Below are 72,089 nucleotides of genomic sequence, written 5' to 3' on the forward strand. Positions count from 1 at the left end.
TGTTTTCCACTCATTTTCACCTTAAAAGAAGGGGGAAGTAAAAGATGGGACAAGAAGGAAGAGTGTAAATAGGGACTGACCCCATAAGCAAGGGCAAAAAATTCAAGCGAGAAAAGTGTCAAGTGTAATAACAATTGAGATTTGAGAATGAAAAGTTGTATTTATTATACCTATCTTTGGGACTTCTGATGACACGTTCATTAATCAAATCTAAATCAATTTCATTATTGCTACTATGTACATTATCTCAATCTTTTCGATATCTTTTACTTGATTAAACTCTTGACTCATATTTACTAAATTAATTGTGGTGGTTATTTAAATTATTCTTCCTTATATATATATATATATATATATATATATTGACATATATATTAGAGCATCCACAACAGTAGAGCTATTTTTTTAGCTATTTGGCATCACAAAAACTACTTTATCTATTTTATCTACTCATTTTACAAAACATCCAGCAGCAGTAGATCTATTTTAGCTTTCAACGCATTAAAATAAAATAAACATCACAATAAAATCATATCTACTACAATCAAATAATACATCCACTAAAAAAAACACCACAACCCACAACCACCTCCACTATCCACAGGCCACCATTAACACAACCCAAATTCATCAAATTTGCAACAAAATCATCTCAAAAACCAACCAAAATCACACATAAAAAAAACTAAAATTCAACAAACCCACAAATCCAACACCAAAAAAACCCAGTGACAACCAACAAAAAGAAAAAAGAAACCCACACCACCGCCACTGCCAACAACAACCGCCCACAGTAATGGCTTGGGACAACCCTCCACCACCACAAACACAACCCACGAATGCAACCAATCAACAACCCACCACCCACAACTCTGATTAAAAAAAAAAAAAAAACCCACCACAACCAGGCTTGGGTTGCCGGCAGCTTGGGATTTGTGTTGGCAACGGCTTAAGACTTAGGTCACTGTGAAGAAGAAAGGTGAAGTAGAAAGAAAAAATAGAGAAAAAATGGCTGGAGGAAGGAACCAAAAAAAAAAAAAAAAAAAAATTGAAAGGGAGAAGTGCTGGGTTGGGTTTGGTGAAGAAGAAAGAATGAATGTGAAAAAGAAAGAGAGAGAAAAGATTAATTTAATAAAAGAAGAGAGACCAACCAATTAAAAAATATATATATACATATAATTTTTTTTTTTTTTTTTGAACTACAATGCACAACCATTTTTAACTGTGTACTGTAACTGTAACTGAGAAGGTAAAACTTTTGAATATAGCTTCACTATTGTAGCTCACTTTTTAAAATTGGTAAAGTTAAAAATAGTTATTTAGCATCACTATTGTGGGGCCCGAAATCTGAGACCCCAGCCCACTTTATGTTAAAAGCCCAAAAGCCCAGGCCGAGGAGCCCTATTGCTAAGAACGCGCAATGAAAACTCCTTGAAGGTCCAAGGATGTGGCCGAGGACGACTTTATGCCCAAAAAGCCTGAGGAAAAGGACAAAATCAGTACAAAAGCAGTATAAGGGAGAAGGCTGCCGACACCTTAATGTGGAGCCCACCGCCTGACAAATCTATACTCATACCATGCTGTCCAACTTTTCCCAACCACTCTGATGTGAGAATTGACAAGACAAGTAACCACCCAGAACAAGGAGAAACGGACACGTAGGTGAAGAACGGGAAGGAAATACTAGTATAAAAGGGAAGCTTGCTGCATTAACAGGGGGAGGCCCGGAAGTGAGAGAAAAAGGGAGAAGAACGAACTCATAAAAAAGAAGGGTGGCTAGGACGAGACTCTCCTCGGACTAATTCCGAGGAGATAGATCTTCACGCCACACCCGTGTAAGGCTTAGTCATTCAGGCCAAACTCACCTTCGTATGGACTCCCATGAAAAACCATGACTAAACCGCTGCCCGACGACCAAGGTCCAGCCTTTCTAAGCCCATTCTCTACAAATCGTATTGTTTGGACCCCTTTACATACGAGCCCATCCCTGGGTCGTTAGAAATTGTGTCCTTACAACTATTGCTAGTGCTTTTATGTAGCAACACATACAATATTATGTGGCTACTTAAGAATATGTCCCGTGTCATTTTCTATGCTTTATTCTCTTAATACATTTATATTATTGAGACCCCAATTCGAATAGATTAGAAGTGATTTTATATGATAATACATATCTTTGGCGTGAATAAAAGTGAAATCATTTTATATGAAACACACTATACTTTTTGTTGTTTTATGTAAGTGAAATTGAGAATCCTTGTAAAATGTAATTAAATATAATTAACTAGGTCCTATGAAAAAATATATACTTAATGAGGGATCCTTTCCTGGCGGCTTCGGTTTGCTTTAAGTTTTTGATATCCAATAGCTTCACTTGACTTTGCCCAACGTGTTGTATGCACTGAACTGAACATCAATTCCCTAGTGAGCTTCCAGAAACACAATGCAAAAGACAATTGTGCGTATCTACCATCTACTCTCTTTAGCCTTTTCCAATAGTGTTTCGCAGAAAAGCCGTAATTCTGTGTTAATTAAGCAAGAGAATAGAAAACTGAAAAAGTAAAGAAAAAGAAACTATCAGTTCTGTCATCTTCTATTTCATTTCAGCAAAATAAAAGTAATAGTAATAATAATAAAAAATGAAAAGGAAAAAACAATATTAAAAAAAAAAATCTCTTTGCTCTGCTGGCCAAAATATTAAGAGACCAAGCGGCTAAGGTTATACACCAGTGGACAGTACTGAAGGCCCATATTGTATTGCTTGAAGTTTTGGCCTAATCAGCATTGGAGAATGTTAATGTCAAATCTAAGGATAATTTGACATTTTAAGTCTTAAAATGCTTTATATCAGAGAATGGTAAACCTAACTATTACAATTTTTTTTGCAATACTGCTACAATTCTAAAGTTAGAATTGTACTGTAACAATATTCTAAAAAAAAATATATATATATATATATATATTTTATTCACCTTTTTCCCTCGAAATTTCTCTCTCCTCTATCTTATTATTTCAGTTCTCTTCTCTCTCTTCCTTCTTTGTTTCTCCATCTGCTTTCTCCTCTTTTCAGACCCAAACACCATTCTCCTCCCAACATCAACATCACACATCACAGTGGCTCATTTTTTCTAGTGGGTTACGATTTGGTGGGTTCTGTGATTTTTTTTTTGCTGTGATCGGTGCTTAAAGGGATTGTGGGTCGTGGTTGGGTCCGGTGTTAATTAAGCAAGAGAATAGAAAACTGAAAAAGTAAAGAAAAAGAAACTATCAGTCCTGTCATCTTCTATTTCATTTCAGCAAAATAAAAGTAATAGTAATAATAATAAAAAATGAAAAGGAAAAAACAATATTAAAAAAAAAAAATCTCTTTGCTTTGCTGGCAAAAATATTAAGAGACCAAGCGGCTAAGGTTATACACTAGTGGGCAGTACTGAAGGCCCATATTGTATTGATTGAAGTTTTGGCCTAATCAGTATTGGAGAATGCTAATGTCAAATCTAAGGATAATTTGACATTTTAAGTCTCAAAATGCTTTATATCAGAGAATGGTAAACCTATCTATTGCAATTTTTTTGCAATACTGCTACAATTCTAAAGTTAGAATTGTACTGTAACAGTATTTTAAAAAATATATATATATTTTATTCACCTTTTTCCCCCGAAATTTCTCTCTCCTCTGTCTTATTATTTCAGTTCTCTTCTCTCTCTTCCTTCTTTGTTTCTCCATCTGCTTTCTCCTCTTTTTAGACCCAAACACCATTCTCCTCCCAACATCAACATCACACATCACAGTGGCTCATTTTTTCTGGTGGGTTACGATTTGGCAGGTTCTGTGGTTGTTTTTTTTTTTTTTTTTTTTTTTTTTTTTGGCTGTGATCGGTGCTTAAAGGGGTTGTGGGTCGTGGTTGGGTCCGGTGTTTGGGACGTTGGTCGTGGTTGGGTTGTGGTTGAAGTGGGTTGTTGGTCGTCGGAGATCGCTAGTGTTTTAGGTCCAGCGAGGTCATGGTGAGATCGGCGTGGGTCACGATGATGGGTTTGGTGGAGATTTGGCGTGGGTCACCGCATGGTTGGCTAGTTCTTCTGGGTTCTGCCTTTCCTATGGGTTTTTATTTTTATTTTTTATTATTTTATTTAATATGGGTTTTTGTTCTAGTGGGATTTTGGTGGGCAGTGGGCAGTGGTGGCGTGGTGGGCATGGTGGTGGTGACTGGGCAGTGGAGGTGCGGTGATAGAGGTTGAAGGAAGGTAGAGGAAAAAATTGAAAAAAAGAAAAAATATATTTTATTATGTAGATATATTATTTTAATGTGTAGTATGGCAAAATAGAATTTTGGAATGTTGGGTGTGTTGTAAAATGGTATGGTATAATTGATAAAGTAACTTTTTGAAATGGTAAAGTAGGATAGAGTAGCATTTCCTTATGCTAATGCTTATAACTTGAACTCCTTTCATATATTTTTTATATTGCCACTTATATATCTGATCCAATCAGCTAAAAAAGACTTAAATATCGGATAAAAAAATGGCATATTACACAGTAACATATTTTTGGTCTATCAAATTATAATGGACTAAGTGTTTTTTATTATTCATCTTGAAGTGGTAAGGAGGGATTAATTTTTTAATTTTTTTTTTAAAGGGAAGGAGGTGGGATTAATTGAACTTGGACATTTCTGTTAAAAATACCAAATTATATACAATTTGATTATAAGGTTCTTTGAAATTATAATGGGCTAAGCTTGTAGGGAATTTTGGAGCCGAAAATGGATGAGAAGGGCATTGTCAAATGCTTTAATATTAATTAATTTATTAAAATAACACATTAATATTAAAATATTCCAACATATAGAAACATGTGAAATGCATTTTCTGTAAGGATGTCAAATGCACAAGCACAACACTATGTTCTCTTGTCATTGTTGCCTGCCCACCACCACTGCAAAATTTGAAACAATTCAAATTCATTTTCATAATACAAATATCAGCATAACAAAACCTTGTCATCATGTATTATATTACGCATAGACATAATATGTTGTTCTTTTATAAACATACACTTGCCTACACATGTTTCTATATGTTGTACAATAAAATTTATAACAAAAGGTATGTAATCAAAATAATCATCACTTATCACGTGTCATAGTTACCTTATAACGAGTGATCTAGACGTTTTTTTTTTTTTTTTGGGTGTGGATAGTATGAGAGTACGTGGAGTCACGTAATTCCATAGTAATCTTATTAATCTCTCAAACTTCATCACCTAATACCGACGTGTACATTTGATGTCAAAGCTTCCTCATTAAATGCAAATGTAATTTGTTTTTGGTAAAGAGAGGAACGCGGCTTCTCGTCGCCGCTAACACGATGAGAGTAGCCAGCTGGCATAGTGTACACGTTTGCCTTCCAAAAAAGCTATCTAATTTCAACCAAACATTTAATAAAAACCTGTCCAGTCTCTCTCTTAGCTACTACTTGCATCGCGAGAAAGAAAAAAGAAGAAAGAAAAAACTGGCAAATGCTGAGTTGGTAACCTCAATCTCTGTTCTTTCTCGTGTCCCAACTTCAATGCCCTTATGACTAATATTCCCACTTAGTTTTATGAGTCACTGGTAAATTTCCTGGTAGCTTGTTGAGCAAAGGGACATATCATATATGAAATATGTACACATTGTGTGGCTTATTATTATATATAAGAATATGTCCTAATGTCATTTTCAGATTTTCTTTGCTTTATTCTCTTAATATATTTATTGAGACCCCAAATCCAATAGAAGTGGTTTTATATGGTTAAGTACATATGTATCTTTGGCATGAATGGAAGTGGATAGTTTTATGTGGCACACACAAACTATACTTTTTGTTGTTTATTATGTAAGTGAAACTGAGAATAATGCTAATTAAATATAATTAATGAATAAACCTTTCCTAGGGGATTTGTTTTGCTTTGCTCTATGTTTTTTTATTCAGTGGGTTCACTGGTTTTGAACAAAATGGTGTATGCAATGAACATGAATTACCTACTTTGCTTCAAAACACAAACACAAACACAAAGCCAAAGACAAATCAATTGGGCTCCTCTTTTCCAATAGACACTGTCACAGACAAAAAAGCAAGCTGGCCAACTGTAAAACTATGTTAATAGCACAAAAAATTGGGAAAGTAAAGAAAAAGAAGCTATCATTTCTTTCAGAAATTTGACTGTAATTAACTGGAAAGATCAAACTCCGTCATCTCATCTCCTATTTCATCTCAGCAAAATTTACTATCTCCGAATACTACAACCAAAAAAGAAAAAGAAAAAAAAGAAAAATTTTCCAAAACCTTCAAAAAGGAAATGAAAATGAAAAAACTCTCTTTGCTCCGGTGGGCAAAAATCAAAGAAACCAAGCCGCTCACTGGTTGTGATCTTGGGTTTCTTGGTTCTCTGGGGACTCTCTAGTTTCTTCAGTGGTAGCTTGTTCATGGTCACTCAACTCCTTTTTCATTGTCTCACAATTCTCAGCCTTGTTGTCCCCATCTTTTTTCTCACCCTTAACGTTAACTCCATCACCAAAAGAAGCAGCTTTGGAATACATAGGTGTGGCCAAGAAAGTTGGCTTCTCATCTCCAGCCATAATCACCAAGAATCTCTCTTCGAACACCTTCACTGCCTTGCTTTCAGAATCACCTGCCTCTTTTTCATCACCATTCTCCAAGTCTCTCTCTTGTCCTCCTTCCCTCTCATCCAATTGACCTGCAAGCTTCCAATAAGAGCAAGCCAAGATCAAAAGCGCAAACGCTATCAGACCCAGCATCGCTGCAAGGCCTCCGAAGAGGTATGGCACCGGAGAGTGCCACGGAGACCGCTGTGCTTGTGTCTGCATCACTGACATGGATGGTGTTGGTGACACTATTGAAGTCTCTGCTGTTGTTGTTGAGCTAACTCTGGCAATGGTTCTCATTTTTTTTCTTTTCAAAAAGCTGTTTCTCTTTGGTTTTGGGGTGTTTTAGGAAAGTGTAGAAAGCAAAGAATGTGAGTTTGAGAAAAGAGAGACGGTGAGGGGTTGTATTTATAGCTCAATAAAAAAGAGAGGGAAGAGAAAGATAAATAGATAAAACACTTTTATTTTATATTTTTTGTGTTTCTGCTTTTGCTTTTTATTGGGGTCACGGAATTGGACGTGTTATGTTGTTGTAAGCAGGATTCCTTTAAACTTGATCCTCTGCATCCGGATAGTGTCCCTATGGGGTGAGTTGGTGAGGCCAGGGTCAGGATTATTGGACCAGTGGTTGGTGTGGGCCCAACAACTACTAATCGTGACCCTCTGATTGAACTTCATTTGGATCAAAGCCCGTCCTTATTTTTTCTATTTTAAGTATTTTACCTTTTGTCAATATTAGCATTTTAAGAATACAGCCGATTGTTGGACTGTAATTAGTTGATTCATGTGAAAGTAATTGTCTAACTTTGTTCTTGTCTAGGTTATAAATGAGTTGAGCTAAGATTAGATGTTTAAATTTAGTTTATTTTTTTGTTGAACAAGCTTTGGTTTGTTTTTGGATTTATTTATTTATTCATTTCTCATGTATAGTAAATAAGTAAAACCATAATTAAAATGCTCATATATTATCAATAAACTAAAAAAATTATTTGATATAATATAAATTTATTTACAAACTTATACATTACAATCTCAAAAGTTTATATTAGTATATTTTTAGACAACTATATATATATAAATATAATATTATATATTATTAAATCGAGTTTTATATTTACAAGCTTATTCACAAACATATTATTATGTTTGAGTTTAACTTGTTTGCTAAATAAGCAAATATAAACAAACATTTTCTTAAGCCAAGCTCAAGTTATAAACAACTTGATTCATTTATAATATTGTTGCAACTAGGTGATGCATAGTAGATTTTAGTTTCAAAATTAGAGTGATAAAAAAAATTAGTTAAGGACCATCTACGTAAAAACAAGAGTGTTGTACACTATGATCATATATATTTTATCTTTGAAACGAAAATAAGAATTCTCTTTTGGATTAGATTGCATAGGAAGTCAATTAAGTGTTTTAGTAAAGATGTTACTCACACATGTCAGAAATGACTACGGTGGCTAAACATTGAATTAAAAATAAATGATTTTGTTCATGACTAAACTTGTCGATTAGTGAGGCATGGGTAAAATTGTATTTGCACTAAATGGGGGTACTTTTAGAGAGATAAGAGAGGGAGTAATATCATTTGCAAAACAATCAGTTCTTTGGGTATGATTGGTGTTTGAGAAAAACAAATTAGCTACAAAGGATCATAATCTTGCTTTTTTCAGATTTGGAGAAATGGGTATTATTCTAAACCTCCACTAATGTGTTCTAGAATGTGATGTTTTTGTTTGCAATGTCATATCTCCACATTGACAATCGAAATTATATCAATATATTAGGAGAGGCATATTTTCTTTGTTGCTAGTGTCCCTATCTAAAATATAGACACTGTTAAAACGCACTTCGTTTCAATGCAATAAGATTTTTGTATAGTGAAAAGCGATCATAATCATTAAGCAGGGATAAAAGAGAATAAAAACTGTGTGTAAAGTGGCAACAAAGTAGAGTCTCTCCTTTGGTTTCATCATTTGCATTGTGATTTGATTTCATGTTGTCTGGCTTGAAATCACCACAACTACCTTTAACTGCAGCAGTCCACTACACCATGCCTTTTTTTTTTTTCTTTTTTTTTATGTTTTCATTTCATTTTGTTATTTTTTAAGAGGACCATCATGTGCAACTGCAAGGTATTAGACCATGCTCAGTGTGCTGCATGGGTGTGGCACTATGGATAAGATATTTTCGATAATTTTTCAGTTCAATCACCATATGGCCCCCACTAGTATAGAGGATTCCATTTCGGCGGTAATGATCTTATGATGAATAATGAAAATAATGTAGCATGGTATCATCTCAAGAAGGTTTGGCTTTAGCTTTTTGCTTTCTTTGAGGTTCTACTTTTTTTTGTTGGATGAACTTGGGGTGTATCTTTTGGTTGTATAAAGGAAAGTAGAAAACTGTTGTGATTAGGGCTAACAAAAGTACACTCATACAAAAAATAATATAAAACAAACACACAAGATAAATAATATTTAACATGATTAAGCTAATTCCAAATTTACGTTCACAAGCAATACCAGCCAAATTCACCATCAAACATGTAGATTATACTTAATTTTAACCAAACCACTTAAACCAAGCTTATACAAATAACACTACCAACCTCGCAAATACAAATTAACTAATAAACTTCAAACACAAATTCACAATTCCAAAACTCCAATACACCCAATAAGTACTCTCTTACACAAAAATAGACAAACAATCAAACTACTATTTTTTAAAAATCTACTCTATGTTATTCTAAACATCTTCTCCTCTCTTCGTATGGAAGGACTTTTGGGCAAAACCACCAAACCCTTTACAATAATGTTTATTTATAAGATGATTCTATTCATTGATGGACATGGAATATTCTTCAATAAGGAACTTTCTTTTCAGATCAAGGAAAATTCTTTTTTTTTTCCACACCAAGGAAACCTAATAATGAAATAAATCTAAAAAAAAAAATTGTGACAATCTCTAATAAAAAGGAACTTCATTATTCATAATCTTTTATGAATAGAGAAAATTAATTCCAAAAGTTGGCAAATGATTTATATATGTAAAAGATGTGTAAATTGGAGCTCTCAAGCTTTAGTTGCAGTTGCACCGAAGTTGGCTACCTTCTTTGATTTGCTCTCACAAAAATTATGAATAAGAATTTATTATCCTACTTTTAGTGTTTCACTCTGAATTTTAATAAGTACAATATCTCATGTGTGATTTTTTTCCATTTTAAATTTTGGTTACTTTATAAGGAAAAAAAGACGTGACAAACTACAATTGATAAAATTTAAAGTAGAACAGAGGATTTTTATTTTGAATTATAATCTTGCTTTTGAATCACATGACATGTGAACTCAATTTCATCAAGATATATGATAGCAAGCAAGTAAAAAAAATCTTACTATAAGTTAATAATTTGACTAATGTTCATGTTTGGCTCTTAAAATTTGGTGTTGGTTTCTTTTTGGACATTTACATTTTTATTTTCGTATTAGTTCTACTATTTTTTGTTAACACCAATTGTTTTTGGGTGTAGGTAGAAATTGAACCCTAAAATCTCAAATCTCTTATTCAACGATAAGAGATTTTATCAGATAAACTAATTGAGACTCATGATTGTTAAGTGCTAAATAAGTGGCATCTATTAAAACATGTCACTTATATAAAGTTAGGTGTCACTAGATTACAAACGAAAATAAACAACATGACCAATGTGAAAATGAAATCAACAATTACAAGGCAAAATGAAAATTTTAAAATGTAAAAAACCAAACGAAAAAACAACCAAAATTCAAAGGATTGAAAGTATACTTTAGTATAATAATTTATAATGTTAGATTGAGATGGTTTGGTGAGTAACCATGTTGATCCCAAATGAGCTAGGTTTACACTCTTGCTTTGATTATAATTAGGTTAGTTGGGAGCTCTCCAGCCTCCCCTTAATTAAAACAGTCAAAATACCATCTCTATCAACTTCTTGCTTTTGCTCGCATTATTTGATCCACATCAGTACGGTCATAGGAAAATGGTTCACTAAATTGATTGGAGAGCAAATGCAAGCCATCCAAATGCAACGATGACTTTTTTTGGTTGATTTTCTTGTGATCTAGGATCAGCTGGTGTTTATTAATGGTGGTGACAGAACGACCTACATTGCTACCTAAATTCACCATCCAAATTACAGTTTTCCCGTGAGAAACATGTGACATATCAAAGGTGTCATAGCCCAAATTCTTTCCTTAAAAAGTAAACTAAACAGAGAAGATACGTGGCCTCTTATATTTTTTGTTACCCTCGATCATTTGTGGTTGCTCTAAAATATTTGAGTGAGCACGTACCTAAGGGCTCGCAGGTTACTGAGTCATTGTCGTAATCATAGTTACACTTACTGCAAAATGTTGATGGTGTCATTGTCCAAATATATTCACATCAAAAGATATGCAGCCGCAATTGTTATTCACTGTCTAGGGCGCGCAGGATGATATCATCAATATTGTACTCACTGATGATAATCTAGCTCCAATCTCAGAATTAGATCCAATCTCAGAATTATATTAACGTATGCCCTTTGAACATACATTAATAAACTATTTTAAGAAATTTTTATGGAAAATAAAAAAGTAACTCATTTTTTTTTACAAAATTTTCAATTTTTTTATAAAAAGATTATTAAAGAGCCTTAACTGAGCTTGGCAAGTAGCACTGACTGAAAAAGAGGGCATACGTTTAGGTTTGGTTTTATGTCATACGATAGGATAGAATCAATGAGATTGACTATAGAAAAAAAAGGATCCAACCAACCGACGTAATCAATTACAAAAAGTCTAGAGACGCACACTCTTGCAGACACTTTCTTACAATTAGTAGTACGCATATGTAGTGGTGAACAGATTAATTTTCACAAGTACAATAGTAGTCTTCTATGTGTAAGTTATATAATCTAATAACACATTAATAGATATATAAGTTGTGTCAAAGTGTGTGGCAAAAGATGTATTCATCCGGTGAATTAAGCAATAATAGGAAGAAAGGAATTTTCGGTTGGCGCAGGAGGCAAGGAAAGTCGCAAGGAAATTGATGAAACAATAAGACATATAGTGCATCAGCAATAACCCCACAAGCACAAGCACCAGCACTAGCACTAGTTAATTCTTTGCCGGCCACCCTACTGGCCTCTCCGCCCAGCAGGCCCCATTGCTCGCGGCATTTTGGCACTCACTGCATGTGTGGGTACCCTCCTCAATGCCTCTCAATCATATCATCATTTTATCCCCATTTCCATTTCTATAAGTGTGTGGGTCCCTCTACTTATATTCCATTTGGACAAGTATACTTAGTAGGGTACCCTCTTTCATCATCTTCCACCAATTATTATTGTAGCATCGCTAGGATTAATCAGTTTTGTGTAGTACAATTGTGCTTTAATGCTCTCATTTGTCAACATTGAAGATTCTTTTTAGCCATGAACTTAATCAATTTTGTGTTATGTTAGCCGCATTACAAATTCTATTGCATAAAATTTTGGGTAAATTTCATTCACAATTCCTAAGTTTTTGGGCTAATATCAACCAAATTTAAGACTTTTTAAAATGAAATGACTAAATTAACTAGTTTTGAAAGTCTTGGACTTGGTTGACATTAGCCCAAACTTTATAGTATATTAGTAGAATTTACCTTGAATTTTATAAATTGATGATGACTTACACAAATTAATATTATTTATTATGTTGTTAAAGTGTCACTAATCAAAATTTATTGTATGCATTTTGTAGTAAAATTTGTATTAAATGTAACATCTTCCATCAATTATTTTATAATTTGTCCTAAAGATTTTTAGTTTAGGAAGTCCCGTCTAATCTCTTATTATTATATGTATTACAATGAGTGCAATTATATTGCCCCCACTCCAATGAGATCTTTTGGTTGTACGAAATGTGTATTGGATAACTGTTCATTATTGATAAACTAGTAAACCTACTAAAGGTGAGAATCATTTTTTAACTTAATACTTAATAGTTTCAAGTTACAACGGGAGATAAAAGATTTGAACCCTCGAATGTCTCATTTAAAAACATCAAAATGTGCTAATCAATTGAATTACAAAATTCTTGGCATTTTTATTAAAGATTTTAAGAGTATTTTATCTAAAACTTTTGCACGGACATCATATCTTTGCAATTTTCTTATTGGGATTAAGGTCTTCTCAATTATTAAAAAAACATAATAATGAATTTTAATGAATTTCATTCCCATTTAAAAAAAAAATAAAAAAAAAAAACAACAACAACAACAACTTAATAATATTTAACATTTATACTCTTACCACACCCATAAACAAAATGAAAAATCAAGATATATCTTGTGGTACGGCAAGCATAGTTTAGGGTTCTATAAATTTTTTAAAGTGAAGTACATAAAATTACCTTTTGATTCCACTCAGTTTATAATATACACATAATTATAATAATTTTATATGATTTTTTTTTTTTGAAAGATTTTATTCATTTTGATAGGATGATTTCGATCAAATTTAGACAATCTTAAGCATATTCATCAATGAAAGTGACGTACAATAAAGTAGATCTTGATCTTCACTTGGTACTAACTTGATAGGAATCTAGTGATAGATAGAAAAATAATGGACTTTGCATTACTTTCTTAGTAATGGAGGAACCAAAATCTTTTTATTATATAGAAGTATAATAACCCTACCATGGAATGAAAGGGCACTCATATTAATGGCAAGTGACTTCACACACACTTTGGATGGGACCAAGAGAATTGAGAGAGGAAAAGAGTCTTATCTACAATGAATAGCTATATATATATACTTTTGAATTCTATTACAAATTATAGTTTCCGGGTCCAGCTATCCATTGTATTAGCACAAACTTTTGATTCATTATGTTATGGAAATTTCATTCATTTGGAATCCTCTACTTTAATAGAACTAGTTAGAATATAAAACCTTCTTTTAATTTGGGGGGTGACTTGGGGCATATGCTTTGCATGTTTCCAAAGCCAGGCTTTGCATTGTCTTGCTATCTATATTTCTATCTTGTAATTACCTCAAGGACAAAAATACAATCATTCAAAAGGATAGAGGCAATATGTGCTTTGGGGTAGTGTCAAAGCAATGCTAGATTGTTTGCTTGCTGCAACCACAACAAAAAGACCTAAAATATTATAATAAACAAGGAAAGAGAGAAAGAAAGAATAGAAAACCTATCAAATTTGGTTTTATGAGCCTGACAAGAAGATCCTGAAGTGAACTTCCTAGGAATTGGACCTTACTAAAAACATCTCTCTCATTCATGTTGTTCTCTCTCTCTCTCTCTCTCTCTCTCTCTCTCTCTCTCTCTCTCTCTCTCTCTATGCAGAATCTTTGTTTGTCACTTGGCCTCTTGGCTCCAAAAGTGTTTATATGATCAACTTTTCTTTTATCAATTTCTTCATGCTAACACCAAATCAACTTTTCCTTTTCTTTTTCCTTGTTCCTCATTAACAATTATTCTTTTGTAACTATGTCAATAGACTTTTGTAGAGCCTTTTTCTGCGTATGTGGCATCTTATTTTGCTTAAACTTCAGCTTCATCAACTTAATAAACTCATCACATCCAACATGTTTCACATTTGTTTGTCAACTTTTCCCATGTTGATGAATAAACTGACCCTGCCTAAGAGTACTTATATTATTCTCCTTTTCTTTTTTCTTCTTTTTCTCATTTTGTTGTATGGATTCCATATTCTATTCGGTTAGAAGTTTCATACTTTCACATTCATACCAAAGTCTGATAGTGCCTCCGGATCCGATCCCTCTCTCTCTGCACTATGTTTTGTATCTATTTTGATGCTCCATTTTTGCTTTATCACATCATAAGATATTCTGTTTTTCCTTCACTCAACGCCACTTGGAGTTGAATTTTTTTGAGAAATTATGATTCTCCAAATTTAGTAGTTTTCTTTTCACGAAATCAGCAATCTCTCAACCTGCATGAACGAGGTTGAATCCAAGTGGAAACTTCCATGGCATGGTCTAATTAGGTGATTAGAAAAGAAAATGCCTAATTTAAAATTTGGACCTTTTTTTCCTTCAACTTTTTAGCTTATTTATTTATGTACAACTTTTTAAAATCTACCCTTTTTTTTTTTTTAATTATAAAATTTTTAGTACAGCTATGTTGTAACACATCTTTTTTTTGAAACGTTGTAACAAATCTTCAATAAATAAACTTTAAATAAAAAAGTTACTTCCAAAGGCATGACACATCATGTGCAAGCAATATCTAATGTGAAGCCATTTATTCCCTTCACTCTTCCTTTTTGGGTATCTGTGCTAAGCTGTAAATTAAACAATCGAATGATTATACTGCCAAAGCCACTAAATTAAATTATTAATAATTCATAACACTAGCTTAGCTAGAAGAAGTTTCACATGATTTGCAAGTGTTTATTAAATTCATTCTCTAATGAACTTTTGTCTCTATCCACTGCACCTGGTGGCTTGAGTTACGTTTCTCTCTTTCTCATTTCATATAAAAAGTGAAACAGGTATCGGTTTGTACTCGTAGACTCTCAGAAACCTAAAAATAAGAGAGAGAGAGAGAGTATTGTATCCATTCATCATAATAATTGTTGCAATGACGTTAAATATTTTGGTTGATATTATAATAAACACAGAAAGCTCATAGTGGATAGGGCACTTAGATATGGCTAAACTTTCTATTTAATTTAAAGGTTAGCGTCCAAACTAATCTAGTTTAACATAATAAAGAAACGCACGTAACGATCTATCAGTGGAATCTTTTGAGTTTTGCCACAATAAATATGAGAGAGACAAAGAGAGAGGTACTTGTTCCTAGTTCCCACTTTCCACCACTTGGTGGATCTGTGACGTTGAGATCCATTTAACAATGCTTCTAATCCTAAACCACAGGTGGGTTCTTGATTCAGAGTTTCCCAAGTGTCAAAAGTCTCATCTCATGGATCTTCTGTGGCACTGGCACTTGCACTTTTTACACATTTTTTAGCTTCTAAAGCTTTTTTCTTTTTGCTTGGTGCAGGTAGGGCTTGTGCCAAAGGTGCTAATACGGATGATAGTAGGGTTTTGTTTTAGAAGAATAGGGGATCCATATTACACATTTTTTTTGCCTATAAATTTTTTTTTTCTTAAGGCTATTATGCTTGTGTCACCACCAAAGGTGTTCATGGTAGTTGGTTCTATCTTCTATGGTTTGCGGATCCATACAGCTCATGCACAGAGAAGTGCCCAGTATCTCACATGCACATTTGAAAACAGAAGATAAAGCCTTGATGTACATTTCCCACATGAAAAAGCATGTTAGTCATCAATTTTCAGTCACCAAAATGATTATTCTATCAGTAACAATGGTCGACAAACACATGCGCACAATTAGCGCATGTTATTACATCAAAATCAAGACATGAAATGATCATCAAACCTTTATTCCTCACTAACAGCACAAACCACGTGTTTTTTCATTCAGCAACAATTTTTTAACAGCTTAGAGTCAACTCTATATGGATAAACAAAAGAAAAAAAAAATGACTGACGTTTTTATGATGACTTTTGTTGGCTATAACGTTGTATTCCGGGGACGTCTATGATGCCGGGAGGAAAAACTGGATCCGTGGCTGCTCTAACAGCAACTTGCGCCACTGCAGTAACATTGACAGGAGAAATGAACAGAGGCCCAACGAGTGGCAGCTGGCTCATCGGTTTTGCATGTTGGAGAACCTGCAACGTTTGAGAATAATTTAGTTAAAACTCTGCAAGACATTAGGTTTCTTGAACTAAAAAATTTAAACACAATGGCTATGACTGTTTCCACATGAATCGCATTCTCAAAAAAGCTTTATCACACTATGAGGTCCTTATTGGATCGTTAAAATAGAGGAATATGCTGTCAATAAGCACAGAACCTTTTTTGATGTTGGGTTACTGGAAATGGGGCTTGGCATTCAAACTTGGGCTTAAGGCTTCCCAGTCCCCAGTGTCGATATGATTTGGTACCCAGACCTAAATGAATTTTAGGTTGTTTCCCAAGCAGCCAATGTAGAAATTTAAAAGATACATAATATCTAAAAAAATTTCTAAAAAATGCTTAACTGCCCATTGGGTTCAATAATCAACATTTATACTGAATTAAAAAATTTATAGTATTATAGCAGAGAATGAGATCATTGTTTGACACAAAAAAAGGTCTTATGCAGCGAACAGTTGAAGATGTAAATAATTTATGCTGGAAGAAACAGAATTGCTTATATTTTTTAGGGTCCCATTAGATACTTAGGGTCTAGGGATCTTTTACCTACAATATTGAACCTTGAAAAAATTGACTGACTGTTTGGACATGTAAATCCTTTGCAACACATTAATGAAGAATACTACTATAAGACGCATTATGGTGCAAAAGAGCCATGTAGCTGATTCCATATAGTTGCTATTCTAGTTGAGTTTCTTAAACTCCCAGTAGTTTGGAATATTAACTACACTCCAGGTGACACAAACCATCTCAAGCTGTTAGAAACTATTCTCCCCCCTCCTTTAGAAGCTCTAAAAGCCTCCAAAATAAATCTAGAGTCCTCCAACAAGTAGTCTGGAAGCACTCTGCAAACTTGACTTCAAGAGAGAGAGAGAGAGAGATTTGTATTCCAGGCAATGCCAACGGTAGGATGTACTTCCTAGTTTCCAGGCAAATAACACCACCTTAAAACTACCTTACCCTCATATGTGAAGAAAAGCATGGAACACATAACTAACAAGAATATTATTAAAATACTTGTTAAATGATTAAATTCACCATTTTCTAACAGCTTAAACTTTTGGATTTATCATAGTATCAAACCAAGTGGCCCTAAATTTGAAGCATGTCTCCACTCTACCCAATTTAAAAAATAAAAAATCTCACATATTGGGCCCCATTTATAAAGTGGGAGTCTGAGCTCACATGTAAGGAGTGTTAGTTTAATGATTAAACTCAACATTTTCTAACCACTTAAGCTTTTGAGACAAATCATAATTTATCAAGTAAGATATAAGTTTTTTTTTGATAAGTAAAGGAAAATATATATTAAAGAAGAACACAGCCCCGTACATAGGAAATGTACTAGAAAGGCAAACACATCAAGAAACCAAATTACAATGATCAAACAAAACAGGAAGAGAAAAACAATAAAAAGATGGTATAACTAAACACCAACTGAGAAGAGTAAAAAAGAAAAAAGACTTAAACTCAAGAATGGACCGTTCGCGACCCTCAAAGCTTCTAGCATTCCGTTCCCGCCAGATACACCACAACAAACAGTGCGGCACCATCCTCCATATAACAATATTACGATGACGCCTGAAGTTACAAGACCAACAATCCAACAAATCCACTACCCTTTGCGGCATCACCCAACAAATACCAAACAAGCAAAAGACCATACTCCACATCTCATAAGCCAAAGGACAGTGAAGGAGGAGATGATCTACAGATTCCCCACACCTTTTGCACATAAAGCACCACTCAAGGACAACAAAATGTCTTTTCCGAAGGTTATCAATAGTTAGAATCTTGCCTAAAGCTGCAGTCCAAGAGAAAAAAGCTACCCGAGGGGGAACCTTCGATTGCCACATCATTTTCCACGGGAAAGAAATGGCGGAAGAGGGGGAAAGGGAGTGATAATACTTGCTCACCGTGAAACCCCGACTGCTGGACAACTTCCAACAAAGTTTATCACAACCAACACCTCGTACCTTAGTGGAATAGATCAAAACCATACACGAATCCAAAGATTGTAACTCTTGATCATTCACTAAGCGACGAAATTGTAAGTCCCAAAAAATACTCCCGTTAGCATAGCACAAAACCTCAGAGACCGAAGCATCTCTTGTCCTACTAATATTATATAGATCTGGAAACGCCTCCTTAAGAGGACGATCCCTACACCACACATCCTCCCAGAACTTCACACGAGTACCATCACCCACCTCATACCGAAGGAACTTAGAAAAATTCAGCCAGCCTCTTCTAATGGACTTCCACAAACAAACACCATATGCCCCAGACACGGATTTTGTACACCAACCACCCCACTCATTCCCATACTTCGCCCCAATGACCCTTCTCCAAAGGGCATCAATCTCCACACCATACCGCCACAACCATTTTGCTAATAAGGCAGAATTAAACCTTCTCAAGCACCGAATGCCTAGCCCTCCATTCTTTACTGGCCTACATACCTTCGACCAATTAACTAAATGAAGTTTACGTTCGTCACCGATACCATTCCAAAGAAAGTTTCTTTGTAATTCCTCCATCCGCTTGGCCACCTTAACTGGAATAGGGAAGAGAGAAAGAAAATAAGTAGGCAGGCTAGAAAGAGTACTCTTAATAAGGGTAACCTTGCCCCCCTTAGATAAATACAGTCTCTTCCATCCAGCTAGCCTTTGCTCCATCTTTTCCAAGATAGGATTCCAAACCGTCTTATCTTTAAAGGAAGCACCCAACGGAAGACCAAGATATTTCAATGGAAGAGCAGACTCTCTACAGCCCAAAATCTCCACTAGCTCATGCAGATTAGGCACAACCCCAACAGGAACCAATTCAGACTTACCTAGATTAATTTTTAGCCCTGACACCTCCTCAAATCTAGAGAGAATCTCACGCAGAGCTGTTATATGATTGCAATCAGCATCACAGAAAACAAGAGTATCATCCGCAAACAACAAATGGGACACCGTCAACAAGGAACCAGAAGCATTCCCCACTGAGAAGCCCGAAAACTGACCTGACACAGTAGCTGCGTCCAACATACGACTCAAGGCCTCCATGACAATATCAAAGAGAAAAGGGGATAATGGATCACCTTACCTCAGTCCTCTAGAACTCCCAAAAAAATCAGAAGGACAACCATTGATCAAAATGGAGAATTTAATAGTTGAAATACAACACCTGATCCATCTTCTCCACTTGTCGGAAAAACCACACTGCTGTAACAAAAACAAGAGAAACTCCCAATTCACATGGTCATAAGCTTTCTCAATATCCAATTTGCACAACACCCCCGGCACCCCTGCCTTCAGTCTACTGTCTAAACACTCAGAAGCAATAAGGACAGAATCCAAAATCTGACGACCTTTTAGAAAGGCGTTTTGAGATTTTGAAATAAGACCGTGAACCACCCTTCGCATTCGATTGGCTAACACCTTAGCGATAATCTTGTACAACCCTCCCACCAAACTAATAGGCCGATAATCTTTGACATCCACAGCATCGTTTTTCTTAGGAATTAGAGCAAGGAAAGTAGCATTAAGACTCTTTTCAAACACCGCATGGGCATGAAAATTATGAAACACGTTCATAATATCATATTTCAACAAACTCCAGCAAGACTGAAAAAATGCCATAGAAAAACCATCTGGACCTGGCGCTTTATCACCATTGAAATCATGGACCACTCTAAACACTTCATCCTCATCAAAGGGCCTATCCAGCCAACTAGCATCTTCCTCAGAAATGCTAGAAAAAACAACCTCATCCAAAAGAGGTCTATGGACCTCACTTTCCAAGTATAACTGCCTATAAAATTGAGAAATGCACCCCTCAATGATCCTGGGATCTGTGGATAACTCTCCATCCACCATAAGCCTATTGATGGTATTGCTTCTTCTATGCGAATTAGCAATACGGTGAAAAAATTTTGTGTTCCTGTCTCCCTCTTTAAGAAAAAGAGCCCTAGATTTCTGCCTCCAGCAAATTTCTTCCAACAAGGCTGATTTTTCTAACTCTCCCCGAATTCGATCCTTTTCCGAACACTCCTTAGCTGAAAGAGCACGATCTTCCTCGATAACTTCCAACACATTGAGATCCTTCCACAAATTCTGCACCCTGAGACCTATATTGCCAAACTCCTCCACATTCCATCTCTTCAAATCCAATTTTAACCTCTTCAATTTGTTTGCCAAGATAAAACTAGGAGAACCTTGGAAAAGATAGGACTCCCACCAAGAACACACCCTTTCCAAAAAGCCCTCATCCTTTAACCACATGTTCTCAAACCTAAAAGGTTTCTTACCTCCAATAAGATTCCCACCCTCCAGAAGAATAGGAAAATGATCTGAAAGCAACCTAGAAAGACAGCGTTGACAAACAGATGGAAATTTCTCCTCCCAGTTAGCTGACAGGAGGAATCTATCCAATCTAGAACTTGAAACAGCCTCTCTAGAATTAGACCAAGTGAAGATCCCCCCAACCAGAGGCAGATCAATAAGGCTTAGCTCTGAAATAAAAGCTGAAAACCTATGCATAGCTGAAGTGAAATTTGCGGAACCAGAACGTTCAGAAGGAAAACGCACAACATTAAAATCACCTCCCACACACCAAGGCACCTCCCACCAACTACAAATGCCAGACAACTCCTCCCATAAGAGACATCTGTCTCTATCACAATTGGGTCCGTAAACACCAGAGAAAGCCCACACAAACTGATCCACCACAATTTTGAATTTACACGAGATTGAGAAGCGACCCACCGCTTCCTCCAACTTCTCCACAACCCTGTTGTCCCACATCAGTAACACCCCACCTGAAGCACCCACAGAGCCTAAATAGAGCCAATCCACATGTTGACCTCCCCACAAACTGCAAATGACACCCCTATTAATTAATTCCATCTTAGTTTCTTGAAGGCAAACAATATCTGCTTTCCACTTACGGATCAAATTGCTAACCTGAAGACGCTTCTCCTGCTCATTCAACCCTCTCACATTCCAAGAAACAATTCTAAAATTCATTGGTGCAATACAACATCCCAGTCCCTAACTACACTCCTGCTCCTTTCTGACTCATTCTCCTCACCCCAAGAACTCAATAAATTCTTTAATTCACGATGCCCTTTATGCCCAGCCTTAACCATCTTCCTCTGAGAGGCAACATCCAACATCCTCTTTTTTCTTCTAGCTTCTAAAGCTAAGAGCAAACCTGTAACTTGTTCTTCGAACCCCTCCAACGAGGTCCCAACAGATTTCTGGAAAGCTTTAATTTTATTAGTTACCCAAAGTGACAACTTGGAGTTGTCGACATCCACCGTACACTCTCTCTCCTCAACCGTAGGGGTCTCCAAAACCACTGAGTTATCCACTGCCAGGGGTGCCACCTCAAGTGGTTCACCTAAATGTTCCCAATTCAACAAACCCTCCTCAGAGTCCCAAGCCTCACCCTCTGACCCAAACTCAGAGGCAACAGAACCCACAACACCATCATACTCAGAAACACAACTAGTAATTTGCCCCTCGTTAACAGAAGAATCCTTACCTGAATTAACTACACCCTTCGAAACAAGTTGAAACAAGTTGATCTGATACGGAATTAGGAGAACGATATGCTGAGAGTGGGATAACTATTTTCCTCCCATCCCGAAATTCAATCATCCAATCATTGGAATTACCCCATGTTCTGCTCAAATCACCAACAAAGTCACTAAGAGTAAGACCAAAATCCTGTAGTGCTTTGGTGAAAATCTGATCAGATTTCTCCAATCCCTCTGCTTGCTGAGTAGGACTTGCTGAATCCGTCTCAAAATTCCCCTCCTCCGACCCCATTCCTACCTCATCAGTCGTCGGAAAGCTACTACCCACCTTATGTTTGTAAAATGGTGACAAAACTGGCGACCTGCTTGAGAGCGTCGGCGGAAGCCCAAAAACAGAGTCACATGCAGAAAAAGTGGGGGCCGCCGAAGACCCCAAGCTAGGAACCACCTGGAGAGGCACCGAGAGAGGAGAATCACATGCAGTAGCGGTGTTCGCACAAGCAGAAATCGAAGACCCGATCCCTGAAACATGGCAGTCCGATATGCTAGGCTGAGGTGAAGACTCACACAACTGGGCATCGGGGATACAAGCAGGAGAGGAAGTTTCTCCAGATTTATAGAAGGTGGGTTTAGAGCGAACGTGTTGTAACTTAGGCTTATGAGTCACAGCTATATGAAGCCCAGCTTGGGCTTTGGGTTTCCAAGCAGCGTGGGGCCTAGGCCCACTACCTTTTGTTAACACATTTTTAAAACTACGTAACTTAATGTTACCACTGGGCTTCACAGCAACCGGGCCCACCTCATTGACCTTAGAAGAAATCACCTGCCACTGCCCATCATTCCCACGTTCCACGCGCAAGGAAATATCCAAGGTCGGCGAAATATAACCACTGCTACACGCAGCGCCCTTAATGACTGACGTGACAACCGCCCCATCACCATCCTTATCAAACCCGGAATTCCCTCCCCAAGAAAAATCTGGATTCAAATTTTGAAAACCTGACATCAACACCTTCCCTTTGTTTACAACTCCTTCTGGGTTCTGCCGGAAATTCTCCATCACCCCCACCTGCTTCATGGCGGTCCTCCTATACTGAACACTGAGATTCTGGCTAACCGGAAAGATAGTCTTCCTCAAGTGGAAACCAAATCTTCTCCAGCCACTCCCCAAGCTCCCTTCCGGAATGACAATGGAACCCCTCCGGCGGCCTTTGTCTAATTCAGAGAACAATAAAAAAGAGCCATGTGCATTGGAGCCCAACTGAATGATGAGAATTCTATCTCCCTCCCGAACTGTTCTCGCAAACTGACCCGGCTTTTGCTTAGATGCCAAGTCCTCAACGTGAAACAAAATTCTCTTCGCACTCTCCTTACCCATACAGACAGAACGTGTGGTGTGCCTACCTCTTTCATAGATACATAAAGAGAAAAACAAACCCCCTTCCTCGACAGCAAACTCAAAAGTTTTAGATTCAATAAAAACAAAAGTAGAACCACCCATAACTTACCAGCAGAACAGATCAGAAATCTGTTTTGGATTGGAGACAAAACATTACATGTGAAGATAGCTAGAGAGAGAGAGAGAGAGAGAGTGTAATAGAAGGAACCTATCCGGATAGTTAAGTGGAAAGACATGAACTGATTGAGTAATGAACAGTAATTATGGAATTTCGGGTGGAAAACAATGTGATTGCAGAAGAAAGGTGCCCTCTTTGGCTAAATCTAGCTGAACCAGGTACTCATATGAATCAGGCATGTTTTCATCTTGGTTCCAGCATAGATGGGGAACATAAGAAAAAACAAAGAATATATTATATATGATGCACAGTGAGTTTACCATCTCCAAAGGAGAACCGATTACACCTAAAGGTATCTTCATGCTCCCAACACTGCGAGTCCCATAAATAAACCCAGGCCTCAGAATCACTCCTGAAAAAGGGCAGATAACATGCTTTGTCATGCAAATAGAAGTTCCCATTGTACTGAGATCTTAAACTAGTACTTAAGACTCCACTGGTCAGCTACAGCAAGATGATAATTTCATATTTCAAGAAAATACTTCAGGATGTATAACTGAAATATTACATTATAACTGGCAAATATAAGTGACCAATGTCAGTTCAAAAGTTCAAGTAGGTCTCAAAGGAATTCCAATTAAAACACACACACACACACAAACATATATATATATATATATATTAGGTGTAAAATATAACAGCCGTCACCATGAAAGAATGAGAAAGCTCACCACTATAAGGGAATTTGGTTAGCAGCTCCGTCTCAGCAGCTCTCTACATTAAAAAAAAGATGCAACAAAGGATTTTCCATAAGATGAAATTGAAAATTAAACAAACTTTACTTAGCTCAGCTTGTTGTATTCTATGATGCTAGTTTTTGATTTGCTGCTCTCTGCAATGCTGTTTTTGCAGCTTGTTTCAATAAAAGTTTCTCTTGATTATCAAAAAATATATCTTTTTTTTGATAGGTAATCAGAAATTTATTAATAAAGAGAAAAAGAAAAGAAAAGTACAAGTTGTTCATGATGATGAACAACAAGAAAAAAAGAACAAACAACACAGCAAAACAAGAAATCAGGAAACTAAGCTAAGGGAAGACATAAACTCAAAGAGAGAAGAACAATCAGAAAAACCCCAACACCGAGACCATTCCCAAAGACTACGTTGGCATAAAACTTTTAACTCGTCCAATGTCTTCTCATTATCCTCAAAGGAACGACGATTTCGTTCCAACCACACAATCCACATTAAACACCCTGGAACCAAATTCCAAATGTCTGAATTATGTTTCCCAAGCCACTGATGCCAACAAGATAACAAACCCGCCACTGATCCTGGCATAACCCAATGAATACCAAAGGCCTGAAGCATAAAGGTCCAAAGGGAATGAGTAAGAGGGCAATGAAGAAGAAGATGGTCTACCGACTCCCCATCACAACAATACATACAACACCAAGTAGCCAATGGGCGACCCCTAAGCTAATGATTGTCCAAAGTGAGGATCCGACCATGAGTAGCTGTCCACAAAATGAATGCCACTCGCCTAGGAATCTTTGGTTTCCAAACACCCTTCCAAGGAAACAAAGAATTCGAAGCAGTATTCCCTTATATGTTTAAGGTTCTAACTAGCTACACTTGAAAATTTTACAGAAAAGAAAGGACTAATACTTTTTCAGAGAGATAGAGAGAATGACCCAAAAAAAGTAGCTTTGATCATTAGTACACCATTTTATTGGTAGATTACGCTAATGCTTCTGAGCCTTATGTAAATAGAAAGGCATATAATAGGACAGAAATAACCAATGAGCTCTTGCTAATTTGTTGTAATAATAATTAGCGTGTCCTAATTTGTATGTTAATTTCCAATTGTTATGGTCTGCCAGAGCAGTTAACAAAAATTGACTAAATAATTTGTTTCAATGTAAAAATTGATGTCCTTAATTACTGACATTATTATTTCTGGTACTTCTCAACTTAGAGCATTGAAGTAAATGATCTGGTTTCTTTTCCTACTATTACTTAAATAGGCAATATCCAATGAACTTTAGAATAAAATGGAAAATAATGACCACACACATTTAAATCATCAAAACCCGAAAATTTTTAAAACAAAAAACAAAAATATTAAATCATACACAATATTAAACCTAAACCATACACATCATAGGGTGCAATTGATGACCCAAGTACAACTTCAATATGGCATTTAAAACAGCCTTCAAAGAGAGAAATGTTTTATAAGGCATTGTTCCAATGCTTGCAATCCTGGATTAATTTTACCAAGAGCCTTGTAGCTCAACCAACATCTCCTAGTGTTTTCAACGAAGATGTCCAAGGTTCAAATCCCCCCTCTCCCATTTAACAATTAAAAAAACCATCCAGAGTTAATTTTCAGATATGATCATTGCAATACCTTTCCCGCATAATATCCTTGCAGTAAGTAATTTGCCAAGCCAAAATCAGTAGCAGAGACATACACAAATCTTTTCACACCTGCAGGATCAAGAGCCAATCACCCAGCAAAAAAAAAAAAAAAGTAAGAATCCAAATGAATTGAAACAAGCCAAGCTTTGAATGTTCAAGCTTGGTTAAAAGAAATATCTAAGTGATACATGCTCATGTTGAGCTTTAATTACTCAGAGCTGAGGCTGGGTTTGCCAACCATTTAGTAAAGCTTGGGCTAGGCTTGGCTTAGCTTATTTAGGTGTATGAGCTCAAGCTTGGGCAATTAACAGCTTGTAATTAAATTTTTGATTGAAAGTATTAAAAAAGTAAATTATTTCAGATTCATTAAATTTCACCAGAAAAATAGATAAAATAAATCAATTGCATGGCATATATAATGTTATTATTAGTCTCAAAATCGAGTTACTTGCAAGCCTTTTTGTTGCCTTGCAAGATACACGATCAGTGCCTCAATTGGTAAGGAATTAGAATACAAAAAATCAAAAAGGTTATCCACAAATCCCCGTTCCCAATCTTGAAAAGGCCTGCTAAATTGAGAAATACAGTACTACTTTCCTCTATCATTTGAATTTCCTAAATACAAGGCAATTGAAACATTCATATCCACTGCCAAATTAAATAAACTAGGGGAATGATGCTTGGGGTAGTGATCTCCACACCATAAGTCTAACCAAAGTCTAACCCAAGTTCCATCCCCAATGGTGAATTTAAGATGTCTAGAGAAAGAATCCCACCTTCCTCTAATAATCTTCCATAAGCTTACCTGATGCAAGCCTAAGGAACGGTTTAAGGTTAGGAGAATTTGTGGATCTAGTGTTTGGAGTTGTGGAAGGAAGGGTTACAGGTTGTGTTAGTGATTAAAGGGTGGTTTGATGAGTTATCAGATAGTTATTTGGTAGATAAAGTACATAGGGTTTTGATAGGTAAAAAAGAAAGGGCTTGATTTGGGGTTGTAAGGAAGAAGTAAAATAGATAATTTTGTGGTGTTTAAGGCCTGTATGACAGTACCCGTGAACCAAAAGAAAGAGAATAAGAAAAGAAAGGAGAAAGGGAGATAAAAGTACATGAAGCCCAACATGCCTTATTGCTCAAAACATTCCAGATTTTATCATTCAACTCCATCTATTCTTTGAGTACATTTAGCAGAATATATATATATATATATATACACGCTTGGATTTAAGTTACACTTGGTGTAACTCTAAGCAATGTTACACCACTCAATATTTTTTAATTGGATGCAAATTTTGACAAATCTACTGTTAGATTACATTATCTTTGTATATTCTCCATGCTTGCAAAATTTTAAGGTGATCAATGATTAATAGCCATGTCCTCAATCAAATTTTTAAATTCAAGTTTTTGTAGTTTAAAATAATGTATAAAAGATGAGTTTATAGATCAAATAGTAAATAACATCCAATTGATATGAAAATTGGCATGATTGTTAAGAATATATAGAACATGTAATTTAACGGTAAGATTTTCAAAATATGAATTCTATAACAAGTTATTAAGTGGTGTAATATTAATATTGCTTAGAGTTACATCGGATGTAACTTGAACCCAACCCATATATATATGTATGGATTGGATTCAAATTACACCAGGTGTAACTTTAAGCAATAGTACACTACTCAATATTTTTTAATTAGATGCAAATTTTGACAAATCTATTGTTAGATTACATTATCATTGTATATTCTCCATACTTACAAAATTTCGATGTGATCAAAGATCAATAGTCATGTCATCAATCAATTGTTTAAATTCAAATTTTTGTAGTTTAAAATAATGCATAAAAGTTGAGTTTATGGATCGAAAGGTAAATTATATCTGATCGTCATGAAAATTAGCATGCATATTAAGAACATATAGAACATGTAATTCAATAATAAGTTATTGGGTGGTGTAACATTGCTAAGAGTTACATCAGGTGTAATTTAAACCTAACCCCATATATATATATATATATATAAGGACTTTTTCTTGTACTAATAGTTTTCGAACTCCTAGATTGACTAGTAAACTAAAAACATAAGTAGGTAATACTAATAACCAAAAAAAACTAACTTTTACTATTTTTTTAGTTGTTGGTATCTCCTAAAAAATTCTAAACTCAACTAAACTACCAAAAACCCTTAATTCACAAGGTAGCAAAAATTATAGTTTTGTTCTTCAATACAAAATTGACATAATTTGTTAAATAAACCCAATCTAAAAACTGTTTTAACCTTGTGATATGGATGCATTAGAAAAAGATAGTCACTAAATTGATTAAGAGGAGACATTGGGTTCTATGATTTAACACATACTATAGGCAACAACTACTAAGAAAATCCATTTGAGCAGTCCATAGTAACAAAAAGATCAATACCTTGTTCTGCAGCAGCTCTTATTGCATTGATGTTTGCAGTCCCATTAATTTTATACATGTGAGAGTTGGAGCCAAAACCACCGACACAGGAGATCTAGGACATAAACTTTAATTAGTGAAGTAGACAAACATCCCTGTAAGACAGAAATGAATCGACAAAATCTAGCAGTAAAGTGGAACCTATAAAGCTAAGGGTAGAAAGCTTAAGAAGGGGGGAGTTTACAATCATTCCCTTCTTCACACACAATATATATAAATGCAGAAACAATTTCAAAGAAGAAAGAAAAAAAATTTAAAAAAAAAAAAAACCTTCAAATCCACCATCATGAAGACTAGAATATATACAAAACTTTGGTTTTGAACTAAAATCCAGACTCAGATTCAGGCTTTTCAGGTCAGGTGCGGAGGCTTAGATCCACTTATAGTATAAACCTAGATTTCTTCTCACTATCCCATTCGTAAACATCTATTTGCATTGATTTCCACAGTCCCATTAAAATCACACATGAGTCACCAATACAAAATATCTAGGATTTTTTCCATAAGTAAATTCATTGAAAAAGTGCAAAAGGGGGGTGCAACCCTAGTTCATGTGAAATGTACAAAGGAATAGCCAACTAGAGAAAATAAAGAAAAAATAAACAGTACAAGCTAAAGTTCATATCAGCTAGGAAATAGAAGAGTCGAGACAGTGAAAGCGGAATTATTTGATGTCCCCTCATAGAGGGACATGTGGAACAAAAATTTCCGCCGTACAACAAAATGCTCTTTTCTGTAAAAAGCATGTCTAATCTTCTCACTCCAAATGTTCCACATAAAGCAACTGAATTCTCTTTCCAAATATCTCCACTAGCATGTTTACTAGTGCAAATAGATATAAAACCATTGTCCATAACTCATGAGCCATTGGACAATGTAGAAATAAATGATCTATAGATTCACCATTAGCTTTGCATGCACAGCACTAATACATAACTCAAATTGTACATTGTCAAAACCCTCCCCAGGGCTTTTGGTACAAGTGAAGAAAGCAAACCCCGGCAAAGCTCTTGCTTTACATAATCTTTTCCATGGAAAGAACCAGTTACCCTCTGATTGCAACATCTTCTAATAACTTTAAACCTGGAAACCGTATGTCTTTGAGGGATACAAAAACATTTTTTCCTCTCCCTCTAATCTAATTTCAGTAGAATAGAGATTATCCAAAACATGCTCCATAGATTCCATTTCCCAATCCTGAAATTATTTGATGGATAAACACTGAATAACTCAATTTGATCAACCCATACAATTTGCAACTCAAGCATCTCTATATTTGCAATCATGAGAAGCTTAGGATATTTTTCCTTGAAAATTTTACATAGCTATGTAAAACCCTTTCTACTCCCACCAGTTCACTAGAGAAGCGAGTGGTGTTATGGTCACATGCTATGCACCATGGAATTCTGAACCAGCTGTATACACCTGCAAGTTCTTTACATAGTTTTCGTCTTTACCCAGCTACATTGGGCCATACACTCCTGAGAAAGACCACACAATACCATCAGAGGCATCTAAATTTACAAAAAACTGAAAATCACCCCCCACCTCTTCCAGTTTTTCTACAACCCCTTTGTCTTATAATACCAAAATGACACATGAAGCCCCCAATGAACTTGAAAAGGGTTAATTTACAAATTGGCTTCCCCAAATGCTCCTCACAATTTCCTGAGTTATTATTTCCCTCTGTCTCCTGAATGCTCACAATATCTGCCCTCCAATCTCAGAGGAGATATTAACTTGAGCTGCATTATGGCAAAATGAGACCTGTACCATTTCTTGATGCAGAAATCCCACACTCCCCTTTCTTTCCATAATTGATGGATCAATTCCCTTTATCCCTTTGCTGACTCCTTTTGGACCCTGATTCCCTGTTTCTGCTTTTGCTACATTGCTCCTCATATTTTTCTCAATTTTCATGAAGAGTCCAAGCTCCACAAACGAGGTTCCCAGAAATATACTAAACCTATTAATGTGGTTTTTCACCCATTCTATAAAATGAACTTAAACAGACCAATCCACATCTTGCCAGAACTTAAGAAGACCTCCTTTAGTGTATACTACTCTAAACAGCATGGACACTTTCAGCAGAAAAACAGAACATTTTTATTCGGGTTATGTTTAACATCCAAATGTTAAAGCATATTCAGAAGTTGCCACATGATACCTATGTTGGTATTGCAACAAGTCAACAGATTTGATAATCACCAGTGCTGTTGTCAATCAATAGTGGCAAAGCACTAGGAAGAAGAAAACTAAAAGCTCACCCCCCCGCCCGCCCTCTCTTTCCCTCCCCCACCTCCACCTATAGCCACAACAGGAAGAAAACAGAAAGAAAAGAGAAGGAACCGAAAAAGAAATTTATGAGACACAAGTCAAAGTATTTCCCCCATCCAAATTAAAAATACATTGTCACCATAATTAGTTTCCATCAAAAGATACAAAACAACTTACAACAGCAGTCGCCCCACTAAGAGCTTCCTTCAATGTATCAGGTAAAAGAAGGTTTCCTGGAAATGGGAAGAATTTTTTGGAGGCATTAACAAAATCCCAAAAATAAAGTCATCAAGAAATAGGCCAATTCGAGAAGGCATACCTTGATGCCAGGTAATGTGGTTAGCCCAAGAATCACGTATAGATGATCTACCAGACCTAAAAGGAAGAAGAAAAAATTAAGGAAAAGATGGTGAATCTTTAAAGAACCAGAAAGTTCCCACAACGGCTTCTACAGCATTATTAAAATTTTCACTGAAATTGCTGAAATTAAATTTCCATTTTTTTAATCATATGTGCAGGTTTACAAGACATTATAAATGCCTATCTCAACTGATTTGCTTTATACTTATCCAAAAAGAAATAAAAGTCATTTGCTTCATGATAATAAGTCAGCTTAAGAAGACTGACGGACACAAACACATTTGATTCTAAGAAATTGAAAATCATTAACAAAGGTCCAAGTAAATCAAGTCAGTTGCACATATATCAGGGAAATGCAGCATCTGGTAGCACAAGCAAGCAGTGATAGGTAGAAGAACCAAGAGGACAAAATGCAAGATGCACAAAATTATATCATTTCTGGTACTTGCAGCAATGTATACAAATATCAATACTTTGATTTTCCAAATAAAATTATGCATAACTTTCTCGCCATCAGACCATCCTTGGACTTCTACTAATCCAAGTTCATATACAATGAAAATAGATTATACTGCATTTTATGCATTAAAATGCCATTCAAGTTAATATACCAACAGGCCAGTCATATCCAAAATGTCTTTAGCATCAGCAGGCACATTAAGTTGCATCCACCTAGATAAGAACCACTGGCAACAGAGACAAAAAATATTTATGAAAATATTAAGAGTTCTGTACCTGCTGAGGCTAGCAACAGTCAATCCCCGATCTAAAGCTTCTCTACAAACATGTGATCCAACAAATCCACTTCCACCCAACACAAGTAACTGAATCAAATTTCATTCAAGGCAAAGTCAAGAGAGCACAAGAATCCATACAACATGATTAATGGATTACAAAATTCATAGTAATCTGCATCCTCACAGTGTAATACCTTCTGTGTTGGAGGTGGGGGAACATCTACCGTCTCTGCTTCCTCAACTTTGGACTCTTTGTCAACCTTGAATGGTTCATCAACCTTGGTAGAATCTGTTGTCATATATCTCCCATTTCCGGATACAGCCATTGTACTATATTAATTGGAATGAGAATATAAAAAAAAAATTAACATCATAGTAAGCATGAGTGAACCATATAGTCAACCTGCTATCTCAATTGAACATAAGATACAAATCCACTATTATGTTATAGAACAAAAGCAACTAAAGTCACTTGACCTAATAGCCCAGCCAATGATGTCAAAAGAGATTAAAAAAAGTGCAACTCATTACAACATGAGCAATATTTGTTGAAGTAACATAGCTTTACAAAACGTTTGTTATAATAACACTAACATTTCAAAAGTAGTACTTGAAAGCTACATAAAATGCAAGACCTAAAATATTTGACATGCCCAGTGGCATAAGCTAAGCTTCATTAACAGAGGTATAAAAAGGTGAAGCAGCTGATAATACAAACACCAAGTGGAATAAAAAATAAAAATAACAACTACGGAGCTAACAATGACATCCACATTCAAAATGGGCTCACCTATAATTAACAGACATTTGCACAATTTGAGTTTCCCATATTGGCAAATATAGTTTGGATATTATAAGGATCAGTAGCACTATGATGCAGCACAAAAATAAGAAAAGGTTGGATATTGTTCTACCTAGGCAAAACCCTTGATTCCACCAGAAAATAAAAGGATCTGTCAACAAATATTTTGAATGAACCATACCAATCACTTCTTCTACTTTTTTTCACCTGTAAGCCTATTTATATCATAAACTTTAAATGTCATTAACATTAAACAGACCCAAACCAATAGGTGTCCAGCTATGGCTGTATTTTGACAAGTAAAGTCACAAAAGCTAAAACTAAATAAAAGCCCCCGTTGCTCCCCTTCCTCTTCCCTCCAAATATCTTGATCACATTGGCATTGTTAGGCTGCAAAATCAATTTATCTCCAAATCATTGCCAATAGCCTTATAGTTCAACTGACATCTTTTGGTGTTTACAATGTAAACATCTAAGTTTCAAATCCCCCAACTATCGAATTATAAAAAATTAAAAAAAATCACCAAATTAGAGATTCAGTCATTCCAGCGTTGAGTGTACACTCATTAATAAGAATCATTAACAAAACAAAAACTTATATATATATATTTTTTTTTATATATTAAAAAAAAACCACAATTAAAATAATCAAATGAAATTCAATAACGCATACAAAAAAACAAAAAAAGTGAGTTAAACACGTACTACATGTAACAGTTTCTAGACAACCCGGTTTCACATATTTTTCAAAAACTTTAGTTTCACAGCAATATCCTACAAACTTTAATTACTAAAAAATTAGAAGCAAATGAAACCCAGAAATTTCACAGACCCAGTTACTTTTATATCCAAATTCATCAATGCAGTCGAACCCATGTCATATATCAGACAAAAAAAAAAAAAATTACAGCACATACATAAACTCATACAATACAGAAAAATGTTGCCATAAAAACCCCATAATTAGTATTAAAAACCCAAGTAGTATTTGGGTCAAAATGTAAAATTGTTACAGAAAAGAGAGACTTACTTGAGTCTGGGAATCGATTGTTTTGAAAAGATCAACCGAGAAATAACTGACCTCATTTGATATTGCCCCTTTTTTTTTCTTTCTAAAGTTGATATTAGCTATGAAATTCTCTCTCTCTCTCTCTCTCTCTCTCTCTCTGTGTTTGGTTTTTTCTTCACTGAAGCAGAAGTGGGAATCAAAGATTGCCTTGAGGCACAAGTAGTGAATGGAGACTGAGGCAAGCGGGTTCACGAAGATGAAGAACAGTTTGGTTCAGAGAGACACATGGCGGGTGGTACTGCTGACAGGTAAGGTAGCACATGTGGCTCAACGTAAGCCTAGAGAAACTATTGTAGGCTTTGTAGCGGAAAACTCTGTCTATGGTGTTTTGGGCCGACTAGGTTTTGCCATGTAGCTGGGCTTAGGACCCCAAATAAATCATCACCATCTATGCATCTTATATTAATAGCTAAAACTTAAAAAGAAAATTCAGTTAGGTTCTATAATTGAAGTCTAATTTTGTGTTGTGTTTTAAATTATTTATTTTTAACGAGAGTTTTACTTCATTCAAGTGAGTTATTGTATATAAAAACTAAAGAATTTAGAATTAATTAACATAATTTTTTTTAAATTGACAATTTACATTTTATACCTAATAATATTTTTACATGACTTTTTAAAGAGTTAAAAAATATATATAAGAATGACTATTAATAATATTTAAGTTATATATGTAAGAATTATACTATGCATATTAATGTATATTGTTTAAGTATATCTATGCATATACATGAGGTTATAAGCTACTTTAAAAAATAATAATAATAAACACAATCTTATATTATTTGGATTTGAATTCTAAAAGGATTTCTGTAAATTCTCAAGTTTGTACGTCATCACATTTTATTTAAATTTAAGAATATATTGGTTTCCATAGTGTCCACAAAATTGTAACAATTAAAAAAATGTTGAATGTTAACCCATATTTTAATTCTCTACCTCACGTGTGGGAGAGTGGTAAAAATCTAGAAGTTATGTTTAGATGGTATTTTTCTCTAAGTACTCAAAAAATTAGAAAATTAGGTGAATTAAGCAATCTTAGAAGTTGGTTAACAAGGCTAAGAGTTATGTAGTTTAGTATCACAACTTGTTTTCATTCATTAGAAAAATAAGGGTTAAATTCCTCTATTTCATTGTTGTAATTATTGAATTATTAAAAAATAAAAATAAAAGACATTGCTTAACAGGTATGGCTTTTTTTTTTTTTTTTTTTGAGAGAATAACAAGACTTTGTTTAGCCACGTTGTTTTTCTTAAACTAAGGTTCTCTAATTTTTGGAAGCTATAAAATTTTTCATCTAACTAGGTGCAATTTTCTACCATTCTGTCGCTCTCCAGTCTCCCCCTCCAAATCTAGATGATAGAGTCAAAGCGTCTATATATAGATTTTGTCCCCTTAAAAGCATGAAAAACATAAAAAGGCAAAGCTTGAAGAACTAATTTGATTGGGGTTATTAATATGTGTAATTTTCAAGTAGGGTTACCATGTAAATACAAGTGCGTCATCGGAGAGAAGGCATGACAGAGGGAATAAAACTCAACATGACATACTTAAAACATGAGATGGGGATTTATTACTTTGTATAATAATTGTATGCAACATCCTCTCACATAAAGGGATAGCCTCACAAGTGTAGAACCTATCTCTAAGATGAGGTGATAGTATCATAATTCAAACATATAATTGTGGCATGAATATCCTATAGTTATAGAGATTTAAAATCACAAGGTAGTGTCTAGGACTTAATGACAAGTTTCATAGAAAATTAAGAATGAAACATCACGCGACCATTCTATTGCTAAATGACTTCTTAAACCAGGGACACATGTCTATGACATAGGATTAAGGCTTGGCATAATAGCTAGGACTATTGCACCATACAATACCTTCTCAACAGTTCAAATTAAAAGTAAAAAAAGTTAATTTTTGATATTAACCATTAGATCAAGGAAGTTAAAAAAGTAAAAAAGTTGAGAGTTAAAAAAAAAAAGTTAATAATTTTGAAAAAGTGAAAATGATGTGAGAGGAATTGCATAGTGCAATAGCTACGACTATTGCATCAGATCCTAATCCCTATGACATATGCCACTAGTTTGGGATTTACTTACAACTTACACAATATTGTCAATTGCTTATATTAATTTGAAGATTATTTATTAGTTGCTATGTGGTCAAGTGCCTCCTATCGACTTAGCTATAACCATCTACTCAAACCCTTAATCCCAAGCACACTTTGTGAATTGGAGGTGCCAACTTGTCTAAAAGGTGCGGTGGTGTATAGTACTTCTCTTATAGTTAGACCTTTTTTTTTCCTATTTATTTGATTTTCAAGAAGAATTTTGCTAGAGAGCATTATTCAAAACTATTTAGGTATCTAAATTCATTTGGAACTCAAATATTTTAGACTCAAGTTCCTTAAAAAAAACAACTAGAAACTTAAAATCATCTTGAATTAGGTTTTTTCTTCATAAAATTTGAATTTGTAAAAATCAAGTTTCAAATGACACTCCATGATTTAATAGTTTGAAATGATGTTTTTTAACGAATTTGTGCTTGAAAATCAAATATCAATTCTGTGAAAAATAAAATAAATAAAACCACCCAAGGTGGGTCTCTCAAAGGTTAAAGCGAATGTAATTTATACAACAAAAATGCTAGGACCATAATATTTGATACAAAATTACAAATTACTCATGTTGTAAGTGGTGGAGTAAAAATTGTGAGTGTATATAGATCCGCAACGCCATAACTTACACACTAGTCATTTGGTTGTGGACAAGTTTTGGCAAAGTTGCGGCAAAAATTTATTTATTTTTTTATGGGACAAAAATTTTCAGTATTTATTTATTTATTTATTTTTGATAGAACAAAAATTTATTTTATTTTAAGAGAAGTTGCTTAAAAAATTGTGGCACTCGTTTAGTCTTTGTATAATACAAAGTCCACGGAGGGCAAAATCAGGAATATATAATTCCACTCAACGATTCGCAAATCACAAACACAGCTCCAGCGAGGGAGAGGGAGAGGATGAACCATAATAAGCAACAATCAAGCGATGGTGGGCACGACGATGACGCTGCGCTCTCAGATTTCCTCGCATCCTTAATGGATTACACTCCCACTGTAACACTCCTTTTATTTTAAAAAATAATACTGCCCTTTCTCTTTTCTCCTGGGAAAAAAATCCCAATCTAAACCGTTTTCAGCTTCATATTGATATTACTTGAACTGTTTTTTACCGAATGGAATTTCACTTTCAGATACCAGATGAGTTGGTGGAGCATTTCTTAGCTAAGACCGGCTTTCAATCTCCCGATCTTCGACTGTAGGTACTTTCTATTCATCTTCTTTTAATGTTACATTTTCAAATAGTGTCGATGAACTGAAAATAAAAATAAATTTTAAGAAATTTATTTTATGTTGTTCTTTCTGTTTTTTAGGATTTGATAATATGTGGTCGGTGATTTTCTTTTGAATTTATAAAATGGGTATTGCAGTGCTTAATTCAAAATTTGATGGGTTTATTTATTTTCTTAATTTTATGGAACTTATTTGTGGCAAAGGCTATCCTTTGGAGATTATCACTTTAGAAACTATATATAAATTTTCACACACACATGTTCATTGTTTGGAAATGCATATGTTTTGCTAACGGATTGTTATTATTTCTTTAGAAAAGATTGTAGTCAAATGAAAGCATGGTAGAGTATTAGTTGACTTTCACATTGTTGTCTTAAAAAAACCAGTTTACGTCGTCGTTGGGAGGTAGATTTAATAAGAAAAAGGAAGATCATGTAGGTGTCAGTCAACTTCTTGTTCACATAGTTATTTTTGTGGTAGGGATGTCCTGCCAAAGGTTAATATGATCACCGAGAGTCTGCGTGATCATAAAATCTAAGTAGTCTAGTTAGCACAGGGAAAGCCAGATCCTCTTTTACAGTTGTAGTGGATGTAGTTTAGCAAAGGGAAATTTATGAAGGTCTGCAAATTATGTTACGCAGAAGGGACAATCTCTTTATGCCTGTGCTCTTTTCCTTTTGTGCTAGTCTTTTGAGTTGTTTTTCTCCTATTTCTCACTATCATATAGCTACAAGTGTTTGATTGAAGTTAGTGGTTCAAATTTCTGTAGAATAATTAGGATATCTTGATGATTTTGTCTATTATTATTCACAATCGTCAATCAATTGATAGTTAAAAGCTTATGTTTGTTATGTGGTTGACTATTTTCATTGTTTATTGTCAATGTATTCAGAGTTTAAAACATTTCCCCTTGAGCTGGATATTTTAAGAGATAATAATCAAGTTTTGTTTTTATTTATTTATTTATGAAATTGGATGTTTAAGCCCTTGAGCCATAGCTTAGGTTGAGAACTTGGATGGGTTTGGATTCAGCTAGGCCTTTAGTTCAAGTCTTCTTTCATGAATGGGCTCTAGCTCAAATGGCATATTCTCCCTTTGTAAGAGTGAGGTGGAGGGTGAGGTTGTGGATTGAGACCCACACTGTGCAAGAGTAAATTATTGATAAAAAAAAGTTTAAATCTTCTTAAAAGAGGAAAAAGAAAAGAAAAGAAAAGATATCAGATATTCTATATCTCATGATCTCTGTCTCAAATGACACTTCCTCTTTCTAGAATAGTGGATAGATGGGGAGGATGTGGGTCCAAAAAAAAAAAAAAAAAAAAATTTGATGTTATATGCTCTTGGAATTTTACTTTTCCTGTTAAATCCTGTCTAATTAAATTTTATTGGCTTCATTTTTGCAGAACTAGGCTGGTAGCCGTTGCTACGCAAAAGTTTATAGCTGAGGTTGCAAGTGATGCTCTTCAGTATGCTACTTAACACTAATACTATTTCATCACACACACGTATACATGCAAATACATCAATATACACATGCAAACATAAAATACAATTCTTTTCTATGATCTAGGAATTTAAACTGCAATGCATGTTTAGGTTTTGAAGGAGAGGTGTAGCGGTGGGAGTAGAAGTTGGTGAAGTCTTTGTACTTGACATATATATGTATATATATAACCAGTTATTTTGGACATGTAGGGATGTGGGGCTACATTAGATGCTTTCAGCAGTTATTTTCTGTGCGTTTGGCTTCTTATACCTCAATCAAGCTACTTCAAAGTGCAAACTTAGACCTTTTATGGGTTCGTCTAGGGCCCTAGGCATAGAGGCATTGTACCTGGGTTTTGAATCTGTGTATTTTTTGGGTTAGTTTGGATCCAACCCTGTTGTCAATTGATTCTAAGATTTTTTCAAGGAGTATTTATGGGTCATCCTCTATACTATCAACTCAAAATTGCACCCCTTAGTAGTTGCTTTTCTACTTAGTTATTAATTGTTAACTTCACATGATATGTAATATAGGCAATGCAAGGCAAGACAGGCTACTGTAGTTAGGGACAAAAGGGATAAGCAGCAAAAGGTGCTCCACATTCACTCTTTCTGTACATTTGTTTTTATATCATGATTATTTCTGGCTAGTCTAAGGCTTTTCTGGGAACAGGATAAGCGCCTTGTATTGACGATGGAGGACCTCTCAAGGGCACTGCATGAGGTAAGTGTTAAAGTGTTTTTATAACAAGTGTTTTGGATTGATGTAGCTTAATTGTAACTTTGGATGCTAACTTTTTAAATTTCAAGTTGAATTTAACACGAACTTTGGAGATTTGTGAAAAGATACACAAATATGCAGCTATATGATTATTTTATATATACAACTACTGGGATAAATATTGGCTTAAATATGTTAATTGAGCAGCATATATTTGGTAGACATTAGACTGTTAACATTTACTTATAAAAAAAAAAACGATTATTTAGTATGTCTTACACCAACTATAGGTGAAAAAATGCAATATCCATATTTGGTATTTTTTTTTGATATAACACTATAAAAGAAAATAAGACACTTGAACAGAGAGGACCATGGAGAATAGGATTTCAAATAAATAGATGTAAAGTAGTAGGAGGGAAAAAACTTAAAGTTGAGCGTAGGATTGTATGATCTTATGATCTGAAAGAATAAACAATTTGGATGGGATAAAAATTCACTTTCTGGTGGGACTGTTGTAGGATTGCTTTCTAAGTCATAGGATTGTGTGAAATCTTGAATAGGAATTTTGGGTAAAAGATTAGCTGAATTCTAGGAGTACTTTTAAGGATAGAACAAATTCATACTTTCGGCCTTTTTTCTTGGGAGTCCCTTTTTGTTGGGCATCTTGTGGAAGCCCATTAAGATTAGATCAGCCAAATGGCCACTAAAGTATAAGGCATGTTCATATCATCATATGTGTTTTAAGAAATTTGTATCTGAATATGCCAAGAGCCTTTGAAGGGGTGCTTAATGAATCACACGGTGTAAGCCTTTCTAGCGGATTACATCTTCTGCCATGATGGGGATGTTCATTGGACTATTATGTTTATTTGATCCTTTCATGATTGGGAGTTGAAATCCTTCACTCCTTTTGATCTCCTAAATTCTTCCAATATTAAGAGGATAGGAGCAGGGTAGATGAAGTGGAGAAACACATCACAAGTAATGTGTGACTGTAAAATACCTATTAAGTTAAATGGTAAATTTTATAAGATTGCTATATGGCCAACTATGCTCTATGGTACCAAATGTTGGGCTGTTAAGACATAATGTATCCATAAAATGAGTGTAGCTTAAATGAGCAGGGTGGATAAAGTGAAGAAGCACATCACAAGTAGTGTGTGACTGTAAAATACCTATTAATTTAAATGGTTAATTTTATAAGATTGCTATATGGCCAACGATGCTCTATGGTACCGAATGTTGGGCTGTTAAGACGTAACATATCCATAAAATGAGTGTAGCTGAAATTAAAATGTTAAGATGAATAAGTGGAAATACACAGAAAGATAGGATTCAAAATGAGGAAATTCGCTTAAAGATAGGGGTAGTCCCTATTGATGAAAAGATGAGGAAGTCTCTTGAGATGGTTTGGTCATGTTCAGAGGAGAGCGATTAATGAACTAGTAAGAAAGAGTGAGTTGATCTAAGTTGTGGGAATGAAAAAAGATAGAGAGAGAGGAAGAGGAAGGCCGAAAATAACATTATTAGAAGGAATGAAAAAGGACATGTCAATTAGGGAAGTAATAGAGAGCATAACTTCAGATAGAATAGAATGGAGGAAAAGAATTCATGTGGATGACCCTAACTAATCTGTTGAGGATCCATAGCCAACCCCAAAAAATTTGGGACTAAGACTTTGTTGTTGTTGTCGCCATTGTATTCCTTTATGCAATATGTCTACTATTTGGAGAGGATGCAACAATTGCATGTTCGAAGGGACAGAGTGATCCCCATTGGAGTTAAAATTTTTTGTTATTACATGGTATGTATGATTAAATGGTTGCTTTAAAAATATGATGAAAGTTTTGGATTTGTTACTTATCAAAATTTTTTTTGGATTTGTCATTTTTGTACTTTTAATAATATTTTTAGCAATCCCTGTATACTTCCAGCCTACATAGGTTCAGATGTTTCTCTTTTTTTTTCTTTTGAATATAAATTTTCAGTTACTTATCAAAAGTAAAAGTAAGGTATTTGATGACATGGAAAAAAACCATAGATATGGTCCAAATGAATATTTTCATAGGTACTGATACATTGCAATAGCTTATAACAAATGCATTGGCCAAAGGAGTGAAAAAAAAAAAAAAAAAATCGAATGTGAAGCAAGACAGGTAATCAATTGGTCACTAGCTTGAGTGTGACCTCAAGTGGAGGGATTGGTTTTAAATGACCTCCCATTATTTTAGCATGAATTTTATCAATTTATTTATATATTTATTTATAAGTAAGCATGAATGTTATCATTTGGAACATAAGTGTTTAAATGACTCCTTGAAGTAAAAGGAGGTTAAGGCTATGAGATAGCATTGGTGTGCCTTGTGGAGACTCAGGTTAAGATGCAGTAATGGAGAGTGCTTTGAGGGTCAAGAAAATAAAGGAACGTATGGTATCTGGATGGGGTCTTCTAAATAATTATGAGAATCTTTATTTGGGAAGAATTTGAATATGCTGGGATAAAGATATCTAAATGTTTCTTTGCTGCAGAAGCCTGAATAGGTGATGCATTGTGTAGTGGAAATTAATAGTGATTCTTTTTATGCTTCCTTTGTGAAACGTTCAAATAATGGGATATTAGGAGGCAATTATGGAGTGAACTAAGATCCTTTAAGGCTTAGGTAGCTGATTAATCTAAAGTTAAAGTGGCTGTCAAGCCAAACAGCACCCAATTGCTGAGTTGTCAACCGCTAGCGACCATCATCAATTTTGGGTCTTCCTCACATTAATGGTGTTAGGAACACAATTATGGTTTGAGTGTTCTTTCAGAAATCCTAGTAGAATCTTGAATGGGAACAATGAGGGATTAGAGTTTCTTGGATCTTGGGTTTGGTTTATGGTTGAATGCGGAAGTGTGGATGTGAGTAGTTGACAGTTTGGAGGACTTGGACGAGGGATTTAGAACATGGGAGGGTCAGCCAAGGATAGGGCAGAAAGTGTGGATGTGATTTGGGATGGGGTCTTGAAGGAAAATGACTTAGGGATTGATGGTAATGCAATGGCATTTTGGAATGGAAAGCAGAAGATTGATGGTTGACTTGGTTTGAATGAATGTATGAGTTGAGACATTGTATGACCAAAATGCTCCCACAACCACTACCATCTCTCCCTTCTTCCCTGCCAACCCAGCCTCCAATTCTACCCCTTGCTGGCCAAAACTTTTTTCCTACTCCACAACATTTCCTTCCCCCTTATCCTTGCCCACTCACACAACCCTTCTTTTGGCCAATTCAATTTGGTCAGTTTATTCCTCCCCAAACCCAGACCTCCTTACCCCTAAATCCCAAGCCTTCACAGCACCTGCCTAAACCCACTCCCAAGCCTTTTTCAGCCAAACCAGGGGTACCAGAGGTGAAGCACTCTTTTTCTTTTCGTATTGATTCAAAGTCATTTCTCTTGGCTTTTGATGGGGGTCGTATGGATGCTTATGCCATTACTGAAAATAGGGGTAGGTATCGTGGCTCAATCCGGGTTGGTAGAACGGGGTTGGATTGGACCATTGCTTGTCTAGTAGAGCTGCGCCGTTGGGACTTTAGCAAGAAACACTTTTTTAAACGGTTTCATGAGCAGTATAAACTCTTGGAGTTTTCTAGTAGGTCAAATAAGAGTGGTCTTTTTGTGGAAATCTCTGAGTATCATAATGGGGCAAGACGTGGTTGTTTGTGTGTCCCGGAAGGGAGGAATAAGGGAGGTTGGGCTTTCTTTGAAATGAAGCTACGTGAATTCTTCTTGGGAAAATCAGCATCTAGGCTGGGAACGGAGGTGGTCACTGGCGGTGGTGGGCTAGAAAAATCCACCGGAAACTCAAGGAATCAAATTTGGGAAAATCTTAATGGCGACGTGAAATCAGGAAGGAAGTTATGCCTGGAGAATCAGTTTCCAAATATTCCTAGGAAGTTAAATCAGAAGGAGAGTTTTGGGGGATTTGATTTCCTTCAAAATTCAAATAAGCTTTCCATAAATAGTTGCCCCTTACGTGGCCCTTCTGGCAGATGGACCCAGACCCACTTTTCTTTAAAAATAACTGCTGCCTTTGATGGGAATACACAACGTAAGGTACGTTGGAGTACTTTTGTCAAACCAACATGTGCTAAGTTAGGCCCAATAACATGTGATCAAGCTCAGCGGGCCAAACCAACTAAAGCCCAAAATGAGTTTATTAAAAATCTGGAAAGGTTGACTGAAAGAAGTTTGTGGGAGGTGGGTGAAGGTTTAGGCTCACAAGCTGAGAAGGTTCCGGAGCTGTCACCGATCAACGACGAGCTGGGTGGGGACCTCCCAAGGGCCGATGGGTGTGTGGAGGAGGTTTCGAACTGCAATAGTTTGGCGGGACCCCAGTGTAGTGAAGGATCGGACCCCCATGGCTCAGCCGAGAAGTTTCTGATGGTGTTTCCGGGTTCCGGCGAGTTGGGTGGAGTATTTCCAAGGTCTGATGGGTACGGTGATGAGGTTGGGGCTGTTGGTGGTCTTCCGGTGGGCCATAAATCAAGCGGGGCTGAGGTGGGTTGTTTGGGTGACACCGTGATTGTCACCGGTAGTGCAGCGGACAACTTCCCAAACTCCGGTGCTGTTCTAAACTCCGATGGGCAGTCTGTCAACGCTGAGTCCGATGCTTCCGCGTCTCTTTCGGTTGTTGAACTCTCCGATATGATCCGCCACCACAAGCTGCTGGGTAAAAATTGTTTCTCTCCTCTATCTGAGCTGGGTTTTGATTCTAAGGATGATGAAATTTTGTTGTTGGATTGGGTTAACCCCAAGGGGTCAGTTAAGGATGAGGAGAGTGATAATGCTTTGGATTGTGTACCTCTGGCTAAGTGGGATCCTCATGGGGGTTTGGATTTAGTATCAGAGGCTGCACTGGATGATTTTCTTGTGGGGGAGGATCTGGAACCTTCAGTGTGGGTGAAGAGGAAGATTAAAGGCTTTGGTAAATATGTGGGATTTCCTATTGATTCATGTGAGCATCAGTGCATTGATTTTTTTCAAAAGCTTGAGAAAGTGTGGGAAAAGCAAGCTACAACCAGTAGTCTTCGCCGCAATACCTCTTCAACTAAAAAAGGTATGAGGGAATTGAGGAATTTAGTCTCTTCCGTCAACTATGAGGGGCAATCTGGTCGACAAACCAGAGGGATTGAGAATTTCTGTAGGGTGGGTTCAGTTAGTTGTCCAAGAATTTGAAAATCTTATCTTGGAATGTGAGAGGATTAAACAATCCTCAAAAGAGGGATACGGTGAAGAATTTACTCAAGGAGTGGAAGTGTGATGTAGTGTGTTTCCAAGAAACTAAATTGGATTCTGTCAATTCTGCTGTTGTGAAAAGTCTTTGGAGTAGTCCTTTTGTTGATTGGGTAGCTTTGGATGCCACTCATACCGCAGGGGGAGTTATTTTGGCTTGGGACACGAGGGTATTTAAAAAAATGGATGTTCTGGTTGGGTGCTTTTCTGTTTCTATTTTGTTTAAGGGTGTGGTAGATGGTTTTGATTGGATATGTACAGGGGTGTATGGTCCGAATGCTGATGGTCTTAGGGATTGTTTGTGGTCTGAACTTGATAGTGTGAGAGGGAGGTGGAGTGCAGCTTGGTGTGTTCTTGGTGATTTTAATATCATCAGATACCCAGCAGAGCGTCTTGGTTGCACTTCTTTTAGTCCAGCCATGTTCAAATTCTCGAACTTTATTGAGAGGAATTTTTTGGTTGATATACCTTTGGTGGGGGGTGAGTATACATGGTTCCGTGACTCAGAGAACCCTTCTATGTCTAGAATTGATAGAGTGCTGGTAACCGCTGATTGGGAGGATCATTTTTTGGATGTGACTCAAAGGCCTCTTCCTCGAGTGATTTCGGACCATTGTCCTCTTCTAGTGGAGGCAGGTGGAATGTCGAGGGGAAAGACTTCTTTCAAATTTGAGAATATGTGGCTTAAGGTGGAGGGATTTGTGGATCTTGTGCGAGGTTGGTGGAACGGTTACCATTTTGTGGGGTCTCCTAGTTATGTTCTAGCTTGCAAATTGAAGGCTCTTAAGGGAGACCTGAAGCATTGGAACAAACATGTTTTTGGGGATGTGTCTTTTAGGAAAAAATGCTTGCTGGTTGAGCTTTTGGACTTAGACTTGAGAGAAGGGATGCAATCTTTGTCATCGGCAGATAGTGCAAGAAGACTTGAGATAAAGGCTGAAATTGAGTATTTAGCTTCTTTGGAGGAGATTTCTTGGAGGCAGAAATCGAAGGCTTTGTACTTAAAAGAAGGGGATAATAATACTGGGTTTTTTCATAGGCTTGCTAATTCTCATAGACGTACAAATGCTATGAGGGCTGTGGAGGTTGAGGGCATTTTGTATGAGGATGAGTCTGCCATTCAGGATCAAGTGGTGGGTTTTTACAAGTCCTTGTACCAGGAGACCGAATCTTGGCGGCCCACTATTGATGGTTTAGAGTTTGCAAATCTGGATGAAACTGATAGGGTTACTTTAGAAAGGGAGTTTGAGAAGGAGGAGATCATTGCAGCCCTTCGGGAGGCTAAGGGTGATAAGGCCCCTAGTCCAGATGGCTTTACTATGGCTTTCTTCCAAAAATGCTGGTGTGTTCTTGAGAAGGAGATCTTGGCTTTTTTTGCAGACTTCCACAAAGAATGTATCTTTGAAAAATCTCTCAATGCCACATTTTTGTGTTTGATACCCAAGAAGCTTAGTGCAGTCAATATTAGAGATTTTTGCCCTATCAGCCTTGTGGGTAGTTTGTACAAGCTACTTTCTAAGGTCTTGGCACATAGACTTCGTTGTGTTTTGGATAAACTTATTTCTAATTCCCAAAATTCTTTTGTTAGGGGAAGACAGATTCTTGACTCTGTTCTAATCGCAAATGAATGCTTGGATAGTAGATTAAAGAGTGGTGTTCCGGGTGTGATTATTAAATTGGATATTGAGAAGGCTTATGATCATGTGAGTTGGAGTGCCTTATTTTACCTTATGGAGAGGATGGGTTTTGGGGAGAAGTGGGGGAGATGGATGAAGATGTGTATTTCTACTGCCCGTTTTTCAGTGCTTGTTAATGGGTCTCCAGCTGGTTTCTTTGGCAGTTCTCGTGGTCTTCGCCAAGGGGATCCTTTATCTCCACTCCTATTCTTATTGGTAATGGAGGTGTTGAGTAGATTGTTGAAAAGGACAGAAGATGGAGGCTTCTCAGTGGTTTCCAAGCAAGTCCCAATGCAAGTGGGGGTTTGCAAATCTCTCACCTTTTGTTTGCTGATGATACTATTCTCTTTTGTGATGCATCCGAGGAACAATTATTACATATTCGTATGGTTCTAATTTTCTTTGAAGCTATCACAGGACTGAAAGTAAATGTTGGCAAGAGTGAGATTGTGCCGGTTGGTGAGGTTGGGAATTTGGATGCCTTAGCTCGTATTTTATGTTGTAAGATAGGCTGTTTACCCATGTCTTAGTTGGGTATGCCTTTGGGGGCACATTATACGGATTCCTCAATATGGAACCCTATCATTGAACGGATGGAAAAAAGGCTTGCAGGTTGGAAGCAGTTATATTTGTCAAAAGGGGGTAGACTTACTTTATTGAAGAGTACCCTATCAAGTCTTCCTACATACTATTTATCTTTGTTCACTATTCCACAACATGTGGCGGACAGATTAGAGAGGATTCAGAGGAATTTCCTTTGGGGGAGATCTAATGATGTTTTTAAATTCTCACTTGTTGCTTGGGCGAAAGTTGTGTGGCCCGTGGAGGTAGGTGGCTTGGGGATTCGGAAGATTGGGCTATTTAACCAAGCTTTGCTTGGGAAGTGGCTATGGCGATTTGGGAATGAGGTCACACATTTATGGAGGCAAGTTATAGCTTCCAAATATGGGGAGGCCAGTGGGGGATGGTGTACTAGAGTTGTTAGAGGGACGCATGGATGTGGTATGTGGAAGAACATTAGGAAGGGGGTTGAGAGCTTTTTTGGTCATGTGTTGTATGCAGCGGGTGAGGGTTTTCGTATCAGATTTTGGTATGACCCTTGGAGTAGCCCTACTGCCCTGAAGGATTTATATCCAGCTATGTTTGCTATTGCTATGGATAAGTCAGCTATGATTTCTGATATGGTTGACTATGCACCGGATGGGGGTGGTAGAAGCTGGAACTTACGCTTCCGTCGTGCTTTTCAGGATTGGGAGACAGGGATCTTTTATGATTTTTTTGCGCATATCTCATCCAAGCTACCTAGAGGGGGTGATGACACCATGATATGGCAATTGAATCGTAGTGGTGTTTTTGATGTGCGCTCTTTCTATTTCTCATTGCTAGCAGCCCCGTTGGTGTCTTTTCCTTGGAAGAGCATATGGTGTGTTAAGGTCCCTAAAAGGGTGGCTTTCTTTTTATGGACAGCTGCTAGGGGTGGGATTCTTACTATAGACAACCTTGTTAAGAAGCATTTACCTCTTGTTAATTGGTGCTGCCTTTGTCGATGTGAAGAGGAAACTGTGGATCGCTTATTGATCCATTGTAAGTATGCTCATACCTTGTGGAGTGAAGTCCTTTGTTTGTTTGGGGTTCAGTGGGTGATGCCGAAGAACGTTGTTTCTCTTCTCTCTGCATGGTGGAATTGGTTAGGGAGTCACATTTCAAATGTGTGGAATATGGTTCCAGCGTGTCTTATGTGGTTAATTTGGAAGCAGCGCAATGCCCGAACTTTTGAGGATATTGAGAGACCTGTAGATTGTGTGAAATCTTTGCTGCTTAGGACTTTGTTTGAGTGGTCTCGTATTTTGGGGTTTACGCATTGTCATTCTTTGTTTGATTTTCTCAATTCTGCTAGTCTTTCTTTTTGATTGGTTTGTATTTTTTTCAGTGCAGTGAGTTTACTATCGTAAATCCATTGTACTTCTATTATCAATAAATTTGTTATTACCTATCAAAAAAAAAAAGAGACATTGAATGTGTTGTGATTTCTTTGAGAGAGCCACTTTCTCCTATTGAGGAGGCCTCTAAGGGAGTCTCTTCCTCCAATGCAAGGCAAATAAGTTTAAGCAACAAATTGGTAATTTCATTCAATGAATTGGAAGTGTGATTGCAATTTGATCATTTATAGAACCATAGAGCTAATCCTATTGGCCCACGTTACCTCATCTTATTGGTTCTATTATTCCCTATGATCATTTATTAACATGTGATAAATGTGATTAGCATGCTAGGAATTGTAACTACCTACTCTATCCTTTTTTACTAACAACTAACCAACTCAAGCTAACCATGTGTACTCCTGGAATCTCTACAATCTGAGATCTTAATTGTCATCCCAAGCCTACCGATCAAAAAAAAAAAAAAAAAAAATTGTCATCCCAAGCCTAAATCATGTGCATGGAAGTGATAGAGAACCACCACTTAAAAACAGAGAGAACTGAGCAAGGATTGTCAATCCTAGGCCTCTGTGCTGTCTGGCACTTAGGTCTAGGAACTCTAAACTTCTTCTTCAAGGTCTGCCCTTGTTCCTCAAATCAGCTTGTGTTCCCTATCAGTTGGGCTCAATTTTTGCAAATCCCAATACATCATTGCCAAATCGCGATAGAAACCCACAAGTTCGTTGCAACGTCCCTAAAACTTCCATCACTGTTGATGTCCATCAATTCATCAACCATTCCTGGGTTGATTGTCAGTCACAAACATCTAATGCCCATTTACAGATTGTGGAGCTATTGGTTTCGGAGAGGCGTGGTTGATGGATTGATTTTGGTCATGATACCAAAATTTGACATGGCACAAATCAAAATTAATGCCACATCAAAATTGAAGAACATAAAAATAAAATATCCAAGAAATCAATACCTAAGTTCGCTTGGAATTAGCTTGGAATCAACACCAAGTGAGGAAACAAACTTAGGAATCAAAACCTAGAGTTGATAGGAATCAATATCAAACCATTGAAAAAGCTTTAGCGGAAATTTTATTAATCTAGCAAATTAAACACTACTATAATTTACCCTAATTCTAATTTACTTAGGAAATCTCAATTATTGAATTACAAAAAATACAATTGACACTAGAAAATTAAATAAAAATGCTATTAATGTTATTAACTAATAAGTGATGCAGATTGGTTAAGGAAGAATAAAATATTTTAATATTTTATGTTGTTTTTTCTTTCCTGGTGGAATTAGGATTTATTTGCATTTACAAGTTCAATTAAAATCCTTTTTCTAGTTGAATTAGGATTTTAATTGTTTTTTCTTTTCCTAATTACATTGTTTTTCCTTTCTCAAGTAGAAATAGGTTTATTATTTCTTTTCCTAAAAGGAGTAGGAGAAATTCTATAACTATAAATACTCTTTATAGAGAGGTTGATTATTATTATTGTGCGTTTATCAATAAAAGTTTGCTAGAGAGGTTTTCTCTATTATTTTGCCTACTAGCCTAGTGTTCTTATAGAACTTAGGTTTTGTGGAAGAGTTGTAGTAATTGTGTGTTACAGATTCTGCTTCTACACGCCCACGCTGCATCAATAAGACCTAAATAAATTCAAACAGGCTAATAGAAAAAAAAAATTACAATTGACTTCTTAAATAAAACTGTTTTTGAGCTTCCCACATCAAATTCACTCATGGATGAGAGGCAGTTTGGAGGTAGGAACAATTGAAGGGAAAAAGACTCTTAGCAGCTCGCCATAGATTTTTCGTGGGGAGGATAGGTATTTTTTTTGGTTATGTTTCAGGCAAAGTAGAGTTTTTCTCGTAAAACTGTGTATACACAGTAAATTAAAGTAACCATTTGATATAGACTTTGATGAGACATTACATGCGTCCATCTATAAAAAGGAAGTATTGAACAAGTTTCCTGATTTTGGGGTTTTGAGAGAGGCGATTGGTAAGTAGACTGACTCTCAACTTTGGAGAGGTTGATTTTCGGACTCAAACTTGTGACTCTTTGATTGGGTAAAGAGAATATTTGCCATTACAGCAAGGTCTGACATGGGTCCATCTATTCTTTTGTAAACTATATCCTATGGAACTGTTCTGTGACCAATATAATGCTTCACCTTGTTGATTCACTATCATATCCTGTCATTTCTCAGTAACCATGCATTCAGTAAAACATTTTATTTTTCTTAGAACCTATACTACTGTCAGCTGACAGATTTTATATGACAATGGACACATTTTATTGGGGCAGTGTTGTGGGTAAACACCCATGGTAGCCTAACCCACATTAGATACACAAACATAAGATCATTATGTTATATACTCCGATATGAATAGAAGCATTTTTTTTTTCCAGTTATTTTAGGGCAAATGGAATATAATTTTTCAATAGCTTTGGATCCATTTATTTAAAGGTGACACTAGAAATAATTGAATGCCAGTTATGTCACTTTGTTGGTGTTTAGAATTGTTTTAGATGCCATTGTCGCTGATTTAGATGTTCTATAGTTCTTTCCTTTGATTTTAAAGTGCATACTGGTTTTGCTATTATTTTCAGCATCTTAGTCATCATCATAATCAGAAACTGATCCATTGGTTACCTTTTTTTCGTAATTAATCCCTTAGTTGTTGTTAATAAGCAGCATGGCGTGAATGTGAAGCACCAAGAGTATTTTGCTGATAGCCCTTCAATTGGTATGGATCCTGCTTCAAGAGATGAGTGAGTATTGGATTGGATCTATGCCAGAAGTTTAAATATACTACCCTATTTAGGGGTTTCAAAAATACTGCGAAAAGCTGAGGTTCACTGTATCTTTATCATTATGTTAGCCAATGGAGATATGTTTAATATCCAGTACCTGCTATTTTTCATTCATGCATTATATTGTGAAAAAGTGTGTTAATTTTATAGTTATGTTAACTAGAAATCCTCCCCTTTGTCTTTATAATTTTTTTCCGTCTTTCATTTATTCTATTGGGACAAAGTCTTTTGGTTCTATAATTACTTGAATTCTGCAATACAGTCCTTCACAATTATTTTTTGGGCAAATTGATCCCTGTCCAAATTCAAGTTAACAGAATTAATGTCGTATGTCAAATTGCTGATATAGTAATAACATCCCTTGTGTACTAAATTATTTTAGTTATGTTTTAAATAAAATATATATTATTAATTAACAAAAAGTGGACCTCTCTCTTCCTCTCCTAAACCCTAACCCCAACCAACCCTCTATAAGGAAGCTAATTTTGTTGCTCACAATATTTTTAAGTCATAAAGTGGGCTCTTTTGTGTAACCGTAAGGGGGAACATCCCCCATCTCTGCCATCCTTGATTTTTGTTTGGGGAGTTGGGAGCAAGATAGTTAGGGCCAAGATAGTTAGGGCCCGTTTGGTAAGATGTTTACAGTAACATTTGTATTTTTTTGGAAATATGTGTGAGTCAAAAAATATGTAAAAATATGTGTAATATTGTTTAAATACTAAAAATTGTTGTTTAAACAACAGTAGCAAACAAGCCTCAGTGTTTCCTTTCTTTGTTATTTTGTTTCACTTTTTAATTTTAATGAAAAGTATTATTTAGGGATGAAGGGCCAAAACCTTATGGGTGATAATCACTCTCACCCAACCTGTAGTGCATCTCATACCAACCATTGGGTTCCAAGCCTCATTTAAAAAAAGGGTTGGCCCATTATCCATCTGGGACAAGCTCAAGACTACAAATGAAGGCTATTCCCCAGCTCATACCAACATCAAAGTGACTTGCTAAAGAATTAAAAAACAACAGCCCGAACCTTATGCATGACTCATACACATGGGACAAGCTCAAGACTACAAAAGAAGGCTGTATGGATGCTCTTACCAACATCAAAGTGACTTGCTTAAGAATTGAAAAACAACAGTAGCCCGAACCTTCAAGAAATGATCGATATCAAGAGGGTGACAATCCAACGATAGCATAAAGAGTCAAAAGAATAGGTTAAAGGATATGTGAATTGGAATGAATGTATAGGAATTTTGAAATTGTCTGTCCCCAAATGTGCACGCATGGTTAAAGCCTTAAAGGTATGTATGCATACCCAAAAACCTGTGTACGCAACTTTCTCCATGCGCACGCGTGCACAGCTTGACTCAGGAAAAGCAAAATCTACGTTTTCAATTTTTTTGATTTGATTTCTTTGATACTTTTCATGTTTGACTCTGATTAAGTTAGAAAATAATAATTAATTGCCATAGTTTTCTCTTTGACTTTGACATAATAAATTAGATTTAACATATTTAGAATAAGATGTTTTCTTACTAATGCATGAGCTGATTTTTTTTATTTGTTTGCTAATTAATTAGGAATATTGGATTTGATTTATTTAATTTTGATATGTCGTGTCTTACTTTGTTTTAAATAATGAATCAAACGAATAAGTTAAACATGAAATGTGAATTGGAATGAATGTAAAGGAATTTTGAAATTGTCTCTGTAAAACTAGCATACAAAGCATTCCCTATGCATATGCAGCCTGACCTAGAAAAGGTCGAATCCATGCTTTGATTGTTTGATTTGATTTCTTTAATACTTTTAATGAATGGTTGTCATGTATGACTCTGATTAGGTTAGAGAATAATAATTAAGTAAACTCATAATTTTTTCTTTTAACTTTTTCATAATAAATTAGATTTGACATATTAAGAATAAGATGTTTCCTTATTAATGCATGGGTTGATTTTGTATGATTTAATTGCTAAAATAGTTAAATGAAAAAAAAAAAATGGGGCAAAACACCTATGAATTGTCTTTACACACTAGTGCAAATCATCGCTGAAGAATTGCTCAAGCAAAAGAAAATCCAGTATTGCAATAGGAAGTAGAGGTCATTGCTTCTTATGAGGACTCAAACACCCCTATGAACTCAGCAAGTACAAAGTATCATCTCATTGGCAACAAGAACCAAATACAATGTGATACCCCAATTTGATTGATTGTGTAATGTGTGTGTGGGTGTGTGATGAGTCTTACATCGGGTATTTACTGGGTAGATCTGGGCTTTATTAACAACTACAAGGAGCCTTAATTGTGACTAGTCCTTTTGAGGTATAGCGCAGATGTGGCTAGCGCTTTTCCTTGGATCGTTATATATGGTATCAGAGCTAGCCCGATAATCCCGTGTGGGCTCAGAGACACTTCCCCACAAAGTGAGCCCTAATGAGGACGTTAGGAATTTAAGTGGGGGAGATTGTGATACCCCAATTTGATTGATTGTATGATGTATGTGGGTGTGTAATGAGTCCCACATCGGGTATTTATTGGGTAGATCTGAGCTTTATTAACAACTACAAGGAGCCTCAATTGTGACTAGTCCTTTTGAGGTATAGCACAAATGTGGCTAGTGCTTTTCCTTGAGTCGTTACATACAATCTACTTCATTTCAAAGTCAAATACATCAAGCATTCATGGTAGGATGGGTTTTGAGTAACCTAATTTACAACCCTTAACAGATTTTCACAACGTAATGTTTAATCAAAATCCTACAAAAGGGTTCTGATTGCCCAACTTTCATTATTTTGGACTTTGAAATAAAATTGAGCCATGTTAATCCCTCAAGATTGGTGTTAGGGTGTTTATAAAAAAAATTGGTGTTAGGGCTTGTTTGGTTTAGCTTTTGGTCTTGGTGTTTTGAAAACCTATATATATATATATATATACAGTGCAATTTTCAACCTCCTCACATGCAACAAACCCAACATCCAATTTCCAACCTCCTCACAGCTTTTCTAATCCCACATCTTCTTACCCCTCTTCTTTAAACCAGAATTACCTCAATGATTCTTCCCTTCACTCTGCTATCAACCTCCTCAATATCAACCACATAAATCATTTTGCTGAAGGATCCAACCCACTCCTTAACCAACAGGAAGGTGCAAGTTTGAACGACCTTACCAAAGTTCAGATAAACCCTCCAACCCCTATTAATTCTCCCATTTCAAGTACCCCCACCTCTGTCAACAGGGAACCTGTAAGCCTCCCTAACATGGAACTTAGAAGTAACAATGATACTTCTAATCTCAACTGCTTTGGCAATGCCAGATTCTCAATGAGACCTACATGGTTACCACCTAATGATTCAAATCTCAAATGGACCTGGATTGAAGGATTTGGTCCATTTATAACAAATGGTCAAAGTTGCCATCCACAGTTTAAAGCCTCTGACATTGAGAGTGATACTACTGTTGTGATGTTTAATTTAGATCAATTGAATAAAGAAAGACCAGAAGCTAGGCAAGATCAAGGATGGGCAAAAGGGTGCATTCCAGAGTCCCCTGATTCCTTCATTGAGTCTTTGGTTCAGAGAGTTGATCGCGGGAGATTTAGATTTAAACTAGGAGGCTCAAGTCATGGGCCAAGTTTAATTGATCCATTTGCTAGAGAGGCCTATCTCAGTGTTGAACAGGGTCCTGAGTCCACACAGCCTCAACAAAACATGCATGCAAGCCCATCCTTTGAAAATCAGCCCAATACTAATGAGGTCACAGTGGGAGAATTAAGCCCATTTGAACTTCTTAATTTGGGACCAGGGCCCCCATCTATCACAAGTTCAATGCCGTCATCTTCACAGAACACTTACCTTAGTTGCAATGAGGTGTGGGATTCAACCACTGGAATTGACACCATCAGAATCAGTTCTAGGAAAAGGATCAGAAAAGAGATTGGAAAGTTTGGCAGGAATATAAAACAGAAGTTATGTTGTGCTATGTTTGATGAGGAGGTTCTTCAAGTACAAACTTTGATAACCCCAGAAATTTCCACAGAAAATTGCACTCCTATCTTTCATGCTAAATCAGTTTCAGGGCTTTGGGAAGTTGGCCTTCAACAGCTTCCCAATCAGCCATGAGGATTCTCAGCTGGAACTGTAGGGGGCTGGGCAACACCCTTACAGTTCTACAATGCCAAAAAAAGGCCTAGGAGCACAAACCAGATATTATCTTTCTAATGGAGACAAAGTTAGTTCAGGACAAAGGCAGAGAAATTTTGGAAAAATGTGGATTTTTGAATGGTTGGGAATTTCTGAGGGAAGGTCTGAGTGGTGGTCTACTTCTTGGTTGGCAGCAAAATGTGAATCTCCACCTCCAATATGGCTCCAAGCACCTAATTCATGTTGATCTCCTTGACCATAAAGGTACTCCTCTCTCCATAACTTTTATTTATGGCCAACCTCACACAAAAAGAGAAGCTTTTTGGTTAGAACTGAAACAAATGAAACCCATTGCAAAACCAATTTGGCTTTGTATTGGGGATTTTAACTAAGTCCTGTGTCATGAGGATAAATTCTCCTTTAATACTAGAAGTATTGCAGGAGCAGATTCCTTCTTTAATACTTTAAATGATTTGGAATTACGTGAGCTGGAGGCTAAAGGCCAAAGGTTTACATGGATGAACAGAAGGGAGGATGAGGCTTTTGTGATGGAAAAACTAGATAGAGCCTTTGCTTCTGTGGAATGGATTAACACATACCCTCATTATGCTTTATGTAATCACCCTATCCTAAGATCAGATCATGGGTCTATATTGTTAGATTTTGAAATGCAGCAGGCTTTTAGAAGAAGGCCTTTTAGATTTGAGAGGATGTGGTTGACATACAGTACATGTAAGGATATGATTCAAAAGGCATGGGAAGTCCAGATTAAGGGGTCTAGGGCCTTTAAGCTCTAACACAAGTTAAACAATGTCAGGAAGAGGGCCATAGAATGAAATAGAACAATCTTCGGAAAAATTGACAAAGAGATAAAAGAAAAACAACAGAACCTGCAGGAAATGCAAGACAACATTCAAACCATAGCTGATGTTAGGAAGGAAAGACAACTTAGAGAAGAGATTGAGATGTTAATGATTAGGGAAGAGATCATGTGGGCCCAAAAAGCTAGAAATGATTGGATTCTTAAAGGTGAGCGTAATACCAAGTATTTTAAAACTCTAGTGAAGCAAAGAAGGGCTAGAAACAAAATTCTACATCTTAAGATTGAGAATGGGGAATTCACTGAGGATTTAGAGGTTATTGAGAACACCTTAGTTACTCACTTTAAGGATCAGTTTACTGAAATTGAATCAAGGTCTCTTTAAGAAATTTCTGAGGAACTTCAATCCCTTCCTATTCCTCAGATTGATCCTCATCAGCAACAACTTCTTGACATGCCTATAACAGATGAAGAAATTGAAAGGGCTGTTTTTCAAACGGGACCCCATAAAGCCCCCTGTCCTGATGGAATTCCTGCTTTTTTCTTCCAGGAATTTTGGGATATTGTGAAACAGGATATCCTTCTTTCTGTCAAGGCTTTCTTTCATTCTGGATCCCTTCTTAAATCTCTAAACCACACTTACATCACCCTTTTACCCAAAATGAACAACCCTAAAGAGGTTACTCATTTCAGGCCTATTAGTCTCTGTAATGTCACTTATAAAATCATCTCTAAAATCCTTGTGAATAGGCTTAAACCTCTCATGGATAAACTCATCTCACCTTTCCAAAATGCTTTTATCCAAGGTAGAAGTATCACTGATAACATCCTTCTTGCTCATGAAATCTTTGATACCTTAAAAAAGAAAAAAGAAAGGAAAAAAGGGTTTGGAGCCTTGAAAATTGATATGAATAAAGCTTATGATAGAGTCGGTTGGACTTTTCTTCAAGCTGTCATGCTAACCATGAACTTTAGCCCCATTTGGGTCAATTGGATGATGGAATGTGTCACCACAGTAAAATATACCTTACTTGTTAATGGCAGCCCAACTCAATCTTTCCAACCAAATAGGAGCTTAAGACAAGGTGATCCCATTTCTCCCTACCTCTTTCTTCTTTGTGCCAATGTACTCTCCATTGCCTTAATTCAAGCTGAAAATAGGAAACAAATCAAAGGTATTGCAATTGGAAGGCAGGGGTTTCTTTCACTCACCTTCTTTTTGCAGATGACTCCTTGTTCTTCTTCCAAAATGATTGTTCATCCCTTAATAATCTTAAAAGGATTATTATGTGGTATTGTTCTCTCTCGGGAGAAAGTATCAATTTTGCTAAGTCTGACCTTTACTGTTCACCTAATATTCCACAAAATGAACAAGATACCATTGCTAATTCTCTTCAGGTCAATATTGTTCAGCAACCCAGTAGGTACCTTGGCATTAATTTTAAGCTTAGAGGTAGAAGAGTGTGTGACCTCCAGGACCTTGTTGACAAAGTCCAAAATAAGCTTAAGGGGTGGAAGGCTAGACTTTTGTCCCAAGCTGGGAGAGCAACCTTAATTTCTTCTGTTTTACAGTCTCTACCCCTTTATACTTTTTCTTGTTTTAAAGTTCTTGATTCTGTGTGCAAGAAATTGGATACCATTGTTAAGTCGTTTTGGTGGGGACATGAACCTCGTACAATAAAGCTTCACTTGATAAATTGGGGTACACTCTGCAAACCAAAGAGGTCGGGTGGCTTAGGGTTCAAAAACTTTAATCTGTTCAACCAAGTAATGATAGCAAAACAGTTTTGGAGAATACAAGATAACCCCAACTCTCTTCTAACTAGGACCTTCAAGAAAAAATACTTCCCTGGTTGCTCCTTAAGAGAATACCAACCTAAACCTCACCACTCTTGGGTATGGAGGAATATCACTAAGGCTCAATGTTCTTCCCTTCATCATGGTCGATGGCTGATTGTAAATGGAAACCAAATACCACTCTCCCACCCAGATTGGTTTCAATGCTCAAACCATGTTCTTAGGGACTATGGTTTGCTTAATGGTACAGTAGCAGACTTAGTTGATAATCAATCTAGGTCTTGGAAATGTGAGCTAATCAGGAAAATCTACCCACCTTCACAAGCCAAAGAGATTCTCCAGATTCCTCTTCCTAAATCCCAAGGCAACAGTGACAAGTTGGTTTGGAAATACTGGTCATCAGGTGTATATAATGTTAGTCAAGCATGCCATCTGATTTACAAAGAACAGAACACTGCCCTTCAGAATTCTTCAATCCTAAAGTCTTCTATTTGGAGTTTTTTCTGGAAGATGAAGTTACCTTTGAAGGTTCTTATGTTCATTTGGAAGTTGCTGCACAATTGCCTGCCTACTTTTGATAAGCTAAAGGAAAGAGGCATCCCCGTGGCAGGAACTTGTGTAATGTATAACGATTTAGAAGAATCTGCTGTTCATCTATTTTTGGAATGTAACTGTGCAAGAGCAATCTGGCATGGATCAAATCCTGGTTTGAGAACCTCTGATATGGAATGTATCTTAGTTGAACAGTGGCTTAGTCGATGTATTGTGTCCAGTTCAGATTTGGAACAGGATAGAATGTGTTTTTTGCAAACCATTTTCACCACCCTTTGGTCAATTTGGAACCACAGAAATATGGTTCTGCATCAAGGTATATCTCCTAACCCCATTGAAGTTATTCTAATAGCTCAATCTCTCGTGTGCAGGTATCAAATAGCTTTCAATCAAATACAAGAAATCAGACCAACAGTGAAGTAGACCGTACAGAGAATCCCTCATCAAAACTGGCAGTTAATCATCAAAGTGGCAGCTAGCAGAAATAGAAGAACTAGGAGATATGGCTACGCTTTTGAAGCTACTACTATGGAAAGGATCTCTTTGTTCAGAGGTGCAGCCAATAGTGGTAGACAATCAGTATATATGGTGACTCAGGAGGCAATGGTGGAAGCCCTTTTCATAGCCAAGGATCATGGTTTCTGCAGAATACTTGTTCTATGCAACCATAAAAAACTAGTCCAAATCTGCAACTCGTCCAGCAAATCCTCGTGGCAAGATCAGGCTCTCCTTTCTGACCTTTGGCATTTAAAGCAGCAAAGCTTGTGTATTTTTGTCCATTTTGTTCCTAGACTAGTCATGACAAATGTACTTAACATAGCATCAATAGCTGCTAACTATCCTGGTCTTTTTGTAACCTGAACTAGCCTGCTAAGGCTTAACTTTGTATCCTCCTTTATGTTTAATGTTATTCAGCTGGTATCAAAAAAAAAAAAAAAAAAAGCATTTTGAAAGGTGCAACACAAAAAAGCAAAAAATAATGATATTGGAGCCATTAAGTGCAATTTTGAAATCTTACCAAATGTCAAAATATATACATTTACAAAACGCCATCGTGTTTTTTTGGGCAAAAAGTAAAACCAAACAGACACTTACTCTTATTACTTAAGCTCAATTACATCATTCACGTGCACATTTCACACACACACGCACACACATATATTCGTTTAGATCAAAACCCAATTTTGTTTCTCTCTCTCTATTTTATTCTTTCTCATTTATTGTTTCACCTTTGTTTGTATGTTTATTAATTTTTTCTGGCTTTGAATCTAATTAATTACAAGTCGATCTCTGACCTAAACACTCATATTTGAACTTAAGCATAGACTACTTTAATTTGCTAGGGCCACATTTTATGCCCCATTCTGCGTTCCATGACTCAGTAGAGGTTAATTGATTTAGCAAATAATTGTAATTATTTTTGGTAGATCTGACATAATAGATTAAATAGAAAGAAAATGAGAAGTTTATATAGTTCAACTATCAAAGAAAGCAATTATCAAATAGAAAAAAAAAAAAAAAAATCAAAGAAAGCCGAGTAATAACAGTGCTCGGAGACCTCCCACGAATAACAAAAAGTCACTCTTGATGAGAACATAGCTCAGCTAACGCATCTTCATAATAGTTAGCTTCCTGATAAGAACTGTGAAACTCACATTGGCTGAATTGATTCTTCAACCACCAGCAGTTGGTCTCAAAAATTCCATTAGTCGAGTGTTGATATTGTTAATGAAATCTACAACAACTTCAGCATTCAATTCAACTTAAAACTAATTCAATCCATGGTAAGAGCTAGCTGTAACAAGACGACCCTTACTGCTTACAATTCAGCAGCGATACTCTGTGTTTAGGCCGACTGAATAAGCACAAAATTTTCGTACAACACATGGGTATGAGACCGTATAAATATAATGGATCAACAACCACTACATGCCAAGATAGACTGTCTTTCCTTTCCCTTTATTTATTTTTGGATATTTATGTTAGTTTAGTTCATATGAATCGTATCTTCAATGTTGTGCAAGATATTGGTCCTTTGGTTCATAGATTTTCTTATTATTTTGCCTCTTGGTTTGGTGTTTGAAATATTAATAAAAAAAAGGGGATAAGTATGCTGACGCATACTCTGTTAACACACATAGTTGTGTGTAAAATCTTTTTAATTTGAAGTCACGATTTCAGTTTTAAAAAAGTAAACACTACTCATAAAAAAGAAGATCGTACTTATTGTACAAAACTCCTACTTTAGTGAGGTCTAGGAGTGGTCATGATAAATAACCTTAATTCTAATTTTTTTTGGAAGAGACTGATTTCCAAACTCAAGTCCCTAACCTAACGCTTTTGGTGGAAGGCAATTATCATCGCTAGTATTTGAAATATTGTAGGTTGGACTATTGGAGACTTGGGGATTATTTCATTATTTGGAAGGAAAAAAAAACTGCTAAAATAAACCCAAAAAAAGAAAGAAAGATTAGTATTACTTGGACATTATATAATTTGAATGTTTAGTTTCAGTTAAAGTCTATCAAAACTGGAAAAGTAGGTAACACATGTATTTGTTTGAGTGGGACAAATTGCATACAAGTGGATAATAGGTACTAGGTAGTAGTATATATCATCAGAATTGACAATGTGAGTGTATATATATAGCGCCTCAAGGCTATCATTGGGGGTAGATTTTTATGTTCAAACGTTGAGAATAGATAGAGATAGAGAGGAATCCGGCTCTAAGTAACTAGTTTCCTACAACTCGACTCTTCGTTTCTTTGTAAGGACTTAAGGTTAATTGTGATAAACCAAATTTCTAAGAAAGGAGAAGGCAATACATCTCTTAGATACTAGATTCCTCCACTTTGTCTCTTCCTGTTTTGTAAGGACTAGGTTGATCTGATAATGAAACCAAACTTTTTACGTGAAAGTAAAAGTCGCATGTGAAAATGAGGGGAATCAACAATTTCACTATTTCAGTGTTATATTCTACCTTGAAAAATGGTTTAATATTAATAAAGAAATGGTTATGCAAGCACAAACGTCATCCTTTTATTCATTTTCTTTTTTTAATTCTTTTCCTTTCAAATCATATTGAACGTTTCACTAAAATATTCATTTTACCATTAAATATATATATATATATATATATATATATATTTGAGAATCCCATTAAATATAATTTAGGTTCTATTTTTGTTCCTAAAATTAATTAATTTTTAATATTCTGAAGATTTAAAGTGTTGTATATTTTCCCCTTTTGTCCACTCCTATCATATGTTTTTATTTTTATTAGGATGTAGTTGATGAATTGATAAAATAGAAGATAAATGATATTTTAAAGGCGAAAATAAAACTTAAACTATATATTTTTTTTATCCCTTAAATATAGTTTAGGTTCTATTTTCACCCCTAAAATATTAGACACGCCAATAAAGAAAAGCTTAACGAAAGCAAATGGAAGGATGAAATGAGGGACATCTAATTTTTTAAAAATGAAAATAGAATGTTTTAATTTTTAAGGAAAAAACTAGAGTATAAACTATATTTAAAGAATGAAAACATTATTTTTGTCATGAATGTTTTGAGTAGGATGAACTTATGAGAGTTTTATGTTGCAATCCTTATATATCATATCTAGTTATTCTAAGATCATAACTTTTATCACACTTTTTCCGACAACTATTTTATATAGTAGACTGCAAACTTATGAGAGTTTTATGTTGCAACCCTTAGATATCATATTAAGCTATTTTAGGACTACAACATTTATTACACTCTTTCTCCTAGCTATCCTATGTAGTAGATTGTGACTATTTACCTATTACTTTTATTTGAGCTCACTTAGTGGTGGCTCTTGGAATTTTGTTTACTGTGATCATTATGAAAACTTAAATTATACAAAATCTAATTAAAAAAAAAAAAATTCATATATTGACCACAAAAAAAGAAAAAAAAAAAACACGCAAATACATAAAATGTTACAATTTCCTTATATAAGTTTTCTTATTTTGAAATGATCACATAATAGTCTACATCTCTTTCAAATTTCAGTTCAATAAACTTTTTTCTTGGGCTTTTTCTTTTTATTTGTAAGGGCCTAATATATTGTTAAGAGGACCAAAGTTTAAGGATAAAGTTTGACTATAAACTTAGTTGTAGTCTTAGGTTACAACTTTCACTAAACAAATTATTAACATAACTATATTTTTGAAAATATAACCGTTAATTGCATGTTTTTTATGCTTTTAAAAACATGTCAAATTTTATGCCAATTGAGTGCTATTTATTCTTCGATTCATATACTTATTTTTTTATGTATAATTTTAGACTACAAAAACTCGAAATTTAAACATTTGATTGATGATATAACTATTGATCTTTGATCTTATTGAAAGTTTGCAAGTATAGAAGATATAAGAAGAAAATGTAATTCAGTGGTGGATTTATCAAAATTCATAACCAATAAAAAAAATATTAAGTAGAGTTGTAGCCTTAGACTACTACAACCAAGTTTGTTACCAAATTTTGTTCAGAGTTTAATTATATTGGGCCTTAAAAAATTTAGGATGATAACAAATTTTTTTAAGGGTAAAAAGATCATAAAAATTTTAAATTTGATATATAATAAATATTTTCTTTTAGGTCAGGGTGGTCTTGTGACCACCCTAGCTTTAATGTGGAGCTGGCCCTAGGCTCACTATTTTTTATCTACTACTCATAGTTAGTCACATGAGAGACTTGTGGTAAAGAGTGAGTAAAATGATGTGGTCATATTGATATCATTATCCTATCTTTTTTTCATGCGACTTCTCCTTTCACCGAAAAGATATAGGCTTTCTCTTTTCTTCTAATTGAAGTTTTTGAAAGAAAATAAAGTCGTGACATAAAATGCTGGAAGTAGCAGCAGGGACTAAAGATCACGCAAGCAAATTTTTTTAATTGATTAAAATGTTTTTTCTTAGTCGAGACACATGGCTCCTATATTTTCAAATCATTTTGAATGTTTGGAGTGGAATGGACTTAAACTTAGTAATGTTTTATGTAATAGCCTATCATTGTCCAATCTTCTCATGCAATTTTCCTTTCTTGTAAAGATTTTTCCCCCTATTCTAATCAAAATCTCTACAAATTTTTTTTTTAAAAAAGTACCACCAAGGGCTAATTTTCTTTGTTGATTGATTACTTTTCTTTTCTTCCTTCAAACGATGGACATAGTGTGGGTTTGGATCCGCGTTTCCAAACCCACGTTTGCGTTTTTTGCCATCCGTTTTTTTTTTTTTTTTTTTTTAGCATGTGAATAGTAGCATCATATGTGAGCACTGTGTAGGGGACAAAAGACACTGTTCATGTACTGTTCACGGGTCTCACGGCACTATTCATCCATTTAAAAATTATTTTACTGCAGTGTTTTCAGTTTCAGCAAAAATAAGTTGTATCCAAACGGACCCATAATATATATACATTTCGTGGAAGCACTTATGTCAAAGTAGTGTCATTGCCTAGAAAATCTTGGCAATTTGGACCGGCCCATTTTATCACAAAGAAATCTCACTTTGTGATGAACCAAAATAGTAATAAAGGAATTTGAAGAAGACTTATTAGTTATTAGTAGCACAAACTGTATTATATGAATTTTAATAATAAAAGAATTAAATGCGAAGAATTTTTTTTCTCAACAAATATTTTTTAAAATAAAGGTACATTACAAACTTTATTAAAAAGTTATAGTAATTTTTAAGGAAACGTATGCTAAGTTATACTACACATAATACAGTTTCTTAAATAATGTGAGACAATTACTCTTTATTTTAGAGAAACAAACACACGAACACATTCTCAACAAACACTTGCATTATGAATTTGAAATAATATCTTATATATAATCATTTCCAAACTTAAATCTATCTATAAATTTTATCAACAGAAAAAATTTGTACTTATCAATAAAACTTATATATAAAAAAAAGGACCAAAAACCAAACCCAAATCATTCTTTTAAAATGCTTTCATTACAATGAATGAACAAAGATTGCAGCAAAAACATACTTAAAAATTACTATTTGACTGTTGTGGGGGACCTGATCCACCATTGAAATGATAGTTTTACAATGGAACAAAAACTTATAGTGAGAAATAAATAATAAATAAATAAAAAAGGCAATATATATGACGTGTTGGAAGGCATAGCTATTCCAAACTCTTGGAAATTAAGGGTCCGTTTGGTAATGTTGTTCTAATAACGTTGCTTGTATTTTTTGTAAATACGTGTGAGTGAAAAAGTGTGTGAAAATACATATAATATTGTTTAAAAACTGAAAACATATGTTTAAACACATGTACCAAACGGACCCTAGTAGGTCATCTTATACAAGGTTCCTGATTTTGGGTTTTTGAGAAAGGTGATTGGTAAGTTGACTGACTCTCAACTTTGGAGAGGTTGATTTTTGGACTCAAACCTATGACTCTTCGTTTGGGTAAGAAAATATTTGCCATCACAGCAAGGTCTGACATGGATCCATCTATTCTTTTGTAAACTATATCCCATGAAACTGTTCTGTGACCAGTATAATGTTTCACCTCATTGATTCACTATCATATCTTGTCATTTCTCAGTAATCCAGTGCATTCAGTAAAACGTTTTATTTTTCTTAATTAGAACCTATACTATTGACAGCTAACAGATTTTATATGACAATGGACACATTTTATTGGGGCAGTGTTGTGGGTAAACACCCATGGAAGCATAACCCACATTAGATACACAGATGTAAGATCATGATGTTATATACTCTGATATGAATAGAAGCATTTTTTATTTCCAATTTTTTTTAAAGCATATGGAATATAATTGTTCAATAGCTTTGGATCCATTTATTTAAAGGTGATACTAGAAATAAATGAATGCCAGTTATGTCGCTTTGTTGGACTTGTAGTTTAGAAGTGTTCTAGATGTCATTGTCGCTGATTTAGATATTCTATATTTCTTTCCCTTGATTTTAAAGTACATACTGATTTTGCTATTATTATCAACATCTTAGTCATCATCATAATCAGAATCTGATCCATTAGTTACCTTTTTTTGTGTGAAAGTAATCCCTTAGTTGTTGTTAGTGAGCAGCATGGCATGAATGTGAAGCACCAAGAGTATTTTGTTGATAGCCCTTCAATTGGCATGGATCCCACTTCAAGAGATGAGTGAGTATTGGATAGGATCTATGCCAGAAGTTTAAATATAATGAACACGCGCACGGACGAGGTGGCATTGGAATACAATAAATGGCCAGTGCGATTCTCCACGCGCCACCTCAACAACCACCATTCCGTATATACACTCTACCTAATACGTATACTAGACGGCTCCTCATTTATTCGACACGTGTATGCTGACGTGGATGTTGCCTTTGCTCGCCCATTTCTATTTTTTGGATGGAACACCATTGCCTTTCTAGAATAATGATCTACTTGCGCAATAAATTTTATGCGAGAAATTGATATCGGAAATAATCGTTATTTTTTTGGGTTTACTGGCATAATTTTCTTTCAAAAATAAAATTTTGGATAAGTTTGTTTTGAAGACATTTTAAGTGGAGTTAAATATATATTTTTACTAGTTTGTTCTCAAATTTTTTTCTTGTTAAGGTAAGATTGAGAGGTATTTTTGAACTATATAAAAGTCCAATGCAAAGAGAAAAATCCTCTTATAAATAGTATAGATAAAATGTTATAGATGTAGCATTATTTTTTCTTTTTATATGGAAGGAAAACCCAAACTCTTTAATTTAGTTGAAGAAAAACAATACAAAATAAATTTTCCATAGTAACCATTCACCTTAACTGCACTTAATCCTTAAACTATTGAAACGCATAATTGATCCTCAATTTTAAAATATTTATATAATGTACACTTACTGTTTGTGTTAGTGTTAAATCTAATAAAATTTAACATTAAAAATACTAATTTATCCATCTTGACACAAGATCTTTCAATGTTCAATTTTGTCATACTTAACCGAAACCAAAATAAACAACGTTTGAAACCACCTTACAATTTCGGAGGTCAATTTGATATTTTGATAATTTGAAGATTAAGTGTAATCATGGTCAAAGATTATAGTACAAAAGTATAATTTGCTCGAACAATAAATCTAGGAAATATTATGTTCACAATACTTTTACAAAAATGTCTTAGTAGAAGGTTGTTATTGGTTATTACAGGTGTGCAAAAAAAAAAAATAAAAAAAAAAATAATTGTATATTTAAATTAGAACTAATAACAACTTTCTGTTTAAGATTTGACATGAAAACTATGCCGAGATATTATTTCTAAATTTCATTAAAAAGAGAGATGAAATAGGTGAAAGCTACCAAAGTTATTTTTGTTGGAGATACCAAACATTGCCTCAGATTCGCTGATCTAATAATGCAGATTCAAAATCAATTGTTCAGTCCAAATGATCAATAATTCAATACCAAAACTTCATCAAAAAAGCCAAGACCCAATCACAATTATTTCAAAAGTCTCGTACGAAAAAGAATATAGGGGATAATTGTCCAGTTTAAGTGTGAACATGGTGACAATCTTTCTCAACATTATAATATGATGACTATTGAAGACTCTCTGGATGGTAAAGCAAGTGGGCTGTTGTCTTTTTCCTAAATAAATGTAAAAAGAATATAAAAGAAGCTGTGTGACAGCAATAATTCAAAAGGCAGACAAGCAGTTGAAGCAAAAGTCATAAAGTGAAGATTCTTCAGTCCATGAAAATCCATTTGGGAAATAAAATTACAAGAGGAAAAAGCCAAGTGAAAACAAAAGAAGAAGAAAGTGGTCGACAAAGGGCTACTTCAGGTCTGGTAAAGGCTACTCATTCTGTGTTTTGCTGAGAAGAAAAAAAAAAAAAAAGGCTACTCATTCTCAAGTGAAAAACACAGTGGAGAAAAACCATCTTGATATTATTTCTCATTTGCAATCCTCCCTATTAGTTTCATTTAAAAAGAGAGATGAAATATGTGGGTATGTATGATTCTTAATAGCTAATTGTAGGTAATTGTAGGTTTTTTAACCAAAAAAAGAAAAAAGAAAAAAAAGAAGGTAATTGTAGGTAGTATAATTAGGTGGGTGTTCTCTAGCGCACGAAGAATATGACGGAAGCATCCAATAATGAAGATGCACGTGGACAGTTCCCACGTGGAGATTCGGTGGCGACACGTGGGCCATTTTTTAGATCTCAAGGAAGACTCTGGAACATATTAATTTTCTGTTTCTCATTTTCATCCAAAAAAAAATCAAAGAAAAATGATCCATATTTATTTTAATTATTAATGTTCTGATAAGTCTGATCCATTTTCTAGTAGGATTGGCATCACATAGTTTGAAGAGTTCATTTGACAAATTAATAAATGTTCACGTAGCAAATGAAAACTTCCAGGATATCTCTAATCTATACAAAAAAAACTTATTATCTAAAAGGATGTTGCTTGGTTTCACATCTGCATGACTCCATGAATGATTGGAGGTGTAAAATTCTTAGAGAAATCGTCTAAATAAAACTCAGAGAATTTCATTGATGAAGAAAAGAGTTTTACAATCAATTGAATTGAAATACATAGCCTAATCCTACTTATATACAGTTTGAACCAAGCAAAATAACTAACTTCCTAATCTGGCGCTAAAAATTGTTACTAGAACCATCTAAACTTTACATGTGGCATTCAGAAATAACAAACTCTCTAACTGCATAACTTCGTGGAACTAACTCCTCAAAGTTATGGATGAATAGCTCATGATAAGGAACTTCTTCAATTACTTCTAGAAGATCTGTGCTAGCCTTGTTGCTTGGCCTGTGCACCTTTGCTCATCAGGTGCTGCACTTGCTGCTGCTTGACTCATGCACCTTAGCTCACCGACTCTGCTATGATGCTCTGCACTGCCATCTATTGTTTTAACAGGAGGTGAGAACTGAGACGTTTGATGCTCTACTGTTCCTATGCAACCACCAATCTAGTCTATGGTTTTTGAGTACTCATACACAACAAGTTTTGAATTATTAAAGGAAATAAAACAGAGTAACTTCACTGGATATGTTGGAATGTTGAATTGAACTCGGTATTTTAACTTATGCAAGAAATTATTTTTCAAGCTACTCCTCCAGCTTTTGGTTATTCTAAATCCTCGTCACAGTAACATCATGTGAATGATTAACAATAACACCATGTGCCTTCCCTGATCCACAACTAGCAATTATATTATTTTCTATCAATCCTAATAAGATGTCTCATTTTTGTGTGAAATAAAGCCTTGGAATGAGGTAAGCTTCTATGTGGATGTGGAATCTAATCCACGCTTTCTCTTACGATGAAATCTGACCACGAATAATGAAACTAACAAACCTAATAGAGCAGCTGCCACCATACATATTATTAAAACAAGACACTGGGATGGATGTTTGCTCGATTTTTGGGGCTCTACCTCTGAGTCACATTTTCTAATATTCAGAGTTGGCTTACTCGCACAAAGTGCTAAATTGTTGAAGAAGCTACTGGCATATGCATCATTTTCGAATTGTATCGGGATCCTCCCAGACAAAAAATTGGAAGAGAGATTGAGCAAAGTGAGTCTCAGGAGGCCAAGTTCTGGTGGGATTGGACCAGAAAATTGGTTTTCTGACAAGTCCAACTCAGTAAGACCGGCCAAATTGCCTAATTCCCGAGGAATAAGTCCATAGATTTTATTTCGGCGAAGGTTTAGAGCATTTAACGTTTTCCATGATATAATATCTTGTGGAAGGGGACCCGAGAGTCGATTTTGATCAAGAAAAAGAGTTGTTAAATAAGGAAGAGATGTTAATTCTGGAGGAATTATGCCAGTAAAGAGGTTATTACTCGCCACAAATACCACCAAATTCTTCCAGGAAGACACTCCAGCTGGAATCGTACCAGAAAAGATGTTGTTATTTATTTCCAATCTTGAGAGATTCCTTGCCACTCTTTGCGGAAGCTCGCCTGTAAACGAATTGTGGCTTAAAATCAAGACGCTCAAATTCAACGATGTCCATAGGCCACTAGGAATACCCCCAGAAAGCCTATTATTGTAAACAGTCACAATTTTCAAACCATTGCAATTGCCAAGCGACTTAGGCAATTCTCCAGTGAGGTTGTTGTTATAAGCTACCACACCCACCAACCTTTCATTATCACACAAGTGTTCTGGTAACTTGCCTTCAAGCTTATTGTCCGCAACCTGGAACTCTACAAGCATAGAATACCGCCCAAAGTCCGGAGGTAGAGTCCCTGTTAAATTGTTGCTAAACACTTTAAGGACCATCAGACTTGGAAGACGGCCAATACTGTCCGGGATTTTTCCAGATAATTGATTGGAATACAAACTTAGACCTGTCATGTTTTTGAGTCTGCCAAAATCATCAGGTATGCTTCCGGTCAATTTATTATTGGAGAGGTCAATAACATCAATGTTTAATGCTTCAACCACCAGAGGAATCTCCCCAGAAAATTGGTTTTTGTAAAGATACACAACACTTAAATTCTTTAGCATAAACAGACTGCTTGGAATTTTCCCAGTCAGATTGTTTATTGACAAATCCAAATGCACCAAAGCCTCCATTTCTCCAATCGTGTCTGGGATTTCTCCATTCAAATTAGACGCAGTAATCCATAAAAGCTTAAGCTTCTTCAACTTAGTGAAACTCGAAGGCAACTCTGCTGCTGTCATGTTTACATTATAGGCCAGCTGCAGTGACTCAAGTTTGAACAAGTTGCCTATTTCTCGCGGGAAAGAACCGTTGAACGCACACTGCAAAAGCTGAAGCGTCCTTAGCTCCGTTAACTGTCCAACAGATGCTGGAATGTTACCATAGAAGCTGTTGGCTCCAAGGTTGAGGCGGTGCAGGCCAGACAAGCGGTGAATGTCAACGGGGATTGTGCCGTGGAAGTAATTCTGCGAGAGGTCGAGCTCTTCAAGCTTGGAACAGTTGTAGAGAGCTTTAGGAAACTCTTGAGAAATGAAGTTGTATGAAAGGTCAATGACTGTGAGGTTCTTGAGGTCACAAATGAAGGGTGGGACTGTTTGGTTGATGTTCTTGTTTTGAAGAAGTAGTCGGGTGACTGAGCCGTTGGTGCAGGTGATCTCTGGCCAGTTACAATAGTGGGAGGAGTTTAAGTGGCTTAGAGATGGTGGAATTTGCCAGTGGCTTAGAGATGGTGGGTTTTGCCAATGTTGCTTTAGTTTCAGGAGGACTGTTTGTTCTTTGTCATTTAGCTGAGACTCAGAGTTCGCATGTCCGAAAAGGAGGAGAATGAAGGAGAGGAAGATAGTTGTTATGGTCATTTGGAATTTTGGACGCTTAGTTCGGTATTTCGGTTTCTCAACTCAAAGATGACCAATTGGTGAGCAATCACTAAGAATTTGCTTAATTTTATAAGGCGTGAACCAGGGAAATTTACGTTGGGGCCAAGTATGAGAAAACTTTGCACCATTTTGTAAACTAATCATTACCCATTCTAAAAATAATTGGTGATTAATTCTAAGATAATTCGTAATAATTTTCATTTTGATATAAAAAATCAAAGAATTAGTTATGATATCATCTTATATTTTGTTGTGAACCTTGTTTTAATAATATTCATGATTAAACATTCTAGTGTCATTGTTGCAATAGAAATTATTAGAATAAGTACAAGTATAACCACTCTATAAACAAATCTATTGATTTTCTAGTTCTTATTAGTCATTGACACAATTCAAAATATTTAATATATTTTTTATAAAAAAAAAATTGAGATATCAAAGCCATATTATGCTAGTAATGGTGAAATTTATCACGAGTCTTGTATCTAACACACACATCATTGTATTTTTAGAGTTTAAATCCTCACTCCCTTCATTATTGTAAATTGTAACTATCAAACAGCAACAACAACAACAACAACAATAATAGTGAAATTTCATTTTCAGTAGGTTTTTTTATTTATTTATTTTTTTAAAATTTGTAAATTCTTTAGAATAAAACCTAACTTACTTACTAATAAACAAATATCTTCAGATCTAAAAAGGTTTATAGTCTCTCAATCAAACCTTGAGCTTTTTTTTTTGAGAGGAAATCAAACCTTGAGCTAAGCTAAGAATAAGTAGCAATGATTTATTGTAATTGACATTAATAGCAACATAAAAAAAAATAAAAAAAATTCTAATCAATAATGATACTAAATTATAAAGTCATCTTGTTAATGACGAAAAATATAAAAAATAAAATTTTTAAAAAATAACTCTGTTGGTGGAGTTGAACAATATGATAGCACTGAAATATTAAAATTTTAATTTTGAATAATCCAACCACCAAAATGTCAAACAAAACATATAGTCATAATATATAATTCATTTAAAATTTTTCTCGGTAGAGATTTTTTTTTAATAAAGGGATTTTTTTTTTTTTTTGGTTTGTTTTTTAGTCTAATATGATTTTTATTTTTGATTTGGGGTCTTTAAGGGGGCTTAACCGAATTTTCCAAAATATTTCTTAATTCCAGTTCCCCCAGTGTGAACGGAATATGGCGGCTAGAAATAACGATCAGTTTTCTAAGTCCTTGGCAGGAAAATTCCAAGAGCTGATTTTGACACTGCCACTGCATTTCCAAGCAAGGGAGCGCTTGACCTTGACCTTTTGGGGTCAGTCTTCGGGGCCCGGGGAGTAAACAACGTAAAAGCATTAAAATACACATGGTAGGTTGGTAACATATAATAGAAAAGATTTGAACTTACAAATTTAAAAGAAAAATGCTAAAAGTACCCCAAGTTTTATAGATTAATATAATAATAAATGTAATTGGTGGATTTCAATCAAGGTTTTGAATTCCATTTTGTAGACCATTTAGAATTGGCTACCGAAATATTTT

The 72,089-nt window shown here is 35.4% G+C and overlaps 5 protein-coding genes across 5 annotated transcripts; 2 read left to right on the forward strand and 3 right to left on the reverse strand.

The window, feature by feature from the left end:
* Positions 1-6,163: 6,163 nt before the first annotated feature.
* Positions 6,164-7,030, reverse strand: LOC115971992 (protein GLUTAMINE DUMPER 5-like). Its single transcript, XM_031092122.1, has one exon. It carries the CDS (start codon positions 6,942-6,944, stop codon positions 6,396-6,398), a length of 549 nt encoding a protein of 182 aa, XP_030947982.1. The 5' UTR covers positions 6,945-7,030; the 3' UTR covers positions 6,164-6,395.
* Positions 7,031-15,942: 8,912 nt separating this feature from the next.
* On the reverse strand, positions 15,943-33,916 carry LOC115971254 (uncharacterized protein At1g32220, chloroplastic-like). Its single transcript, XM_031091044.1, has 10 exons — positions 33,568-33,916; positions 31,930-32,065; positions 31,734-31,822; positions 30,958-31,013; positions 30,816-30,871; positions 28,323-28,416; positions 25,893-25,972; positions 24,211-24,253; positions 23,800-23,891; positions 15,943-16,404 (listed from the first exon to the last, which is right to left on the reverse strand). Exons 1-10 carry the CDS (start codon positions 33,621-33,623, stop codon positions 16,225-16,227), a joined length of 882 nt encoding a protein of 293 aa, XP_030946904.1. The 5' UTR covers positions 33,624-33,916; the 3' UTR covers positions 15,943-16,224.
* A 2,608-nt stretch (positions 33,917-36,524) lies between these two features.
* LOC115971705 (transcription initiation factor TFIID subunit 10-like) lies at positions 36,525-51,062 on the forward strand. Its single transcript, XM_031091720.1, has 6 exons — positions 36,525-36,729; positions 36,867-36,931; positions 38,370-38,432; positions 38,986-39,043; positions 39,125-39,175; positions 50,762-51,062. Exons 1-6 carry the CDS (start codon positions 36,634-36,636, stop codon positions 50,840-50,842), a joined length of 414 nt encoding a protein of 137 aa, XP_030947580.1. The 5' UTR covers positions 36,525-36,633; the 3' UTR covers positions 50,843-51,062.
* Positions 51,063-53,847: 2,785 nt separating this feature from the next.
* On the forward strand, positions 53,848-58,643 carry LOC115970997. The gene is made up of 2 exons (XM_031090661.1): positions 53,848-55,285; positions 58,562-58,643. Exon 1 carries the CDS (start codon positions 54,140-54,142, stop codon positions 54,998-55,000), a length of 861 nt encoding a protein of 286 aa, XP_030946521.1. The 5' UTR covers positions 53,848-54,139; the 3' UTR covers positions 55,001-55,285; positions 58,562-58,643.
* A 9,346-nt stretch (positions 58,644-67,989) lies between these two features.
* On the reverse strand, positions 67,990-70,524 carry LOC115970258 (receptor-like protein 52). The gene is made up of 2 exons (XM_031089919.1): positions 68,688-70,524; positions 67,990-68,165 (listed from the first exon to the last, which is right to left on the reverse strand). Exons 1-2 carry the CDS (start codon positions 70,522-70,524, stop codon positions 67,990-67,992), a joined length of 2,013 nt encoding a protein of 670 aa, XP_030945779.1.
* Positions 70,525-72,089: the final 1,565 nt, after the last annotated feature.

This window comes from Quercus lobata, chromosome 12 (genome assembly GCF_001633185.2).
Source record: "Quercus lobata isolate SW786 chromosome 12, ValleyOak3.0 Primary Assembly, whole genome shotgun sequence".
NCBI classification, from domain to species: Eukaryota; Viridiplantae; Streptophyta; class Magnoliopsida; order Fagales; family Fagaceae; genus Quercus; species Quercus lobata.

Coding starts and splice junctions, on each gene's coding strand:
- LOC115971992 (XM_031092122.1), bottom strand. CDS start 6,944: ATGAGAACCATTGCCAGAGTTAGCTCAACAACAACAGCAGAGACTTCA.
- LOC115971254 (XM_031091044.1), bottom strand. CDS start 33,623: ATGAGGTCAGTTATTTCTCGGTTGATCTTTTCAAAACAATCGATTCCC. Junction 31,823..31,929: donor CCCCACCTCCAACACAGAAG/GTATTACACTGT, acceptor AATTTGATTCAG/TTACTTGTGTTGGGTGGAAG. Junction 23,892..24,210: donor AACCAAATTCCCTTATAGTG/GTGAGCTTTCTC, acceptor GCCCTTTTTCAG/GAGTGATTCTGAGGCCTGGG.
- LOC115971705 (XM_031091720.1), top strand. CDS start 36,634: ATGAACCATAATAAGCAACAATCAAGCGATGGTGGGCACGACGATGAC. Junction 36,730..36,866: donor TAATGGATTACACTCCCACT/GTAACACTCCTT, acceptor TTTCACTTTCAG/ATACCAGATGAGTTGGTGGA. Junction 39,044..39,124: donor AAAGGGATAAGCAGCAAAAG/GTGCTCCACATT, acceptor TTCTGGGAACAG/GATAAGCGCCTTGTATTGAC.
- LOC115970997 (XM_031090661.1), top strand. CDS start 54,140: ATGGAACTTAGAAGTAACAATGATACTTCTAATCTCAACTGCTTTGGC.
- LOC115970258 (XM_031089919.1), bottom strand. CDS start 70,524: ATGACCATAACAACTATCTTCCTCTCCTTCATTCTCCTCCTTTTCGGA. Junction 68,166..68,687: donor CAATTTAGCACTTTGTGCGA/GTAAGCCAACTC, acceptor GTGGTTGCATAG/GAACAGTAGAGCATCAAACG.